Source organism: Prosopis cineraria, unplaced genomic scaffold (assembly GCF_029017545.1).
Source record: "Prosopis cineraria cultivar Desert tree isolate PC_DT_omini unplaced genomic scaffold, ASM2901754v1 PC13, whole genome shotgun sequence".
Lineage (NCBI taxonomy): Eukaryota > Viridiplantae > Streptophyta > Magnoliopsida > Fabales > Fabaceae > Prosopis > Prosopis cineraria.
Genome location: NW_026555344.1, coordinates 14,053,882 through 14,125,970, shown reverse-complemented (window position 1 = coordinate 14,125,970; position 72,089 = coordinate 14,053,882). Strand labels below are relative to the sequence as shown.

Sequence of the window (72,089 nt, the reverse complement as noted above, 5' to 3'; positions counted from 1 at the left end):
GATTCAACACAAATGGAAGCAAGTGAAGTCAAAAAGACTTAGCTAATTGTGATGTCTCTAGTTATTCTTAATATGTAATTGAATATTTTATTGCCAACATTAGGAGTCATTTGCTTAGATTTAGGCATTTTGATATGAATTTTTTATGTCTTTAGAAATGGGTTAAGTGATGCATGTGGGTACATGTTATGTTTTGCACAATTTGTGAGGATCATTAATTATCTCTAGTTTGATTAGCCTCCTAGTTGATGGTAAGCCTTGAGAGGTGTAATTTGAATGTTTATAGCTCATGGATGCAAGTGTTATGCTTGTGTATCTATATGTAATGAGTATGTTTGGCTTAGTTGTGGATGTTAATGGCTCAAAGTTAAGGATTTGGGGACGCTTGGTTGATGTTGTGATTGTGGTCATATACTTATAATCTTGAGTGTCCAAAGTTCCTATATGATACTAGATGTTGCAAAATTGAAGTCATTAGCAAATTATTTATTTATCTTTGTGTGGACACTTGGATTACCAAAATCAGAAGTTTAAGAAAAAAGTTAGGAGCATCAAAAGTTAGGTCCTAATTGCTATCATATTTACTACTGATATGGAAAGTTGGCTACGATGCACAATGAGAGTGTCAACTACATCAAATTATGTAGTTGGTCATAGAAAATGCCCTCTAGGATCAAGCTATGGTTGATTGTGCCGTTGGCCAAGATGAGTATATTATATGTCACAAACTACGGCAGATTACAACCTTAGCCATGGCGGATGGTCTTCTTTTATAAAAAGTGATTCTTCTAATCCTATTTAAGTTATTTTAATGCTTAACTTATTTTCCAATCTTTTGTAACTTTGTGTACTCCTGATCTTAAATGTTTTTAAGGGATTTATCCCGTTGTCTTCAAATTTAAACTATTTCATTTTGGGATTCCATTTATTCAAAGTATTCTTAGTTAATATTTGGAGTTCTTAAATAGCTAAGGTTGATTCTATCCTCTTTTTATATCTCTTTAAATAAATTTATTGGTTTTAGGTATTGTGATTATATGTGATTAATGTCAAAGAACATTACAACTGTAAGACCCTGACAATGCTAAGCACATTTAATCACATAATATGGCCAACCACTGCATGAAAATCTCAGTAAAGGCCACAGCATGTGGATTTTCATAATGCCCTTCTCACTCAGGTGGACTCCCACTTATCCTTAATCATGCATATTCATGTTGTTCAATGACATATCATAATCTTAAACTTGATTAACTTACCATATAGTCAATCGCATGCTATCTAGCTATGTGTTCATGCTTAATACTTATCATCATGCCATTTATTCACTTAATCATATATTGCACTATACTCATGCAAATTCAATAAATCATAAATGCAAGATCATAACCATGTATCACATAATTTTCTATCTTCAATATCAACATGCTTACATATTCAAAATATCAAGCTCATCTCAACTAACTAACATACAATCTCATAAATGCAAACAATAACTATCTACTAGAATTTAACTTTCGATTACCTCAACTCTTGGTTTTACCACCTAAGAGTACAAATTTGGATTCTGAGGGAGCTTCCTAATAAGCGCACATGCTCCAAATTAGTCAATCTACAAGGTTGGGATTAATAGACAACATTAATAACTACTCGTCACTTATAAACCCTTAATCATAATTAAGTCCTAAGACCTTAATTAGTGATATTAACTATAAATGATCTTATTTTTTTAACTTCTATTAGCTTATTTAACTTTTCATTAGTTTAACTAACACTGTTGAACCATTTCATTAACTTAAACTTACTTACTTAGCATTAGAGTTAAGCTTAAACCTAACATTAGCATTCATTAAACACTATCATTAGCATAAACTAATGACTAAAAACATAAGAAAACATCCCAAGGCTCCATTAAAATCATAAGATTGGGTAGAACCTTGTTGAATATTCAGATATCAACTCTCCTACACCTAAGACCTTAAGAAAACACATAAGAGAGGTACGAGAAGAGAAGAGGATGCTTACCTAGTGATTTAGAAGCTCAAACTACCCTCCAATAGATGCCTAATGTAATATTGCCTAAATCACTACAAACGCTTAACCATAATGCATTATATTAGTGTAACACTTGCCCCGAGTGTTATCCAAAAATCATATAATTCAAATAAACTAAGTGTGGTTAAGGAGTTAATCCTCTAACCAACTTAAGAAATAAATCATTTAAAAACTTAAAAAAAATTATAGGTTCTACCTATATGCATGGAAGCAAGCTAGACGAAAGTGGAATAAAAAAATGCTGTCATGACAGCATTAAATTGCTGTCATGACAGCCCTCCTGGGCTAACTTCCGGGAGGCACTGTTCCATCATTCGACCTCTGATCAAAATAATTTTAAAGCTCACAAGTTACATTCAAAGGGTACTATAAGTGTACCAAATTTCAAAAAGATCCAACGGTTGGATTAAAAATTAGACATGTTAAAAGATTGGTTATTTTTGTTGTCATGACAGCTAAAAAGCTGTCCTGACAGCACCTCCGGACTAACTTCCGGGGTGCACCATTTCATCATCCGACCTTCGATCGGAGCGATTCTAAAGCCCACATGTCACTTTTAAATAGTACTATTAGCATACCAAATTTTAAAAGGATCCAACTGACGGATTGAATTTCGTGCTTGTTGCAACATCAATAAATATTGCTGTCATGACATCTCCTCTGGACCAAATTCCAAAGTACGCCATTTCTCCGTCTGGTATTCAATTGACGTGATTCCAAAGCCTACACGAAGCTTATAAAAGGTTTTACTTGTGAGCCAAATTTTAGAAAAATCCAACGGTCGAATTAAGATTTGGACACCCGGATGCAAAAGTGCAGTTTTTTTTAGTAAAAACCATTTTTAAAATTGTCTAAATCTCATTCTAATGGTCACAAACTTGTGGGAACACTTTGGATACGTCAAATAGGACTAAAAACACCTGATAGAACATTTAAATGATAGAAAAACCCTTTATACCAAAATTTGACCACCCGGGTGCCATTCCCTAAAATGGACCCTAAAACCCCAAAATGCATAAACCACACAAGAGTGGTTAAAAACTATTTCAAATATCATATACATAATCATATCCTACTGGAACCCTAATCCTAAATATATTACAATAGATTTGCTCAAAAGAAAGGGGTTGCAGTTCTTTACAATTCACAAACAACCCCTAGCTCTGCTCCTTTCCTCATCCTCCACTGGTTCCTTTGCTTGGACCTGAAAATATTGAAAAGAAAGGGGTGAGACAACCACAGTCTCAGTAACAAAGAAATCTACATTGATTATTACAAAGCAAGCCATAATTGAATAAATGAATAATAAATTCAAGATAGTATAATTTAGCCATTTAAAATGCATGAATGCATGACTTAAGCTGGTATGGCCTTTCATAACCAACAGAATGTCCCCTAGCACTCTTTAACTCGCGGGTAAACCTTATACCTATTTTTACCTCCACAGGCACAAAACATAATCTAAGGCATGATCTAATCCATCGAACCGCCTATGCCCCTTCGACGTGAATCCTGAGCAGTCAAAGTTAATTCCCTCCTAAAGCCAGCCCGACTTACTCTCCATATGAAGGCTACCATGGCCTAGGCACTCAATCTCAAATTTCATATGTCGGATTTCCTCCCCCATTGAGAGGTGTCGAACACTCAATACACTAACCACTTTAGTACACTGAGCCCACAATACGTAAGGCAACACTGAGTACTGGCAGTGTGCCATAGAATATCAAAAGTCCACACCTTCTCATTGGTGAATTCCCACCGAGATCATGCCTTTTATTTGTGTCTACCTTTCCTGAGTATTGACCATTTCAACATTCTAAGGTAGTATAACATTTATAAATCTCCCTTAAATAGTTCCTTAGCCTATCTAAGGTACCTTACTTAGTTACACTTCTTTAAGTGCAACTTCTATTCCTTATGATTACAATACATACAAACAAATTTCATTTTCATAAAAACATTGTTGTTAAACAATTAGAAAATATATTTGCACTATAATCAAAGTAGTACCCTATAATCCCCTATAAAGCATATTTAATCTTTTAAAACATGTAATGCATGATAGCTAGTAATATTTATTCAAAAAATAGCTAAAACAAAGTAATAAGAAATATAAATTCTCCTATTACCTCAACCCTTTGGTATCAAAAGAGTTCTTCATGTACAAAATAGGACTCGGCTTGTTTCTGAACTTCTCAATAAGTTCCACCAATAATTTCCTACAACATATAAGTGATCCACATCACTTATCATGACAAATAGCATTAATAAAGACTAGAACTCATGCCACACAACTTGGGTCAATGAGTCATAATCCATCCTAATGGTCCATATATTAAACCAACCATTCATATAGTATCACTTAACCACCAAAACCATTCGTTAGCCATCACTATGCTAATTTCCAATTTATATAATTTTTAATCAATTAAAAACCTTCACTTAGTGTCATCAACTTTTACCATTAGCTCTTATAATGAAAACCAAACCTTAATTTAAATCTTATTGGGCTCAAATGGCAAAATTATAACTAAATCAATAGACTTAAATCATTGAAGAGAAAAACCCAACCTCTTGGGATTTTATTTGTGCTCAGAACAACTCTTTTCATCCAATTATCCACTCAAAACATTAGAACACCATATAGAAACTCAAAACATCCTCCTCAGGATTCAAAGAAACAAAAGCTTACAAGAATAAAGCTTTAGGATCAAAATCTAGAAATTTTGTCTTTCAAAAATTGAAGAAAATCAAGAGGAAGGGAAGAGGATTGAAGTAGAGAGTTTACCTATTGTGTAGCCGAGCTCACAATGGTCGTAAAGCCTCCTAGATCCGAGCTCAAATCCCTCTCTTCCTCCTCTCTTCTTCCTCTCACTCTCTCGTCCGTTTTGTTCTTTCCTTTTAAATTTCTAGTTCTACATTCTTTTTGCTTCTTAAAATGCTGATATAAAACTTTGGAGAAAATTACAAGAAAGGGCCCAACATTTTTTTATTATAGCACAAAAGTCTGGGTCAACTTTAATAATTTTTCCATTGTTAAAAAATAAAACAAAACCAAAATTTTGCTGAGAAAAATTTAAACTCTGAACCTCTATCAAATTATTCTAAATTTTAATTTAATTATAAATATTTTATTTTATTTTTTAAAATAAATCCGATTCTTAAAATTTTTGGGATGTTACAATTAGCATGACAAATAGGGTATAACCATCTAATAAACTTAACATGGTAAAAAGGAATTAAATGCAGTGATAAAGAGTTACCCATAGTAAAAATAAAAAATAAAAATACTTAATTTGAAAGTCTACTATGATTAATTGAGTTAAACTTACATATAAAAGTCAAATAAAATATATAATTATAGACCCTATCATCATATAAAGGTTTGAACCTGAGTAATTAGGCCATAGTATACTAGAAATTTTGAAACACATAATTAGTATTATAAAACCACTATATTTCATAAGGAACCCAAGTTAAACAAGTAATTTAAATCTTTTCAAACTTAACATGCATAAATCAAAGTACAAAAGTATATGGAAGAAAGAGATACCATTCATATTGAAACAATAGAGAAATTAGGTTAAAAATAATGATTTTACACTTTTTTAGAACATTCACTGCAGCCAAGCACTCATGTTCTATGGCCACAGCTCCTTCATAACATGCATTGCATTGCATTACACATAATCTATAACAACATTTTGTTGTCATAACTTAATCCTAGGGCCAAACTTTTAACGTGTCCTAAAACTTTGTTCGACATTTGATTGAGATGAGCTATGTGTCCACAAAAATCTTATTTAGAAAGCTAGCTAATGGCACTAATTTCACTCCAAATTATAACTTATTAAAAAGTTAGACACCTAAAACCTATGAAGCATTGATACTTTAAATTGTCTCATGTGTCTGTATTGGTATCGTGTATAATATCAATACTTCTTTGATACATATTTATAAACTATTGAAATATTTTTTTATTTTAAAAAATTAATTTTTGATATGTATCTAATATTTCTAGATTGCAAGTTGATACTTTAAAGAAATAAGCTTCTTGTGTAACCTTGCTCTTTATCATAATGTAAAGGAATTCGAGTACTTACTCATTTACCCATTCAATGAAAAGAAACAAGTTGGATCCTAAAATGATAGAAGACTTGATTTATTTTCATACTAATTTGTGACTCTTGGCTAGAAAAAGTGAAGAATACAAATAAGACAAGTCTAAGATGTAGGACATTAGTGAAGATGAATGGAATGATCTTGATGGTACTGAAATTTTAAAAGTGGAAGACTTATCTCTTAATGAACTAGATATATTAGCTATCCATTTTTTAGATGATGGTCAAGGAGAAAAAAATATTAATACTATATCATTTATACCCATTAGTAGGGAGTAGCTAGTAGGCAATTAGGTATAGATAGAATGAAAGTATAATTAATTATGTTTTGCTTGGTATTATTATAAAGGACTATATATGTATGTTAGTTTGGATATTTTCTAAATTGAAATTATATTTTTAATGTTTTTGATGGCTTTTTTTGTGATATATGTGTGTGTGTGTGTGTGTGTGTGTGTGTGTGTAGGCGCATGTATCAAAAACATATCGTATCCTATATTTTTAAAAATGAAAGTATCAAACTATTGGATACTTATTGTATCATATATGTGTATTAGTATATGTGCATCATAACCTGGAACCAAAACCACTCCCTTTCCACACTTTTAAACTTACAAGGTGTCCAAACCCAAACCAAAGTGCTAAAATGTAATATCCTCAATTTTCAAATTTAAATTTCTGGTGTTTAAAAGGGGTAAATTGGTTAAAATTGAGTGATTAATGAGTTAATGATGTTTTCATACTACTAATGAGGTTGTTGGGTTATTGGATAGCCTTGGAAGAAGATTAGATTGAAGTTTGAGCATACTAAGTTATAAAGTAAGGCTAAAAATATTTCTAAGCCTCATTGTGCCATGTGCCATGGTGAATACATAAAAATTTGAATACATCAGATACGAGCTCAAGTCAGAAGTAGAAGAGGGAAGAAAATATAACGTGAGATGTGATAAGGGAGAACTCTTGAGCAGCTAGATCTCTACTTTGTGGGCATTTTAGAGGCATTGTGAGCTTTCCACTCACTTGGGTAAGCTTCTTATTCACTCCACCTTCTCTCTATGTGAATTTTCTATAGATTGGGTAGTGTTGATGTTGATTTTTCATTATCCCTTAGATTTAGATTAGGGCCTTGAAGAGTTAAATCAAGCTTCTAAACCTTAGTTTATGAAATTTATAGTTACTTGAGATTTTTGGCTAGGGTTTAGATGAACCCTAAGTGACATTTGAAAGATTAGGAGTAATGTGGGTTAAGAATTGATGTTATCTAATTGATTGGGTGTTAAATAAAATTAATGGAGTGTGTTGGAAGTGTTAATTTTGTCAAAGAGTGAATTTAGGTATAATGAGCACCTAAAATTTAGCTAAAAGGGGGTTTAACTAGAGTTATAATTGATTATTAGTATTTAATCTTGTAGATTAAATATTGATCAAGCCCTATTAAGCTAGTGGATTATTATGGAGTAACAAAATTGTCATGGTGGCCTTTTTTAATAAAAGGGTTGAGGTAATCGAATAATCTAATCCTTTTATTTATTTAAATGTCTATGAGGTTTGCGAAAGTGAATATATATATATATATATATTATGAAAGTCATGATTAAACCCATTTAGAAATTTATGTCTTGTGGCATTAAATTAAAGATCTTACTATGATTAAACCCATTTTTATGTTTATTTGTGAATGATTATAAAATCAGATATAATGTGAAATATTAGTACTTGATATATGAATATGTCTGATGAGTGATATGTGATAGGAAATTAGTCGCTTATCCTCAAAATTACACTAAAGCTAACCCTAATGCAATATAGGGCCAACCCTAGGTCATCTCCAAGGAATGGTTTTAAGTTTAATTGAAAGTTATCTAGTGAAATAAATCAACCAAAGTTTGTAGGAATTTAGTTACCTAACTAATTACCTAATATGCAAGTAATTAAAATGCTAGTGAAAGTGAGTGAAATGAACTTCCCTTTTCACAATAATGGAACCCTAGAGATTAGTTGATTTTGGACTCATTATCTTCTCATGATTAGGCTAAGTTTAGCTTCCCTTTTCTCTTGACTAAAGCTGTCATGACTTAAGAAAATTATCCTAAGTCAATTAACCTAATTAGCTAACCTCCCTAGGTCTTAGATTAAAGTCCCTAGTTTAATTAACCAATTGGTGAAGACATTAGCCAAGTGATTCACTCAAAATCCTCTCTCAACAGCCATGGTCAAACACATAAATTGAGCAACCACAAGATTATGTCAAGCTACTCAACAACACAAGCATTAACACCACAAGATTATGCAATATTAACACAAGAAATTTACTAATTGAAAAACACAAGATTATGTGCTAAACAAAGAGTGACAAAATTCAGTCATGGCTGTCCAAGGGAGAAATAAAATGAAACAATCCTCTCTCTTTACATCAACATCAAATTCAAATTAGAATTTATAAGCTAAGATGATTAAACCCTATATTAAGAAATCTAACCATCTAGTAAAAAGAGAAGAGGATAGGAAATAAAAGAACTTAGCCAATTTGAAACTCAAGACTCATCCTCCATCTTCATCTCTCTAGGATTCCACAAAGAAACTTAGCCAATCTTCATCTTTAAAAACCCTAGTGATTGCTTGTGAAGGCCAAACTCCATAGCTCTTGAATGATGGAAATGAGCTTCAATCCTTGTGAAAATGGAAGGGATGGAACGAAAATGAAGAGAGGAGAAGAATGGTATGAGTTTTGTGGAGGTTTGGTGGCTGAAAATGGAGGTTAGGGTGCTGGAAAATGAAGAACAAAAGAGAAAAATGAAGAACACTATGAACAAGAGAGAGAGAATGTGGAAGATGAATGAGATATGTGTTGGATCCCATTTGGGACTTAAAATGGCGTGCTCCTTAGTGTCTCCCATCAGCTGAAGCTTAATTAAAATAAGGAAAAAGAAATTAAAATGTAAATGGGAGCCTTGTCACACTTGCAAGGTGGCAACTTCCTATTGGTTTGTAGATGATTCCAATGTGTGCCTAATTTCCCATGTGTCATCCACATTATTTTAGCTGATTTAATCCCTCAAAATAATCATAATTCACGTGCAAACCATCAGCCATTGACCTCAAGGAGTGTTGACCTCAATTGCCCAATTGATGCACAAGTCACATGCCACCTATGTCACATAAATCACATAATTCAATTAAATAGCATATGATATAATAAAATCTAATTCATGTCCAGAATTAAATTCATATTTAGAAGGGAGAATTTATTAAATTAACTAAGTTTCAGGTTGCACAAAATTATATAAAAATTTTCACACAAAGGCAAACCAAAAACTAGGACAAACTAAGACACTTAAGAAAGTGTTGACTTTTTTATTTAATTACTCCCAAACTAAAATGAATTTTAAAAATATAATTTCACCATTCATCAACTGGACATAAAATACACTTTGTCAATTTTTCTTGTACATTTTCTCAAAAGTTCATTTTTTGGACCAAAATGCCCCTAGTGCACTGATCTTAGAAACTTAGGCAAAGTTCCAAATCTAATGCAATGTGCACTTGAAGGTGATAAATCATTAATAAAATGGTCCTAATTGACAAATAAAAGTGGGTAACAAATGTGTTCTATCAATATGCATATGATTGAAATGTTATGAGCACGATCATTTTGAGAGAGTTGGAGTTTACCCTAAAGTTGTCAAGGAATATTTGTATGAATTTCATATGGTATATTAGCACCGTGGAGGCCCCGATGCATAATCTTCTTCTTATTTAGAAGTTCCCATACTATTTGAGATAATTAGGCATACGACACCTAGGGTATTTGAGGAAAGGGAGAATTTGTGGTCCATAATGGTTAGTGAGTTGGGTTGGTCAAGTTACATGGACTCGGTCCTATTGTATTGTTAGTCCACAGGTTTAGTTAAAGAAAATAAGGAGGATATAAGATGGACAATGTTGATAATGCATTATATGGTTGTTATATGATATCATATGTTTAATATGTATCCAATAAATGTTTTACCTCCCACTTCACACACTTATATGCTCTTCTTGTATGCTTGTAAATAAATTAGATTATTTGGTTATTGAGTCCTCAATTCACCCTTACAATTATATTTTATAAGTGAAGGCCTCGATAAGGACAAAGGGAAAAAGACTCTGCTGGGGTTTGAGGAGCCTAAGCATGTATAGCTCTTCTCCTCTCTTTTGGTATTTTGTAACGAATCAATTGTATAAAATATGCCAACTTAGGAACATATATTGTTTTGGGGTCATTTGCATGAGAATTTTTGGTTTATGGATATCTTGGCCTAGGATAAGGTAAGGGTAATGAAATGGTTATAAGAGGTTGAGATACTAATGCAAATGAGATTATTATGGTATTGGTATGTGCGAATGAATATGGCTTGATTGGTTATGTTATTGTTACCCCTTGATAAATGAGAAATTGGGGTTTTATAGGCCATATTGTGTTTAGAATGTGTGTGATATTATATAACTATTCAATTATGTGCATTGTAGTCCAATTAAGTTGGTTCAAGTGTTTCTAGAGTTATTGATACTTGATTGGTGGGTTTAGACACCCATGGGTGAGTTTTGAAAGGAAAAAAGATAATTTTATGTCTGGATGTCTAACTTTTAAATGATAAAGTTTAATTGTAAAATCAGTGCCAATAGCTAGATGGCTTAAAGAGCTAAGTATGAATGCTTGAATCGCTTAAATGGGATATTGGATAAAGAAATAGCACACTCCAAAATTTGGCTAGCGATGCTGTCATGGTAGTAAAACTACCATGACAACAACAATGCGCTGAGGCATAGGGGTTGTGTACCACAACATACTACACTAAGAGGACTCTTCTCTTTATGCCTTTCGTCATAGCAGATGACACATTCACTGTGGCAGATAATGGAATTTGGAAGTTGTCCAAATTGCATTCTTTTAATCTTTCTATGTACTAATTATGTTCCTATGCTTTAGTTATTTCTTTGAACTTGTTTTAAACTATGGCTTGAACTCAAATGTTATTTTAAAAATGGTTTCTTGGGATCCCAACTTTTAAATTTAATTTCAAACTCTTATGTTATGATAACCTAATATAAAGAATTATCTTAATCCTAGTTATTATAATGGTATTGTGCCTTGTTCTGGTAATGTTAAGGTGGATATTACACAAAAACTCACATGACCACCATGACCATACCAAAGGGACTTAGGACAACCTGTATAATGCACCACACTAGATAGATACAATAAAATATTCATTTTCACTCTTCAACCCCAATTTTACCAAAAAGTATAAGGGGAGGATAACAATGTAAATTCTCCATATAATCATTCACAACTAGTAAAATTATTATAAATATACTTGTACTAGTATTTTAACCTTGATGAAACATAAATAACACATATAACATAGCCTAAGGCATAACATACACTCAACCCTAACTTAAAGACATGTAATGGTACAAGTACTCCGAAACAAATATCCTAGTTGGTGCAATATCATAATCAATCACACACACACACATAAAAAATCAAAATAAGAGTCATATAGTAAGAATATGAAATTCTTAAGCCTCGGTGCCTTTCCTTTGTCCTTTTTAAAGCTAGTACCTATAAAATATTAAAAAAGAGTGAGTACAATCACTTAATAACCAAGAAAACTCTAAATCATGTACATGCATGTTAAATAAGTAAGGCAGATAAAGTGGGCATAATAAATTAATTAAATTCCTAACATAACATCATATCACATGATACTCACGCACAATCTAGCAGCATGATAAAATCACTCTTTATCTCTTCATTATACTACTGGTTAAAAATTTATGGGCTAATAATTCAAATAAGACTAAGTCTGTGTGAATGGACTAACCTAAACTCACTAATTGTGAAGAGCTACTTGGTAAAAGGTATTGCACTCACTCTCAGACTATGAATTCCCTTATTCTCAAATTCCTTAAGGTGTCAAAAGCCCTACCCCACACCTAGTCCAGGATGATGTTAAGGGCTAAGGATCTAGGTATCCTATACTTACACCCATTCCTAGGAAGACCCAGCCTTAAACCAAACACCAGGGCCACCAACAGTATTGGCAATATCCACTTTGACAAAATATCACTAAACTCCTACCCAATTACTGATTATGCAAGCATACACATTGCATCCACAATAGATACTAAATTTCATAGCATAATTAACTCACCATAATGATAAATTAATCATCAAAATTCTTATAATAAAAAGATATTCAAAATTCTTATTTCAATAAATACTTAACCATTTTCACTTTAATCTTTTTCAATTTATATGAAATAGGTCACACTTGCATTTGAGTTTCTAAAATTATAAATTAGGTTTGTTGAGATACAAAACAATTTTAACATTTCTCAAACAACCATAATTAATCAAACAATGAATTAGCACAAAATAAAATCCTCCAGTTACCTTAAACCTTTAAGAGCTCAAAGTGTACCCTTATATTACTTTCTTCCCAAGCTAAAATTGAGTTCAAATGGTGTACTACAAGGTTAATCTATAATTTGTAACAACAATCATTACTAATAATGAACATACATCACTTCTAACTTCTAAATTCACACTTTAATAACCAAACTTCCTAACTATAAGCACAACCTCGCATCTAATGAATTTATTAACTTTCATTAACCCCATTTAGCTTCATTAACTTAAATAACAACATATATAACACCCAACAGCCTTAGGATTCATCCAAAACCCTAAGCCCTATCTCACAACCTTATAAAAATTTCAAAACAATGTATACAAAGCTTAAACAACTCTCATTAATCCCATTTGAACTAATAGGTTTTGATCCATAGCCTCAAGGTCCAAAAATCCATCTCCCATAGCAAATCCAAACTCAAATCCTTACTAAAATGGAAGAGAAAGGGAGAGGCCATTGTAATAGAAGTTTATCTTAGAAGAATCAAGCTTAAATTACTTCAAAGTGTATTAGAAATAAAGCCTAGCATAGCATTCCACCAGCCCTTTATCCCTATTCTATTTTCCTTCTCTTTTCTATTTTGTTTCGTGAGCTACAACAACTCGTTTTAATTCAAAATATAAGCCACCCACTGTGGCAGATAATATAGGGAGGGTTAGACCTAGTTTAGTCCTTTAATTAGGTCTAGATGGCTTAAATCCCCCTAAACCTAATCTTAAGATTGAAAATGAATTCAATAAGCTCATTAGCTATCTCTAACCATCCTCAAACTAATTAACACCTAATTTTACCTAATTAATCTTGTTTAATTAATTTAGCATGTGGATTAAAATTTAGGATATTACATCTAACATGAACCCTAATAGAGCTCTACTCTCCCTCTCAACTTCTCTCTCATTTTCTCCCTAATTTCTAAAACAAAAATGCATTAATTAGATTTTAAAATCCAACATGTCCACTATGTCCCATGGCACTATCTGCCACCACAAATGGTACAGTTTAGGAACCTTAAATTAAGCCCATTAATTTGGGCCCAAAGTAGCCCAATGGCTCCTCTAGTCCCCATCTAAGTCTTATATAAGGTCTAATGGATCCAATAGCCATCCAATTACTCTTATTAATCCAATTAGAATATAGATTAATTAACTTAACCCTTTATTAATCCAATTAGATCCAGGTGAGCATAACCTTTGGCTCTATATTAAAGACTTTAGTGAGGTCATGTATACCAATGAAAAGCAAGGAGGGCGTCTATGTCTTTCCAAATCCTCTGAGCCTTTTCATCTATTTATAGACTCTTGTAGAATGATGGATCAAAATTGTAGTTGTCTTATGTTTGCTTGGGTCAATAACCATAAAGGTAAAGGTTTCATTATAGGATGTCTTGATTATGTTGTTTTTAATATCAAATGGCATGGTGTCATTAGAATGCTATTCCTAATCTCCTTGAAGCAATGAGCTATGATCACTCTCCTTTACTGCTTAAATTTGATGGTGTGAACACTGTATCTTATCCGAGCCCTAATAAAAAATATAATATAAAATAAATTATATAAAATGAAAATAAATAATAAAAATAATGGAAAATAGGAAACTATTTTATGATAAGAAAATAAATAAAAATTTAGAAAATATTTATTATCATAATTTAATATCCAATATTAATTTCAAATTAGAGATATGAGGATAATAATAATAGTATGTGCATAGACTGAAATTGCACAATAGACTGATAAATGAAGACACAAAGGCCCAACTTTTAAGGAATCTCCACGGGAAGCGTATTATGTTATTACAAGGCTAGACCTTTAGGGAATTAGTGAAATGCTATGTTTTAACACAGTAGCAACCAAGTGCTATGGCTATTTCCTATTACTCAATGGATTGCACCAACAACCCGTAAATAGGTGCGATTTGTGTTCAACCATGTGTTTTGATAATAAAAAAAACCAAGAGAAAGGAGTTTGTTACTTGTGCATATTATAAATATCATTAAAGTGACAAAACCTCCAATAGCATGAAGATCATGAGAAGACTTAGCATCATAGGTTTATTTATTTTATTCTTTTATTAGATTCAATTATGAAAACTAAGGAGAGCTATCACATGTTTTAAAAATGATAAGAATGCATCATATTAAAACTAATCTTAAGATCATAAGTCTTTTGATCTTAAGTGTCAAACCTTTAGAATGCACCTATGTTCATTTATCCATTTCACACTTGATTTGGCTAGATGCACTCATGTTTTGGCTACCCCTTGTGCATGATAGGCCTTGATGGATCCAATTCAAGTTTCATCTAGAGTGAAACTATCTTGAATTAGACCTTAGAAGTTAGATCCTATACTATAAGTCATTTCATGCTTGAGCCAAAAAGGGGCACACGCATGTTTTAGCACCAAGTGTGGTGAAATGTCTTGAAGATGCTTCTATATTCTGATTCATGCTTGAGTAAACTTTATGACCACACTTCAATTTTCTTTAATTTTCTTTAATGTCATCTTGAAGTTTATCATAGTGCCATTTCATGCTTGAGTATGGATGATTCACGCTTAAAATGGAATTTGCCTTAGAAGTGTTCAATATTGACTTATAGAGCCTTAAAACTAAACAAGCCAAATCAAGCTTATTTCAGAGAATGGTCAAGCATTTTTTTCATGCAGAGAGGTTAGGTGCTTTTTTATTCCATTTTATACTTGAACATTGAGAGTAGTCACACATGTTTTGACAATAAGAGAAGTTATATGCTTTTATCTTCCAAAACATGCTTGAATATATTATAGCCTCATGCTTGAATCAACTAGAGAGCTCTTAAGACTTGTGCCATTCCACACGTGATATACTCCAATTCACACTTGAATTGGCCTTTGATAAAGCATTAAATGCTTTATGGGACAAGTGGCTTTTTCTAATGTTCTTTACCTCTACATGTCTCTAATGGCTATAATCTCTTTCCTAAGTGTTTCTAATAATCTAAACTACTTAAACTATATATAAGACCTTATTTATGTGAGTGGGTAATGAATTACCATGCATTAAGCATCAAAGTATTGAAATTTTATTATCTTGCATTTAGCTCATGTGAAATAAGCTCTTAGTTGGTTTATAGGCCACTAGTGTATTATTTACTCTTTTAAGAGAGTTTATTGAATGTGCCTAAATTGTTTCAATCATATTTAAGGTAGAATTTGCTTGACAACACCCTCAACTTATTTTTAAGTGAATTAAGGGTAATATTCCCTTATGTTGATACAAAGAAGAGATTTTCCTTATGAATGTGGTTATTGTAATTACTTGCAAAAGAGGTTTTTTTTTTTGTGAAAGACTCACTTGTATAGTGAGAGACTTGTAAATGGCTCACAAGTGTCTAAGCAAATGTGTAGTTTGTACTAAGAAGGCAAGCACCCATTGAAGCTAGTGGTTATAGTGAAAAATCTTAAGGGTGATCTTGAGAATTGGATATAAACCAAGTGTTTAGGTTAAATTAGGATAAATCTTTTATGTAGTTTCTCTATCATTATTCTCTTTAGTTTTAGATTATTTATATCTTGTGCTCTTTCTTGGCTCTTGAATTTGAACTGATTATTTTATAAACTTTGTTTTAGGTTGACTAATTTAATTCATTATTTTGGAAATAAGTTTTGGAAACTTGCTTTTACTTCTATCTTCTAAATCAATTTTTATTTTTTTCATACATTTAGTTAAAAAACTTCATCTGAATCTTATTTTAAGTGTTTTGTTAAAGCTTTGCAATTTAATCACTTATTCTTGGCCAAACTTCTTGTTGCACCTTTAACTTGTGTCAAACTTTTTAAAAAGTTTTATTTGGTCAAAAATTTTCCAAAAACCCAAATCACCCCTCTTGGGTGTTATTGCATAATCTTACAAATTGTTAATGCTCTCTTAAGAAAGTAAATTTTGAATTTAAAGAAAAGTGATGTTGCCTACCTTGGGCTCTTAAAGCTTTCATATGAGACAATTATGGTCCTCCTTTACAGCTTTGATCTAGGCTTTTGTCACTAGGCCTCCAACATGTTGTAATGGATTTTTTAGAGCATGGGACTTGAACTCTTGTGATTTTCCTTTGTTGGGCACATCTCTTTGGGATCCAAGCTCTCCTTACATGTCCTCTTAAAGCAATTTTAAGCTCAGCATACCTCCTTACTCTCCGAATAGGCTAGCTCCATGTGTACTTGTCTCTTTACTATTTTTTATTCAATTATGAGACTAATGATCAAAAGCTTTGTTAACTTTCTAGTACTATCGATAACTAAACTAGTTATTTATTTCAAGTTTTATATGTTTATGGTTGTTGTTGTTGTTATTGTTGTTATTTAGGGTTGTTATTTGCTGAAAAAAAATTTGGTATTTAGATAGTGGAATTGGACTTGCTCCTTAGTAGTCCTTGTGGGGTTCTTTGAGAAAGAAGTACCTATTTTTCCTTTAATATCATTGTAGATAAATGTAAATGTCTAAAGTATTTTGGATTTGCTCTAGAATTGCTACATGCAATCTATAGGTAGGATCCTTGTCTTTAGTATTTTGGTCTATATGTATATATAATGTTGTGGAATAAAGCTTCATATGCTAACTTGATAGTGTTGGTCTATTATAGAGATTTTGAGAAGTCCAACTTATAAGGAAGACTTTACCAAAATTTTTACAAGTCTAATATTTTGTAACTATTAACTTATGCTTATGAATACACACACCTTGATCGTATGATGATTTGTTATAACTATGTTAGGTGTCTATGGGTTCTTAGATTTAAGGAATATGAATTTTCTTTTTTGGCATTCTAGCAGGTCATGCCATAAAATCTTAGGGTATAACACTTACTCATTATTCATTTATACATAATTTAACACAATCGCATGAAACCAACTTTCATAAAAAAAATGTTATGTGAAAAAACATGGTTTGATGAATTAAATCTCCCAAGAAAATAAAAAAGAAAAAGAAAAGAAAAGAAAAATAAACTTTTTTTTTGCTTTCCCAAAATTGTATGACAACTTTCCATAAACCCGATCTAACTAGGCTTATGCAACAATAGGATCAAATGATGGTATGAGTTTTTAAGGAAAAAAACTATATGATGCCCAATTATCCTAGTAAATAATTCATATTCAAACATTGGCAAGCATATTTAGGGGCAAGCAATAATCTTCAATTAAAATAATAGAAGACAAATCATTTGTAACCTGAAAAAAATGTGTTATTCATCACTTGTCAATATATATATATATATATCAATATTTATTTATTTTTATATTGACATCTCACACTATCTGGTGACATGATTCATGCTTTTAATAATTAGTTTTATTCAATAAAGAAAATATGTATGGTATGAGATTGAAAAATTATCACACACCAAACCTGTATATGTTTGGTAAGCATTAAGTATATTCATTCACTCAACCTTGTGTTACAAAAAATGAGAGTCACTGATTATTTGAATCTATACAACAATATATAGATTTGACTTTCCTACATGATAATAAATGAATACCATGGTCCTACTGTGGCTTTTATTAGAAATAAAAATTTTCATGTCTAGTAATTAAAAAAGGATTAATATGTAATTTGGACCCTAAAATTTTAAAAGGTATATTCTGAATCTTAAACAATTAAAATAAAGGCAATTTTGCCCCTACCATTAATTTAAAACCAATTGTTGTTACTTTAAGCATTCCAAGGCCTACATTTTCTCTCTCATCATTCACGCCTTATATGCTTAATAGGTGTTTGTGTTAATCATTTAAACTTCAATTAATTAGGTCATCTTAACTTAATGTGAGTTATAGATGACACTAGCTTTAGATTGCATCCATAAATGTCAATAGTAAATCACAAGTGAGCTTTGCTAATGGAATTTAAAAAGGGATTGAAGAATAGAGTGAAAAGCATGCATTACCTACCATGGGAAATTATTTTGGAGCTCTGAGACAAGTCTACTTCTTGAATTCATAGATAAATTGTTCAAAGGGTTAATCAAAGAAGTTAGAACCTATCCCTTCAACTTTCTTGGCTTTTCCTTCCACCATGGTGGTCAAGTTCAACCCTTGTTTTTTATGCTTATAGTTAGTGATTTAACTGTGTGACCATGCATGCTGGGAGACATACTTTGCAAGGTCATATAACTTGGATGCTTGTTCTCACCATGCTTTTGTTTTCAAACCAATAAAATAGGGCTTTCTCACCATATGCTTTTTCACTCACTTCCTTGCCTTCACTTTAACAACCTTGTGTCATTACTACAAAGAGGAATCATACTCTTTATCGCATGTCCTTCAAATATATATATATATATATTTCAATGTTGTAGGGAAGACCTTCTACATCGAATCGCACTATACTTTAGAAATTCAGAGGATAATGCCTTTGAACATACTCTATGTCCTTTGATGATGAGGATGAGGGAAAGAAATGTGATGATCATGACAACGTCTATGAACTTGAATGGACCTTTCAATAACTTCATAGCTTCTTGAGGGGTGGTTCCTTTGTACATGAGCATATTGCAAAGGCTTCTATTCTTCGACAACATACTAGACATTGTGCACTCAATGCATGTTTCAAGCAATTGGATCCTGGAGATGCTGTTTCACTTCTTATTGTTTAATACATATAGAGTTTTGAGGCTATGTAGGTTGCTATGGATAGACCATTTCTTCTATGTCGAAGAGCAAATAAGGGAGGTGTATGAGTGAATGATCATGAGTGTAGGGTTCAAGAAGAAAAGTGACACTAAAAGATAGAGAAAGAGAAAGAGAGAGAGAGAGATGTTGAGAGAGAGAAAGATGGAGAGAAAGAATAAAGAGTTGTCAATGCAAATATGGGGCCTACCATTCAAAATGATAGACATTTGGTCTAAATTAATTGTGGGCACTAAATTATCTCAAATTTAATTGTTTAAGGTTTAAAATATATCTTTTAAAAGTTTAGAGTTCAAATCGCTCATAAAGCCTATAGTTTAGAGTCTAAATTACATATTAACCCAATTAAAAAAAACACCTTATGAGTAATGCTTAGCTCTCAATATTGCAAGCCTAAAGTTGGCCTTTCCGACTTTAAGCCCTTTCTATATGTTTTTAATATTTTCTTCTAAATAAATAAAAAAATAAAACAGTAAATTTGATAAAATTTCTATACCAAATGATAAGTATTTTGCAAATTGAAATACCATACTATTACAAAAAAAATTTCAAAATCAAACTAGAATTAGAGAATAGAGCTTGAAGCCTTAAGATTTACATAACTTGTTATATTTTAAACTTTTAGCTGAGTTTGCAAAACTTGAGTTAATTTAACTTCTTTGAAAAATCTTTTTAGAAACTAAAATTTTTAGTTTTAATTTAAAACTCTCATTACGCTTTTAGATGAGATACTAAGAAATCGAGACTAATGATTTCAATACTTTAATCTTCTTTTTCTTCTTCTTTTTGATTAAAAAAATCTTATTCCTGTTTATCACTTTATCTTCAATTTAATGTTTTGCCATTAGTTAAACATTTATTGCTTGGCTTAGGCCTACTCATTTAGTTAATAAAAGTCTTTATTTAATGAAATATATTTGAAAGCTAATTCAATCTCCCAATGATTAACTTATTGGATCTTCTTTGAAAAAGAAATATGTAGATTTTAGTTTACATTCTCTTTTCAAAGTGCCTCATAATATTCTTGGAAGTAGAAAGACATTTTCAATTGTTCAAACATCATAATTAAGCAATTCAAATGGAATATTGGAAAAAGGGAGAATATTAGACTTGCTAATAAGTTTTTAGAAGGTTCTCTCCCAAATAACTCAACTTTTGGGTAACTCAAAGGCTTTGATCTCACCATTCCCTCTAACTCCCCTTAGTTCCCTTTGAAATGGAATGTTGATGCCTTGAACCTAATTTACCCTAGTCAAATTGTTAAAAAGATCTATTCTACCCCTATCCCTTTTTTGGGGCAACATGACAAGTTAATATGGCAAGGATGTGCCTTTGATTCTTACAATGCTAAGGATGGATTTAAATTAATTTAGGGGAATTGAGTAACTTTCATCATGACTATTTCTTATGGTCCCTCTTTTGGAAGATTAAACTTCCTTCTAAAATGCTAGTCTTTCTTTGGAAGCTTCTTTATGAAACTTTGCCTACCAATGACATTCTCTAAAGGCACTATTTGTTTTCTAACAACAAATGTTCATTTGGTTGTCAAGATGAGGAATCGATTTTCCACCTTTTTTTTGAATGCCCTTTCCTAAGGGCTTTTTAGTTTCGATCTCTATTGAAATAGATTTCTTAAATAGTTCAAGCTTTAAGAGGTTACTTTTGGATAAAGAAATGAATTTACTTGAGAACTTCATAATTTTAACTCATAGCATTTGGAAGATTCAAAATTCTATTATTTATAATGGTCATAAGCTTAATTTGAGTAGAGCTATACGAGGATTTCATCACTCATATCATTTCATGAAGCATAGTTGTACTTGGGATGAAAGAGATTTGCATGCATATGATGTTAGCGCTCCTTACGACCCATCAAGCAAGCATATTTTGACTAGTTCCTTTAATACAAGAAGATTTTCTCCACTCTACGGATTCGAATGATACTTCATTTGTACAAAAAAAATAGAGAAAGGAGTGTTTTCACAATAATTGACATTCTTGTTTTTCATCAAAAGCACAAGTTCGTCAAGTTCACCTAGTCAAAACACAAGTCTTCTACCTTGAGCAACTTTGAGATTTTATGCCTTTGATCTACTTTACTATGGGCTATATCTGTCACTCTTGACCTTTGGAATCTTTATTTGCATGATCCCTTCCTCCTATGTTGGCTAAATTGTTTCATGAATGAACTCTTAGCTGGAGGTTTTAGTTTGGTGATAGCAAGGGACATTCATTGTCTATTCACCAACTTCAACATAGCTTATGTAGAAAGCTTAAAATCAATCTCATTCAAGTAGGCATGTGTCTTCCATCTTTCTCCTTCTTTCTTTAGTTTCTTGCTTTTGTATTTCATTTTTGTTTTTTCTCCTTTTTAACTGTATTTCAAATATTTGTCATTTTATTCCCAAAAAAAACATATGTAGCCCTACAAAACCACTTTTCTAACTAATTTTGTTAGAATTAAAACATAGAATATTAAACAATTGTTGTTGTTTGAAATTTGAATTTACATAAAATACAAAATTCTAAATAACATAAATAGTTGCTTGGATTTTTAATAGGTACAAGGTAATAAATTATACAATAAAATGAATTATTAATATTTTTATCATGCATAGCAGTGACAAATTATATAAAATAATACATTGTTATTGAAGTGACTTCTAATACATTAGACGTGTTGGCAAGTAAATGTTGGTATAAAATATGTTGTTTAATTTTAATATCAACATGGTATAACATTATAAAATATAACAAGTTATACAAAGGATTAATTAGGGGCAAGGTTGAAATTTTTTATTAAAAATAAATTATAAGTATCAATCATTAACCCACTGATCATTCTTTTTAAAATAAAATTTCTTAAAATTTCCCATGCTCTCGGTTGCCCTCTAGCTCAAGTGGCATTATCCATGCCCATTTATAAAGGGGTCTTTGGATCAATTCCTGAAGGCAAAAAATATTAGGTGTATGTGTGGGATATTGTGTGCTTCATCCTCTCTTGTGTCCGCATAAATCATGAGTATAAAATTTAGTTATTTGTAATCAATTTTGGTAAAAAAAAATAGTGTGTAAGTTTAATGAGCATTTTTACCCTCAAATTATTTTTTGGAGAACATAAAGTATCTTAAAATATTTATTAGAGCAACTATCATTGAATCCCCTGTGTGTTGCATTAGAAGCAATTTATACATGAAAGGATATTTAAATACTAACTATCACATCATTACTTCACATAAGGTCACACAATGAACAAAAATTACACATCAGATGAAATGCCAACTACATCTCATAACAAAGATTGGCCACAAAAAATAAAATATCATCCTCCTATAATGCCAACACAAGAACTTGAAATAACATGAACAAAAATAATGATAATTCATAATGAAGACAACACCAACAATACTAACAAAAAAATAATTCTGTGAAGAGCATAAAAGATGCAATAAACTTACAAAAGTCATTAACTATGTTGTTAATGAATCTGATGCTCGTAAATTCTGAAATACCTCTCGATAAACAATAGTAGTAGTTGTAGATCTTTCATTATTATTCCTATCATGCAATAGAAGTTTCAAACCATCCATACTCCTTACTCTTGAAAGTGCAACATAAAGTTGGCCATGTGTAAACATAGGCTTTGACAGGTATAGGCCAACATGATGTAATGATTGCCCTTGACTTTTGTTAATAGTCATTACAAATGAAAGGGTAATTGGGAATTGTCTTCTTTGCATACGAAATGGCCATATACTCTCAGAAGGATTCATGTCCATTTGATGAATAAGTACCTTCTCATTTATTTTGGATCCGTTCAAAGTTATAGCTTCAATGACAGTTTTCCCAAGATGAGTAATACACAATCTAGTTCCATTGCATAATCCAGAAGCTTGATCAATATTTCTTAAAAGCATAATATGAGCTCCAATCTTCAAAGTAAGCTGATGAGGCAAGAAGCCAGAACCATTTATAGTGTTCAAAAACTTTATTGTGTACAGATCATTAAAGGAATCACTGTCTTAAGTTGACTTGCAGACTATGTCACAACTAAAATAATCAAATGGTTCCCTTAGTAATAAAGAACACATAAAATCATTTACTTGGTTAGCACTCTCAATGGTTGGTGTGAGAATTGCTCTATCATTAAAGTAACTTGGATTTGAGAGGTTGCCTAATAGATTTGAATATGTTGCTTCCACAATTGCACTTAAAGGATTTGTGAAATTTGATATTAGCAAATTTACAGGGATATAATTTCTATAACACCATCATGTGGTAGACCTAATTTACCACCCCCAACATCCAATAGCCACTATGAAAACTTTTACAACTTATGACTCTCAATTTCAGAGAAAGCTGATGACAACTCATATTTTTTGTCAAATGAAAAATTTTATAATAATCCTAAGGGTAAGATGAACTAATGCATGCATTAACAATAGTTGCTCTAGTTCCTTTTAGAATGATTGGAAGGATTTGACAAAAATCTCCTCCTATAAGAATGCATTTGCCATCACAAGGGGGATCATGATGCATAATATCCCTAATTGTGCGATCAAAGGCTTCAATGCAATAATGTTGCACCATTGGTGCTTCATCCCATATGATCAATTTCATGCATTCAATTAATTTGGCTAATGGTGAGTTTTGTTTAATGCAGCAAATAGAATCTTCAGTAATTTGAATTATCACAAACCTTAAGTTTGCATTTTTTTTCCTACTGGCAATAAGGCTGTTGCTATTCCACTTGATGCAACTGTTAAAACAATTTCTCCCTTGGAATGAAGTGAAAATGTCAATACATTCTATAGAACTGTTTTCCCTATGTCACCATAGCCATGTACGAAGAAAAAACCCCCATAGGATAAAGTCAATGAAGATAACACACAATAAAAAATCTTCATTTACTTAATAGTTAAAGATTTGATTAAATTAGCAGCTTCTTCCTTTAAGGCAATATGATCGTAACTCAACTCTTGTAAAATCAAATGATTTATAACATCAAATGTGTCACTTACTATAGGCAAAGGAAGACAAGGAAATTCATGAAGACTTCTTCCATTTTGCTATAGCATAAATTCAATCTCTAAAAGTGCACCTTGTTCCTTATCATCATTGACATAGTCACACTTGGTATTTAGGAAAAGTTATATATTAAAATAATGATATCATGATGGAAACAATAATAATATAAACAAAGTATTTTCATTTATAACTTACTTGAACCCAATGGATCATTTCGTGATATGTATAGCAAATCCTCCAAAAGTATTTTGGAAGTCTCATTCCAAACAAAATTTAGACAACTTAAGCAGGCTAATACTAACATGCTAACAAACATCTTTCTTAACATAAATCCAAATGCCTAGTAGGATGCCTCTTTAATTGCACATATATATTCCTTATCGTCATTTAGCAATCCAAGAGCGAAACATGCTTCTTTAAATGTCTTGTGAACAACACCATCAACATTCTTTATTTCATTAGAAGAAGAGGGAGCTTTAACTTTTATAAGTAAAACTCGAAGATAGTAAAGCTCTTCAGATGATGGTAAGGCATGAGGAATTCTACCAACTGTAAAACCCTTCTCTCGTTGTTTCCAATTACACTTACTTCATTGATAAACATAATATTGTGGGAACTCTTAATAAGTCAATGTTCTTGCATCCTTGTTTGTTTTCATCCAAGCAAGAAACATGCTTTCACATACTCTTTGCTTGTCCAACAACTGAGCTACATCATTATTACTTGAGTAAATCACACACTGTTAGTTAGGCAAATGAAAAATGAGTCTCTCAACAGAAGGGTACCTATGATGTATCTCAAAAGTAAAAATTCTTCATGTGGCTTCACAAGCAAATATATACCTAAAATTATAATATTGTTGAATTTTATCAACTATAGATGTAGGATTTCTATCTCCACTAATGTCATAGATTGAAGCAACGACACGATCATTGCCTTTACTCATGTACTTAAACAAATATTTGATTGAAGTGGAATAATTACACTTCTCAACATTAAAATGAGCTTGAAACATCGATAACAATATGGGGTTGTAAGGCTCAACAAATCTATTGTCCAAGTTGATCCCTTTAACTTTTATTGTCCTTTGGTCATCTCTTCATTTGCATGCAAGATATCCATCCTCATCAATAGTTGTCTGATCATTAAACTTTTTAGGAAAATACTTACTACACTTTTTATCTTTCATACATTGTGATCGAGGATTGGCTTAACCACAAGGACCATGCACCATATATTTCTTTACTAACTCATACAGCAGTGGCAGTAATTCTCTATCCAGTATTTTACTTGAGATGATCTTGTCAATTTCTTCTGAATCTTTCAATTTATCACACTTGTCAAGAAATAGAAGAATGTGAGCATGTGGAAGGCCTCTTTTTTGAAACTCAATAGTGTAAGCCCCTATGTTTACATAAAAATAAAATTAGTGATATATACTACTATTTATAATTAAAAATTTATTATCCAAATATAAAGATCAAAATTGATAAGCCATACCTGTATGAACAGTACTAAAAATCTTTCTTTTCTTGATTACTTTCGTCATTGCATGGAGTTTCATTTTGAACACCTAGATAATATACCTAGTCTATCTAAAGAGATAATGACTTGCCTTTACAGAATCTTTTTATTTAGGGTCATGCTAGATTACATGTAAAAGTGATAAACATATTTGAATAACCTGCCCATCTACATATTGCCATGGCATCTTGGTAATTCTATAACATGTATCGTGCACCTCCTGTAAAAAAAGAGGGCAAAATTATGCGCCTACTTGTTGATGAAGCATTTCTCTCACCATTTAGTAAAGCATCTGAGAATCCTTAATATAGATCAACTCTAAGCTCCTTTTGATGAATTCTTACCCATAATAACCTTTGAGACTCAAGCATGGTATAACCATCCACTATGAATTGCTGTAACAGTCTACTAGCTTATAGCAAGGTTGATCATTAACTCAAAGGAAGACTTTTCTTGTTTTAGCCATCAAATGACCTTTTAGGTGTTAAAATTGTTGCAATGTTATTCATTTAACTAATAGATATTAACATTGATCATTAACTTCAAATTGATTTTGGGTTAATGAGTATTTTTCCTTTAAAATATTTTTAAAGGAGTAGTAACTCATACTTTAAAGTTTAATAATATGGAACAATTGACATTGTTGTTGTTGTTTTTTTTTTTTAAACACGAAAGTGTTACATAGCTTGCTAATTAGGTATTCATCACTAAAAATAATTTGTCAATCTATACTAATAGTCAACTAACAATATTGTCACATGTTATATCTATTTATACTATCAAACATTATATATGTAATTTTGACATATATAATTTATGACAACACCATTAATTTCCTATTACCATGACATCTTAAACATAATGCCACATGTTTTAATAAAAAAAAGATGACAATTATTGCTCTATATTATTAAACTGTAGAGTGCTAAATACTTTTTCATCAATATTATAAGAGGAAAAAAAGTCTTTTTTTTTTTAATTTTTCACAATATCCTTTTATTAGGAATAATTCTATCTAAGATAAAGTTAAATACTAAATGTGAATACTTCTCTTGGAGAATATTTAAATTTAGATTCATGATATTATGAGAGATTAACCCTTTTCATTAAGCCTAAGTCTTATCCATAAAGTAAAAATATCAAATTAAAGTAAATCTAAAGTTGAATGTCAACGTTAAGGTTGATAGTCAGACTTGATTTCTTTGCTTATCACTGTGATGAGATCTGAACCAGATTTAAAATATTATTATATATTTATATTTATTAAAATAAAAATTATAAAAATTATAAAATAGTTTTCATAATTTTTTATTTTTAATAAGGTTTAGATTTGATTTGAAGGTTCCAATTTAAAATTATAATTTTTATAATTGATATATATACACTATTCAAATGTGCTCTGCATAGTCTAGAAAATGATGAGCACCCAAACTGGTTCCATCAAGGACCACGTTGCAACCACTTTTTTGGCTCTAGGACTCAAATGAATATTTTAGAATCATGCTTTCCCATCAACAAATGTTGGCATAGTTTAGAGAAATTTGACTTATAATCTATAAAGTCTTAGAATTAAATAATGTGGATCAATTTTTTTTGTTTGAAAAAACAATTAAATTCCTCTAATTTATATGAATGACAATCTAGTCCCTCAAAATGTTATAATTCGACTAAAGTTTACCCTTATTGAAAATAGCAAGCCTCAATCATAACTTTTACTTAAGAAATAACAACTTTTAGGGAAAATTACAATGAGGTCCCACCGATCAAACTTAAATACTCTCAGGTCCTATGAATAAGGCAAATTATTATGAAGTCCCATAGTCTTTAAGGTTAAATAATTTTGAATCTAAAAAGACCCATTTGCCCTTGGCTAATTAAAAGGGAAGAAAAGAAGGAAAAAGGAAAGAAGACTAGTTTTCGTGCGTCATAGATGCAAGAGTAGTTGAGGTGTCTCTCGTGATCATCCTCAAAATGATGTACAAAAGGATCATCTTATAGCTAGAAGATGAACCCATTCTTGTGATCATCTTATAGTTGAGAAGGAGTGTTTATTTCAGACATGCACAACATTGTGTGATGAAGATGAGGAAGGGAGGTAAGTCATCACACTTAATGAAAAAACACAATACCTAAACTTTGTTTTTAATGAAATTGTCTTTGGTTTCTTCAACAAGACCTTTGTGTAGATGTATGGATATTTCTTACCTTATGCTAAGCTTCAATGTCTTGGTGGAACCAAATGGATCAGTGATAGGGTATGAAATTTATAGTCAATGAAATCATTTTGTCACTATACAGACATTAACTTACTACTCTTGTAAAACTGTTTCACTAATTACAATTTATGACAATGGTTACCAAAACATTGGTCAGGGATCAAAAAGAGAATGAAGGCAGAGTTAGGAGGCACATTTTTAGTTCAAAGTTTATGGAAAAATGGTAAACAACCTTTAGTCCTAGACTATTGGCGACAACAACAAAGAAATACAGCCTATGTAACCTCCTCTTATATTCACTCAATATAAAAGAAGATTACAATGTTATTACCACCTCACATCAATTACAAGAAAAAATTTCATTTCAAAAGCTTCGACCAAAGATTTATTTTGTTAAATCAATCAATTCACAATACAATTAAAGAAAAACACAGTAGAAGTAAATCATACACACCTCAAATATATAGTGAACATAACCCACCAGCATTCCTATCTTAATTACATGTATTTTAACATAAAAGTAAAACTAAAATTTAGTCCGTGCGCTACAGCATGTGACACAGAGCCACACACTCGCCCTTTCTGTGTTGTGTGCCATGGCATGTGTCGCCATGCACTATGGCGCGCCTATCTGAATTTCTACTATCATTTTGACAGCAAAATGACAAACTTCCTACGTGCGCCATTTTCACATACGACATCTGATTGGAGTTATTCAAGTGCTCACACGAAGCTTAGCTCGCATACTAACTAATGAGATAGGTTTAGACACAATCTAATGATCTGATCAAAATTTGGACACTTGGATGCAAAAATCACTTTTTCTAAAAAAATTTTGCACCCGCGCTTAATTCAATCCCTTTCTCTCAGTAGATCATACTAGGCCTTGAACCAAGTCTAAAAGGATTTAAAACACCTAATTAGCCACAATTAATTACAATCATACTCATATTTTGAAATCTGACCTTTCTACAATCAATTTCCAAAATTCACTAACTTTACACACTTTGCCATTTCTTGGCATAATTTAGCCCGCTTGGCTATTTCTCAATATTCAATCATATTCATAATACAATCTTAGCCACAAATTACTCATTTCATCATAATTTGTCCCTTAACTTAAGATTCACCAACACTACCAACCATATCAACACAAACATGCACAAATCATAGCCCCTTTGTCTCAAACAACACATATACACATCATTAGGGTTGATTTCACAAAATTTCAATTTAATACATGCATGCAATTCTATGGCAACTCATATACACTTATATACATACAATCTTAGTTCAGTTCATTACACAACCTTAGAGTACATGACTTCATAACTCAAGCTGGTCTAGACTCTCTTCCCTTACCCTGATCATTTCTTGATCCTGTAAACATCTAACCACGGGGGTGAGATAAAAATCTCAATAATAAAATAAGTCACTCCTATTGACTATCATATGCAACAATATGAAAGTAAACATAGTATATCATCAAAATCTCATAAAATAGCATTTATATCATATCTCATTTCCTTTCTTAATTTTTTCTCAATCACAAAGGATTCCATGTTATCTCAAGATATGTGATCATATCGCATAATATACTAGCATGATCTCTACCAATCAAACCTTCGAACACCTAGATACGAAACTGTAGGCTCATCTTAGATAAATGTACACTCTCATTAGTCTTGAGCTTAGCTGTAGTGGTAGAATCACCTAGCCAAAGATGTTCTAACACATAATACGGACTATGGTCTCCCCCAATACACATAATAGGTACTAAGGATATCTTCTCTAACACCACACCTTTTAAGGCACTAAGGAGAATTGTTTCCCAAGCCATATCTTTATGGGTACTAAGAAAACCTTACCACATGGTTTATATCATCTCCTACACTCGGGTGAACTCCCACCCCTATGATCATGCTTTTTCGAATCATTTAAGGTTCCCATTTGTCATTTAACACTTTCTGACACATAACATATACATATAATACTTTTTATTACAAAACACACATTTCCATGCTTATTTCAATCAAAAGCTGTTTCACACACAAAAATTACTTAATTCTGTAAAACATGCTTAGTTTAAAATTGTTTGATGCACTACATAGCATACTAACATATAGTTACAATAAACAGTCAAACAAAGAAAATTATTCAGTTACCTCAACCCTTCTGTCACTAAAAAAGTTACCCGTGGATTTCAACTATCACACAAGCTTATCTCAAGCTTCCTTTCTCTACTCAAGCATCCGATATGCCAATTTGAACAAATTTTAGTTATTTAGTCCATTTCGACTAAAAACTCATTTTTATCACTTAGGGCTATATTCATCCATAAATTCTTTTTCATTTATCCATTCTAAGTCCATGACTACCCAATTACTACTTTACATCATCTCAACCAGTCTTATTTCACTTAAATCAGATTTTTGCCTTAACTTTCTCTCTTAAAGGCTAAAATTGAGCCTGCAGGTTCAAAGCTCTACTGTTCAGCTCTAAACCAGTCATAAAGCTCTAATTTAACTTTTGAGAACCTTTTATTACTATTGGGTAGGAATCAAACCCCTCAAATTCCTTCGATTTAATTTTTTATAACTTATTTTTAGAGAAATTTGTGTAGAATGAAAGATAAGAGTTATACGTAGCTTACCTGGCAAGTTACCGATTCGAATTACCTTCCACTACTCTAAAGTAACTTGTCTTAGCTCCTTAACCTTTCTCCTCTCTCTATCTCATGTATTTCTAAATTTTCACTTTTGAAAATCACCCAATTGCATGACTTAAGAAGTGATTTTCTAGTCTATGCATCATGGCACATGCAGCACAAGCTGTGGCGCATGGCATAGTGGGATTTATTCTCACCACGTGCACTTACTTCAACCCAAAACACACTCCTATCACCCATATTTATTCATACAACACACAAACAAGTCAAAATACTAATTAATTATCTAAATCTCTAATCCCATACTAACTTCTACTTCACCCTTAATTAACCTCTAAACTTAGGATTAAGAAATTTAGGATGTTACAGCCTAAGTACCAAGGATATAATATTGAAGATTGTGATTTCATTTTTGGTCTTGCCCTATTCATTGGTCATTAATGGTGCTATGTCTTCAAGATCAAGACAAAGAACTTCTATGTCTTGGATTCATTAATTAGTATTTCTGAGTATGAAAGGAGAAAGAAAGAGGACAAGAAGCCTACTAGGAAGAAGAGGAAAAAACTAGGACAAGCAGATGTAAAGGAAAAGCTAATACATGCCTGTGTATGTCTACACTTATCAATTACCTCATATTGACTTGTCATTTCCTTATGTATAATTGTTAATAGACATTGTTAACTTTTGTACAAAGGGACTACTTCCACCAAATGCTCCTTATTGTTAAACCAAATTTATTTAATAATGACACGAAGCCAGATGTTATTTAGCCTAAAGTTCAAGTGTAGAAGGATATGTGAGTGTTATTTAGTTGATGGATTTACCTTATGTTTGATTTTTTTGTGGTTGTTATTTAGTTGGCTAATTTAGTACTTTTGTCATAAATTTTAATTGTAGTCATTCTTATGGTGTACACATCATATGGTTACAGTCATGGGACAATTCTTACTTGGATAAGGACGGTTATATGATGCTAGAATACTCAAATGTATGAAAGTCTTGTGAACTACTTAAGTATAACTTGCGAACTATAAACCCATAATAATTTTGATGACTGCTTTATTCTCGTAGGATGACCTCCGATATAAGAAGGTAAAACTATTATGGTGGCTTGTCAATCATCACAATAATGAGAAGAAACCCATTGTGATGTATATGTTATCAGGATCCCATAAGACAAGAAGAGAAGATAAAAGGGCTACTCAAGCTAATTGTGAAATTACATTTTGTAAATGTACCAAAGCTGTACTTACTTGATTACACATAGTGATAACGTTTTTAGAGTCTATAATTTTAGATGTTGTACTTTGTAAATGCTAATTTCAACAGTGATTACTATTTTTAATGTTTATGTCATAGTATTTATTCATTGAAATTTTTGCAAATGAACAATTATCATTAACAATTAGGAAAGGGGGAATGACAATTGGGAAAGGGAGATTGACAAGTTGTGTAGGGGGAATGACAATCAGGTAAGGGACATTCACAACTTATCATGTTCTAAGTGTGACAAGGACCTTGGCAAATGAACAATTATCATTAACAACTGGGCAAAGGGGAATAACAACTGGGAAAGGGGGATTGACAAGTTGGGTAGGGGGAATCACAAATAGGTGAGGGGCATTCACAACTTACCATGTTCCAAGTGTGACAAAGACCTTGGCAAATGAACAATTATCGTTAACAATTGGGCAAGAGGGAATGAGAAAAAAGGGATTGACAAGTTAGGTAGGGGGAATTGCAGTTGAGTGAAGGGAATTCACAACATACCAAATTTTAGGTATGATAAAGACCTTAGCAAATGAAAAATTATCGTTAACAATTGAGAAAGGGGGATTGACTAGTTAGGTAGGGAGAATCGCAATTGGGTGAGGGGCATTCACAACTTACTATATTCCAGGTGTAACAAGGACCTTGGCAAATAAACAATTATCGTTTATGATTAACTAAAGGGGAATGACAACTAGGAAAGGGGGATTGACAAGTTAGGTAGGGTGAATCACAACTGGGTAAGGGGTATTCACAACTTACCATATTTTAAGTGTCAAAAAGACTTAAGCAAATGCATAATTATTGTTTACAACTGGCCAAGGGGAAATGACAACTGGGAAAGGGGGATTGACAAGTCATGTAGGGAAAATGACAACTTCCTATTCATTCGTTGTTAACAGGACTTACATCAGTATTTATAACTTCAACATGTACAACAGTTGTAAAAGCATCATCATCCATACATTTACATAATATTGACAATCCATTCCAAAAATAAGTAAATGGACTGCACAGATATACTGTACCTTCAAATGCATTAAAAAAATACAATATGCAGTCACAAAAAAATATCAACTACATAATTAAAAACATTGCATCTTCCTAGCATTAATCAGTATGGATTAGGGTTCTTGTAGGTCTTGAAAGTATGACCAACCTTATGACATCTTCCACAATAATGAAGCTTCTTCTTTTGAAACTGATATTCATGTCTTTTCATCTTAGGCCTTCTCAAAGGCCTTCTCAAAGGCCTTCTAGTCTTCAATAGCTCTAAGAATGTTTAGGTTAACATACTTGTCACTGTCAATGCACCTGGACATAGAATATCATGTGTGGACATAGGCCTTATGCTACAAGTATAAATTTTCTGCTGTGATATCAACTTATAGCATTCATCCACAGATGTGTACACATTTTCATGAACTAGCTTTATTGCTGTATAAGGTATTCCACTCATTTACCATGCCAAACAAGTGCATTCATGTTTTGCAATATCTACATTCAAATAAATTATTCCATTAGGAGAAAAGGTTTGTACCAAGATTCAATTTTCTCTATAAAATTGTGCATGCAAATTTTCAACCCTCACAACTTGATCCATCAATTTTGCCTCTATATTAGGTTCTACCCCTTCTTTCTAATGAATCATAGCCATTTTAGATGCCAACATCTTGTTTGCCAATTTCTTCTGATGCTCTTGTATTAAAACATTAACATTGTGCTTGCTCTCCTTCACAATCCAAGCCTTAAATGATTCATCAAGATTTGTTATAATGTTATCCTATCATTTATCAGGAAACTTACATTATGCCTAGTAAAATTTTCCTTCACATGATGGTAGCAATATGCATGTCTCTTGCCACCAAAAATAGCTTGCACTGCCCCAACAATGGCATTATGCCTATCAAAAACTAATGTTAAACTAATCTTGTGATGTCTTTGACATTTTTAGGAAACCATGACCAATCTTCAAATGTTTCCACACTCATAATAACATATGCTAGTGAAAATAGGTCATTGTCCACATCATAAGCAGAAGCCGCTAACAATGATCCCTTGTATGGACTACTTAGACAGCATCTATCTATATAAAGTATGTATCAACAACCTTATAAAAAACATGAAATACAACATTCGTATACAATGAATAACCTCTCAAATCTGTTGCTATCAAAGGCATCTCATTTCATAACTCTCGTTGGATCAATTTTCCTTAATCTATCATAACTCTAAGGGATTATCATATAAGAATCTTATGAAAGATCATGTATATCTCGCAATGCTTTTCCTCTTCCCCTATATGCTTGACTATAGGTTAATCACACACCATACTCTTTATACAAGTCTCTTCTAATTTCATTAGTACTCTTGTCTATAGTAGACCTCATAGCATCAGCAATGATCAGTGAAGTTAAATCTGACCTTACTCGATGTGAAACAATAAACTTGTCCCATGCATTGTGGATGTGATCACTATTGAATCTTATTACCCTCAAAAACTCACTATGCCTTCTTATTGAATATGCTGTAATATTCCATGGATATCCCTTAACCTTGCACTTAATAATAACCTTTTTTGTATTGTTCTTCTTAAACTTATATGAAAACTTGTGCCCAATACTATACTTGTACAAAGTTTGTCTAAAGGCCGCTATATTGGTAAACATTTGGCCCTTATCTACAAACAAGTCCTTCTATTTCGCTGAGTTCATTTTAAGTATTGGTGTAGGCACTATTTGTATAGCACATTCTAATAGCAAGTTTTCAATCTCAAGACACAAACTAGGTAGAGATAAAGAGCCTTCCTCTGAACCTCTCAATAAATTATCAATCCTTTAGAAAATTACAATCAGAGCATATTAGTAATGCTACATTTTAATATTATCTATGTTAATAAAAACAATTAACACAACTTACACATGTTGATACTCATCTGGGTCATCCATTGATACTTGTACAATGTCATTTTCATTCATAACTTATATACATGTTCACTTTCTTCATTGTACTTAATTAAATGTTCTATTCCATCATTATCAAGAAAATCTATAAGTGTGCTTTTGTCAATACTAAGTGTGAACTTCATGTTACTTTGAATGTTTTTAAACCCCATAATTGCTCATAACATTCTTCTCAACTCTTCATAACTTGTCCCTTCCTTTATACTTCTTGGTTTTACACTCCCACTCACATATTGCATACTACATTGGTCATCATATGTAATTTTTTCTCCTATATGAAAAAAAACTAATAGATGTTTCCTAGAAGCACTAGCCATCTTTCATGTCAACTGCACCATACACAATATATTGACAACTACTCACAGCATATTGACAACTTAAACTTCAGCAATTAACAACACAAAAAAGATATTGTCAATCTATGCTGCACACAATATATTGACAATTACCCATGACATATTAACAACTTAAGCATCATCTATTAACAACATATACAAGGTATTCTCAACTTGCACAACACACAACATATTGACAATTACCCATAATATATTGACAACTTACGCTTCAGCTATTAATAACATATCTTACTATCTCATGATAGAATCATCAGCTCAACCAAGTAGTACTAAATTCTTGAATACACTATTACAAATGCAACCTCAATGACCACCCATGACAGACATATTGACCGAGAGAGAGAGAGAGAGAGAGAGAGAGACCACCCATAACTTATATACCTATCAAGAGAGAAAGAGACAACCCTATTCTACCAACAAATCATAAAACACTAGATTAAATGATTAATAGGGAGTATATGCAAATTAATCTCATCATTTACCTACTTCTATGAGGTTACACTATTAGATTATTTGAAGCCCAAAGCTGGGTGTAAAAATGTTCAAACGTGGACCCTCTTCCTTCACAAGCTCCTACATACCTTAAACTAAAGATGATCGCAAGAATGGGTTCATCTTCTAGCTATAAGATGATCCTTCTGTACACCATTTCAAGGACGATTATGAGATGCATCTTAGCTGCTCTTACCTCTATCACGTGCAAAAACCGATCTTCTTTCCTCTTTCTTTCTTTTCTTTCCTTTTAATCAGCCAAGGGCAAATGAATCTTTTTAGATTCAAAATTATTTACCCCTAAGGACCATGAAATTTTATAGTAATTTTCCTTATTCATAAGACCTTGGAGTATCTAAGTTTGATTTGTGGGACCTCATTGTAATTTTTTTTAACTTTTATTTTGTGAATTGTAATAATTAAATAAAAAATTACTACTTATTAAATGTAATCTCTATTATTAAAAAGCAAGTCTCAATCACATCTTTTACTTAATGAATAATAACTTTTATTTTATAAATTGTAATAGTTAAATAAAAAATCACAACTTGACAAGTGTAATTTTTGTTATTGAAAAACAAATCTCTAAAATAACAAACCATAATTACAATTTTTATTTAAGTAATAATAATTTTTATTTAAAAAATTATAAAAATTAAATAAGAAATCATAACCTATTAGTAAAAATAAAATAATTTGTTCAATTCAAAATTTATTAATATATAAGTTTTAAAAAATTTTAGCAAAATTATGGAAATTAGATTATTATTTATAGTATTTCCCAACTTTTTTTAAAAGAATCGTGCTTCTCGTGAGACTCGAGAAATTTCTTTACTATCATGTGTGTTTATATATATAGATATAGAGCACACATATTAGGAAACTACCGGGCGATTGGAAAATCTGAGCTCGTCGGCAGGGACGATGGCTAGTTCCAAGGCAGTTTCGTTACTAAGACGCAGTCTTCACAGCTCGCGCATTCTCACTTGCTACAGAAGCCACTGCTCTGTCCCGGAGAGTTCCGCGATTGACAATGTTGACGATGAAGTGAGCTCTTTCCAGTCTTTAACTTCTCTCGGTTTTCGTTGTGCCAGTGGTTCGTGAAATTCTTACTCTCACGCTCTCTTCTCTAGGTGCTTGTCGAAGGAAAATCAGCTTCTAGAACGGCGATTCTCAATAGACCCTCAGTTCTCAATGCCATCAATAGCATGACGGTGTGTTTCCATAATTTACCTTTCCGCGGTCATCGTTTGGTGTGTGCGCATGTATTTATGATTTATCTGCTAGTATTTGAAATCATCGGGTCTTTGTGTGTTTGTTTTAGGTTGTTGGGTTTAATCTCGGTTTGTAAAACTGTTTATCTTGAAATGTTCCCTTGGACCAAATAAGCCCAAATCAATCATTGTGTCTTCTGACATGATGTAGACGTTTGTGATATGACAACAACAATAACACGCCTTAAGGGCAACTATGTGAATTATTGTTAACTAAAAGCTTTTCACACTCCTCACAGATAACTCCTGCGTCTTCTTTATATATATTTAAATTATTTTCAATAATTTTTTATCTTTTTTTTTTCTGTGACACTCGCTTTTTTTCATATACACTCATTTTAAATTTTATCTTTACATGTATGTCAGCACATTCATCTCAACATTTTTATCTTTATTACTCCAATTTTATGCTCCTACTGTTTCGTAAAAGCCCAACATTAATTACCATATAATTTTGCTAGTCTTATAGCAGTTCAATGAAATTTTTCTTTAAATATATTAGATACAAATAACTCTTTTAGTCTTTTTGTTATTCAGCCACCCAACTTGTATTCTATGTACAATATTTTCATCAATTTCCTCATTATGTTGAGTAATAGTTTTCAAATATCTAAATTTTTTCACTTTAAGTATAATTTGATCTTTCAATTTTCACTTTTAAATTACTACTCACTGACCTCTTGTCAAAATTACAATATAAATATTCCATCTTACTCCTATTTAGGCAAAAACTTTTTGACTCTAATGTCTTCCTCTATAATTCAAGTTTACAGTTAATCTTCTCTCTTATCTCCTCAATAAGGATTATATTATCCATAAAAAGCATGCATTTGAAGATTTCCTCTTGAATATGCTCAGTCAAAATGTCTAGGACCAGATCAAACAAAAAAGGAGTCAAAGAGTATCCCTGATGTAGACATTTTTGATATTTGTATAAAACTGACTTGAATGAACAGGCTAACTCTCGGTACTAAATTTTTGTATCCATGAAGTCATCTAGTTTCCTTCGTTAAATTAAGTTATGTTGAAATGCAGTTTTTTTTTAAATGGTGCTTTGCTGACATTTATATTGTTTTATTGTGTTGGACAAGTTAGTTAATTATTGTACTTGATAGAAGCGGTGAACATGGGAGGGGGGGAATTCACAATATATGGCTTGGAGGTGCTAGAGTTAAAAGGAGATAATGAATGTGAAACTCAGCCATTTTTCAATTGACCTATGACAATTCTTATTTTAACTGTTCTACTAGACGAGAGGAGGGACATCACCTTTCAAAATTTTCCTCTCTCACCTTATTTATATCAAACGCCTAAAGTGGGAAATGGAAGTTTTTCCATTCCTTTAAAGTTTTACACCGTTTCCATTTTCATCCCTCCTACTGTCAAATTAGTCTTTAGCTCTCCTAGCACAGCTTTATTCTACAATTCTATATTGGGTTAAAGCTTACACCTTTTCTGTGTATCAAAATTTTTAATTTAATGATTATGTTATAATTTGACACTTAATAGGGAGTTACATGGTCATAGATATTCTTTTGGTTTTCAGGCAGCTAGACTGCATACACTTTACAAAAAGTGGGAAGACAATCCTGATATTGGTTTTGTGATGGTGAAGGTAATAAAAATATTGTCATTATTTTCTTTCTGTCTAAAATATAATGTATAAAATGATGACAGGTCGTGTCCATTCACATATCTAGCTATGTGCCATTTACACATTATTTTTAAATTTTTAAAGGGCAGGGGCCGGGCATTTTCAGCTGGTGGAGATATTGTTGCTGTTTACCATTTGCTAAATCAAGGTGAAAGAAAGATTTACGTTTTGGATCAGATGATGCGTTGCCTATGCTTAATTTTATATCTTTGATGTCATTCATTGCTTCTAAAATGTATGTTAATCTGTTGTCTATCTCAAGAAAATGGCCTTGAATATCTTGTGAAGTGGGAATAGCATTTAAACCAAGTACTGAATATCAGGATGACATTATGAAATCATATGTTCAAGATCTTTAAAGATCAAAGGATAAGGCACATTAATGTTGAATCGATTGGTTACTCTGTTAAGGACTTGTTTAAAAACAACCATAAATATTGCAAGACCCAAGGTTGTGTGTGTATGGATCCCTTTGTGCATTATAGAAGAATAATTCTGAAAGAGAGAGATAGAAGAGAATAGAGGAAAGAACAGAGAAGAGAGAAAGTTGCAGAGAGATTGAGCTAGAAGAGAAAGACAAAGAAGTTCAATGGATAGAACACTGCATTATTGTAATCTGGATAAGCATATGATTTACATAGGTAACCTCCTATATATAGGCTTTTACTCCTCACCCACCCCTAACGGCTAGTGACAGTAACAGCCCTTAAGTAACTCTAACTAACTACCTAACTACAATTACACAACATCTACTAGGTTATATTCTTAGGAATCCGAGCTCATTGTTATTAGCATCATAGTGGATTATATCTATTTAGAACCTGATTTGAAACTTATTAAGTGTTGGTTATTATAGGGGCCACACCAAACTATAAGTTTTAGAGGCTTTGCATTACTTGGTCAAGAGATCAATTTTTCCCATTCCAATTCTTGTATTAACATAAATTTCACTAGGTATATGTGGGTAGAAAAGATAAGGTGTATTAATTATTGTATTCAAACCGGTGCAAAGAAGGCTATGGGGGTGCCCGAGAGGAGGGCTAAGCAAATGGTCTTTAGCTTTATAAAGAAATATAGAGGGAAGCCAAGAAGAACACTCTAGGAAGTTATGGAATGGGACCTATTGGTAAATGATTTATTTGAGGAGTTGGTTGTTAATAGAATACAATGACATCATGCAATCTGTGTAGCCGACCTCACTTAGTAAGGTAAAACTTGTTATTGTTGCTGTTGTTTTATTTGTGGATAGATCTTTTAAGTATTCAAATACAAACAGTTTTTGTGTGACGGGGAGTGGTAGACATATGAACCACTACTGTGTAGCATATAATATTAAACTTTTGAATTGAATTGATTCTAAACATGTCCATGTTTGACATTTCTAAATTATGTGAGTTACCAATTCTTGGCATCAATTTATGAGAGAAAGTACAAGCAACATGAAGTTGTTAAATTGCTTGTTAATAACCTGTTTTGAATTCTGGAGAAGTTGCAAGTTTGTAAGAAATTTTGTCATGCCAATTTTTCCATAAATTTTCCATAAATGTCATGATGAGGACTTAAAACTTCCAGTGTTAGGCAGGAAAAAGGAAAAGTGAAAATGAGGATAGGGGAAAAAAATGTTGGAGATACTTTCCCTCCTCTAATCCATGCAGTTTGCTTTCAAACAAGTTAAACAGAATGACAAATGGATACAGTTTATTTCATAGGAGCTTCATAAAAGGTAAAAGCAAAATAGTCAAATCTTTCCCTATACTTCATAATTTTGTCTCTGAAGACCCTACGATATTAAGAAGCCTTTTCTCTCTCCTTTACATCCATTCCCCATTGTCTCATCCCACACAGAAGCAAAGCCTTAATTTGGTGTGAATGACTTGTACTGGTTACTGTTGTTTTTCTGTTTCCAATAAATCTTAGGATTACTCAAAAGAATGGAACTATAATTGCTTGCCTTAATTAACATGTGAGGCCCTTTTTTAATGACTTGATCATAACTAGTTCAGATCCTCCGTTGAATTTTCTTGTGCACTCAGTCTAATCTAGGTTGGGCTTCCCTCTTAGTTGACTGACCCTCTTCTGCAACTATATTCATACTCATGATTTCCAATGAGGTCTTACTCTTTCCATCCTTATTCTTCTAATTATAATTCTAAAAAATTATTATTTCTTCCCTATTTAAATGCCTATCTCCACTCTGTACAGTTTCAAAACACAATTTCTCTGAAATAGATTTTTCAGTTGAAGCAAACACTCAATTGCACTTTTGTGTAAATTAATGTGTTATTACCTCATGGCATATCTATCTCGCGTTCATTCATTTTGACATGTTTGATTAGATTTTGTTGTCGTTGATACTAGCTATGAATTGCAGCAGTATACTTCAATGGGTGAAAATAAATGAGGATTTTTATTGGTGCTGCATCTGATAAGGGAGGAAGAGAGCAGAATTTCCAACTCCTAATCTGTTTTTACAATATTTTGGGTCAAGCAATACCAAGGAATTTTCTTAGTTTGTGCTTTTGTGGTTAAATGATATATTTGAAGAATTTTGTTGTTGATAAACATGATGACATTGTACAATCCATGTAACCAACCTCACTTAATAGGACAAGGCTTGTTGTTTTTATGCTTTTGTGGCTGAAGGAAGCTTAAGAAAAATATAGTGTCTACAGTTATTTATGAAAATTGGTTATGCTAGGATGTTCTTTTCTTTTTCTTCAATTTTTACTCTTCTCATCATGTGTTGGTCGTATCAACTTTCTGATTGTTGTTAACTAGATATTTATCTATTGCTTTCAATTTGTGCAGGGAACTTGGAAAGTTGTAAGGAATTTTTTAGAACGATATATAGCTTTATCTACTTTCTCGGTACATATTTGAAGCCACATGTGAGCACATCATTTAAGGCATTAATGATAGCTTATTATATTCTCTTTTTATTAGATATATAACTATGATCTAAACATCTATCGATTTACTTATGACCACCAATTCAGCTAGAACTTGATTTTGGAACTCCTGGCATAATTTAATCCAGGGGATTGGCTTAACAAGATTCAAATCATGGCTAAAGGGTTAAACATGTTGACATATTTAGTTATTATGTTGCTTATAGTTCCTAGATAGGCAATTCTCTTCAAGCGATCCTAAATCATAATCCTTCCAATAATTTTTATTGTTTATTCATTTGAGTGTTGATTCAAAGTCATTGAAATATTGATCCTCTCCTTTAACAAAATTGACAATTAGCTAGTTTCTATTTAATATATGATCCTAAGCTTGAAGAAATCTAGAGTCATATAATAACTGATGAAGTACTTTTAGTAGGCTTGGATTCTCAACTGAAAATAGTGATTTTGTGCTTATTTATAACAACAACAACAACAACAACAACAAGCCTTTATCCCACTAGGTGGGGTAGGCTACATGGATTGCAAGACGCCATTGTGCTCTATTATTTATCAAGCTTTTAGGAATATTATTAATTAAGAGATCGTGTTCAACAACTTTCAAGAGTGTTCTCTTAGGCCTTCCTCTACCTCTCTTAATCGGACTCAAAGTTATATGTTCCACTTTTCTCACTGGTGCCTCCCTTGATCTTCTTTGTACATGCCCAAACCATCTCAACCGATTTTCTACCATTTTTTCCTCAATAGGTGCCACTCACTTTTTCGCATACGTGCTCATTTCGAATTTTATCTTTACGTATATGTCCGCACATCCATCGTAACATTCTCATCTCTGCTACTCCAACTTTATGCTCTTGCTGTCCCGTTAGAGCCCAGCATTCACTACTATATAACATTGCCGGTCTGATAGTAGTGTGATAAAACTTTCCTTTAAGTTTATTAGGCACCTTACGGTCGCAAATAACTCCTTTAGCTTTTCTCCAATTACACCACCCTGCTTGAATTCTATGTGAAATATCTCCACTGCTTATTTATAACATGTAGGAAAATATTGTTGATACTATAAAAGAATATAACAATAATAACAAGTCTTATCCCACTAAGTGAAATCGGCCACATGGATATATTTGTGCTTTATCAACAATCAACTTTTCAAATATATCATTCATCATAAGATTCTATTCGAAACTTTCTTGAATGTCCTTATTATCCCTCTATATCTCCTCATAGGGCTGAAAACAATATGCTCAACCCTTATCACATAATCCTTTTGTGGCTTCTTTGCATATCCTAAAACAATCTTAAATAATTTTTTATCATTTTCTCTTCAATAGATGTCGTGTCTTCTTCTTGTATACAATCATTGTGGATCTTGTACATCCATCTCAGCAACTTTATCTCGATTATCCCAATTTTTTTTCTCTTGTCCTTTCAACTCACTACCATGTATGGAATTATTGGTCTTATAGAGCAATAGATAGAGAAGAGAGGAAAAGTCTTTTCTAGAAAGAAAATGGGATAGGTGCATTTCCCTTTTTTTTTTTTTATCTACAAAACACTTTCTACGTACTAGACATTGCATTAATCTTTAGGAAAGAAAGCTTGCTAAGAGTGCTTTTTTCTAGCTAAAATTCCAAGTTTTAAATTTTGACAGTAGATCACCTCTAAGGATGTTATATTCAGAGTCTTACAACTTAAGCTGCTAGTAGCATCTCGTGCAAAGCAAATACAGGGAGGGTGAAAAGGTAGTGGAGATAGTAATGAACATTAATATATCTGCTGAAAGGCTGAAGAAGGCTTACAAATTAGTGACTATCAAAACAATATTTATGCGTGACCACACTTAGTGCCTTCAATTTCTTTTTAATGAGTAATTATTTCACAAACTCCGATACAGAACCTAATAAAGAAGGAAGAGGAAACTGAAGCTTATAGATCATACAAAATTAGGCATTCCGAAGGAGAAAAGAGTTGTGTACTTCCTGCATTAGGCATTGTTATCAATTAATCATTGCTAAAATTTTCATGCTGATTGCTGAAATGACAATATAAACAACAGCGTTATTTAATATACTATTTTTCTTTTTCTATATTAAAAATATCATTTTGGTTCACTGTGAATTGATCTATACCTATCTTTTTCCTTTTGGCAGTTATCATTGAAGTTTCTTATGCAAGTTGTGGACTGTCTTTTTGAATGATGTCTTATCCTCCTCTCTCGTAACTATTTATTTCAGATAAAACTTCTTTTTAGATGCCAAGACAAATATATGAAATAGAAAGATGCATAATTATACCTTTATAAGTTGTAATTTTCTGGTTTTATCGAAAGTGTTAAAAGAGGTAGCTGTTGGGAATAAAACTTGTTAAGAAAGGAGGGATAGCTAAAGTTAAGTGATTAAGTAATCAGATACCAAGAAAATATATGATTGTTTTTTTTTCTTTTTTGGGATCAATAGTAAATAGTTTTGAGCCCTGTAAAAAGGGAAAGAGAAAAACTAAAGAGAACACTCAAAGAAGTTGTTAAATGAGACCTTTTAGTTAATAATATACCCAAAGGCTTCGTTGTTGATATAGCACAACGGCTTTATGCAATCCATATAGTTGATCCTACTTAGTAGGATGAGGTGGCTGTTTCTTGTTGTTGTTGAAAGAGTTGTTTACTGTGCATCGAAAGCTGACATACTGTTATTATGACCACAAAAGTTCAATTGTGTTATTTACTTAGGGTGTAGCACATTTAATTATTCCCTTAACTTGCAAGACTTTCTAAACTTCTTCAATCCTCTTAATAGTAAACTCTTCTCACCCTACTAGATTTTCCTAATATCTCATACAAAGTTGGCATATAAATTTTATATTTATTATTTTGACTTCCTCCTCTAAACTCCAACAACATATTTTATTCTCACATCAATATTAAAATTTATTCAGACTAATATTATTACATTCATCACATGTTCTGTTTATATGTTGTTTAAACAATATTAAAGAACAAAGGTTCAATTTTTGGTCATATTAGTTCGGTGCCAATGAAACAGCTCTTGTTTTTTTTTTTTTTTCCTTGGCAGGTAGCTCTTCTAAATGGTATTACCATGGGTGGTGGAGCAGGAATTTCAATCCCTGGAACATTTCGGGTTGGAACAGACAAAACTGTATGTAATGGGGCATTGTTTAGAATATTTACATCCTTAAATTAAATGAGTCGCCCATCCTTAAAATTGTTTAGTTGAGAATTCTGTAGTTGTAATCAAACAGTTTCAATTAGTCTGACGTCTATGGAAAACAGAAGAGATCTTGTTATAGAACTTCATCTGTTCTTCAGAGTTAGCATGAAAGCTTGATGCTTTAACCCCTCAAATATTCTTGACTTATTCTTTGGAGCTTGGCAACCTTTTGAAAACTGCATCTCATATATGTGCAAGGGAAATTATGATATAATGTACACAATTACCTCACATTTATCTCGCAGACATTGATCACTATTACATCATTGTACTCAGCAACTCTAGGATGTCTGTTTTTACATATACATACAGTTGAGAATCCTAATCTATTAGTTGTTCCATTTTTATTTGCCAGTGACATGAATATATACAACTGAGTGCATATGCTGAGCTCCAATGTAACTTATCCCACTTTTCAGATTTTTGCTACTCCAGAAACTCTTATAGGATTTCACCCTGATGCTGGAGCTTCCTTTTACCTTTCACATCTACCTGGCCATTTAGGTAAGATGATGGCTATATCATGTATTTTCCACTTCCATGTTTCAAGTTATTGAAGTATATGAACGCGGTACATGATCTGTTTACATGAAGTTAAACCCAAAAGATATTAGAAGTTCTACTTGTGCCCTGCTATTATGTACTTTTTGATAGCAGCTAGTTGTGAGGATGGTGTTTTCTTATATAGTATCAGGCTGCTCTTGTTCAAGGAAATATCATGTTGGCTGAATGATGAAAGGACTTTGTTGAAGTATAATTATGGGGATCAGAATTGGGTGGGAGTTATATTACGTACATGCATGTTACACTGACATTTGCGGTTTGGAACTGCAGCCGTTATGAGAATCAGAATTTAATTGTGAATTATATTATGTGGATGTAGATTGCGGACATTTGCAATTTGAAACTGCAGCTTTTAGAAGTTGATGGTTCTGTTCAAATTTCAAATGACATTTAAGCTGTTGTTAGTGGTCTATGCCAATGACAACCGTTAAGAAAGAGTGACTGGTGCTGGTGTTGGTGTGATCCTTATTATTGTAACTTGTTACTTTAGAATACCTGAACTTGAATTTGATCCTTTTTTGGAAATAGGGCATTGTTTTTTTTTTTTTTTGGTCCAAGTTTTCAGGAAGTAAATTTCAAATTGTAAAAGACGCATGTAGGAAATATGAAAGTTGAATTTGAGATGCCCAATTCCCATCCCAACTGTTAGTTATCCTTGTTTTCAGGTGAGTACTTGGGTTTAACTGGGGAAAAACTCAATGGAGTGGAGATGATTAACTGTGGGCTTGCAACACACTATACATTAAGCGCAGTTCAGTACGCTGCTTGCTTGTTATTTATTTTTCTTTATATTCGCCAGGGTATATGACATTAAAAGCATTGTTTCTTTTGTCCTACAGAGGCTTCCATTACTTGAGGAACAGCTGGGGAAATTGGTTACGGATGATCCTTCTGTCATTGAAACCACTTTAGAAAAGTATGGCGACCTTGTCCGCCCAGATAGTAGAACTGCACTTCAAAGGTTTGTCATGTCTCACTCAACAATGCTATCTGATGACAGCCTTTTTCTCATCGTTGATAAATAATTTATAGAAGGAAAGCCTCCTATATCAGTCGAAGAAAAAGAAGCCAAAAAAAAAAAAAAAAAAAACTTGCACTAGCTTAAAAGCATCCTCCATACCCTCTATATCAGACAACAGAATCCCCAAAGATTATCATTAGCAGAGCCCACAAGAACTTTATATGACATTCTGTTAAAAGCTAATTTGGCTATTATAAATTTTCTTTTGGGTGAGCTCTATTATATATTTAAAGTGCCAAAATCACCTCTCTATTTTAATTTTATTTCCATGTGTACCCATATAAGGTTTTTTTGTACTGTCATCTATACATATATACATACGTTCATGTGTGTGTGTGATGCACGCACGCACACACGCACACACACAACACATGCATTGCACACTTGCACTACATACATATCATGCGTGCCTGCATTTATATATGGATGTATGTATGTATGATTGCAAAAACGTTTATATTTCTGGGCAAAACACAATTTCTCTAATCAAGTGATACATCTGCTTAATTATGATTCAGTATAACTAATACAAAGTAAATTTTATACCAAATAGTTATTAGGCAAAATTAATTATTTAATCCTTATATTTTTAACTTGGTTACAAATCCATTCATGTACTTTAACTCATTCAACTCAGTCCCTTAAGTTTCATGTCCTTTAGGGATTGAGTTGTTACAGTGTCATAAGTGTAGGGACCAATAGATTAAATGACAAAAACTTGAGGGACTGAGTTGCACCTAATTAAACTTCAAGAACTGTCTTGTAATTGAGTCAGTACTACAGAGATTATATGATTTATTTTCCTGAGTTATTATGATAAGGCACTCTCCATTTTTTCAACAAGGTGCAAAAAGCAGTTATTTTAAGCATACAAGTTTAAGTTTTATGCCTTGTCATGTTACATAGCTATAGCAAGTTTAAAAAGTTATTATTTAACATCTCATTTGTGCTTTTGATAGAAAACATAGTAGGATTTTGTACCAACACATATTTTTGCATGGTCTAAGACTTTTTCATATCACTAACTTCTTAAAAAGCCAGAGCAGTATAATATTTGTCATGATAAACTAGGGCATTCAGTTGATATTTTTGTCTTATGCTATATTAGTGGAAAGTAAACCTTATTAATTTATTTATTTACTTCAGGATTGAAATTATAGATAAATGCTTTTGCCATGATACAGTTGAAGAGATCGTTGATGCTTTGGTGAGATTTGCATCTTCCTTTGTATTTGAGAACGTTTTTAAACTGAATATGAGACCTTTCGCAGAAGTATATTAATCTATAAGTACTTCAGATATTGTGTTACTTGCAGACTAGGATTTCAACTATTAAATATTTGCTTCTATCAAGTCATTTACAGATTCTGAATAGTAGAAAGGGAAAAAAAATGTTGGAAATTACCGTTGTTCTAATGGAATTATTTAATTTTTTTTTTTTAACTTCACTTAAGTATTGTTTGTATTTTAGTTATTTTTGGATACCATTTCTTCACGAATGGAATTAGTTTAAATGTTCTATTTTAATTTGGATGGGACTACTCTATTTTGATTAGGATAAGATTTATTTTGAAAATTGTTTAGATAGACTTCATCAGTGAGTTATTTGAGTGTGGATCTTTCTCTTGTCTATGTATATAACACACTGCTTCTATCTAATCTATGAAATCCAAAGGAAAATTAAACCCTGAGCTTCTACAAAAAGTAAATAACGAAAATTAGACCCTAAACTTCTGCAAAATTTCTTTCATTCTTTTGATCTTCCTTACAATAGCTTTTACAGATTTTTAAGCATGACACCACACCACTCTTTGGTATACTTTTGTTATTTTTGTTGATTCTTATTTATCCTTCATTTCTTGTAGACAATTGAGGCAAATCAAGCAAATGATGCCTGGTGCATAGGTACCCTGAATAGACTTAAAGAAGCTTCTCCATTGAGCTTGAAGGTTGCCTTGAGATCTGTGAGTTTGTTTTCCTTACATAAACCCTTTGAACTTTTGTTTTGCCCGCCCCATTATTCTCTGATGAGAAGAAGCCAGCCGCTATTATCGATTATGATGCAATCCATCCATTAACTAGTGTAGATAAGGGAAGGTAGATTTCAGACTCTTGATCAGTGCTTGTCACGTGAGTACCACATGTCATTACAAGGAATATCTAAGCAGATTTCCGGTGACTTTTGTGAGGTATAGAACATTTTATTGTCTTGTAATGACTGCAAACCCAGTTTTTGGAGCTATAAAATGATTTGAATTTCTTGTTAGGGTGTGCGGGCACGCATGGTGGACAAAGACATGGCACCAAAGGTACCTGTTTTTGTATCACTCCCTCTCATTCTTATTATATAAAGACCTATTAACAACATCACATAGGTTAAGGAATTCAATTAAAATTAGTTAGTGCTTTTAAAATATCAGAATTATCCTCAGAAGTTGATTAATTAGAGAAGGTTCTTTAATTAATTAGGAAGCAGTTAGTTAAATAATATTTAGGGAAAAAATTAATACTTGAAACAAGAGGTCTTGTATTAAGAACCATTAGGAATGTTGTTATTATATAAATAAGGACTAGAGAGAGTATATTTTAGAGTGAGAAGTTGGCTTTGTTTCCAATATATTGTTAGAAATTGTCGTGAAAGTAATCCTCGGCCTTCTCCCTCAATTTTTAGGTTCTGTTTGGTTGGTTGAAAGAAATGGAATAGAGTGGAATGGGGTGAAAAAATAAAGATAAAAATAAGATGATCAAAATGGAAAAAGGGATAGGTGAATTATATTCATAAAAGATAAGGATAATTTTGGAGAGTATGATGATTTTCGCATTTAGTGTTATCATGCTTACCATGAAAGAAGAAGGTGATTTAATTCATTTTTTATTTTGTTTTTTAATTTATTCCATTCCAATCATTTCTAGCAACCAAAGGGATCTTAAGTTTGTATCTCCCAAAAAACATTTATAAAGCAATTTCTTTCAAAAGTAAATTTGATCGATCCTTGTTTTCTGGTTTATCTTGGTGGAATTCCGTTATGTGCTTTGACCCTCTGCAAAATATGCAGTGGGACCCTCCTACGTTGGACAAGGTGTCTGATGATATGGTGGATCAGTACTTCTTGCCGGTCAGTGTATCTGAGCCAGGTCTAGACTTGCCTGCACAAATCCGAGAAGCTTTTATCTAAGAAGTGTGTTTCCCTACGTCTCCATTCAAATAATTCTAGAATTGAACTCCGTTGGTCTTTAGTTGTCATTTATTAAGCCGCAAATTTGTAGTCGGTACTGCCTCTGGATAGTAAAATAGCTTTGGCTTTATTACACAAGATGAGCGACAAACAATTCATGACCTTGAACGTAGTCTCATTCCTATATATAACTCATCTTTTACAAAAATTTTATGTACCATTTCCAGCAACGCGTGGTATCAGGGGTTTTAGTTTGATAGATTAGGTAAAACTGTCGGCAAATATTAACAGACAAAATGAGTTATATATATATATATATAGTGTGTGTGTGTGTGTGTGAGTTAAGGAAAGGAGGACCATATAAACTTGCAAGAAGGCCGATCTTTGATTTGTCTTTGGTGTTGGCATTGAAAATCTGGAAAAATATAAAGTGATGTGAATATTTAAAAATTGAGTTGATTATGCTTATACATGTTGAGTTGCTAACATCGCCTCCCTCTCACAGGCAAATGTGGTATGTTAGAAATTTGATTTATAATATATTTGGTTTACAGCTTATAAAAACCATGTCAAGTTAAAGTTGGTCGAGCTTAAATTAGATAAAATTAAGGAATTTATATTTGGCTTAAAGGGTATTTTTGGCACAACCTGAAAATTTAAGTTATAATCGGCCCATAGTAGTCGAACACCATGGGATACCACGTTATCTTTATTCTGACCTATCCTATCTAAATATTTCGTCCACAATGTTTAATACCAAAGTACTTTGTTCAACTATTTATTGATTTGTAAAATAGAATATTACAGGGTGAGTCTACCACTGACTTAGTGAAGTGTAAAATAACAAGGTGCACGAATAGGAAGCAGAAGGCACACGAGTTTTTCACAAACAAATTCTTTAAGAAAATATTAAATATTACTATGATCAAGAATGCACATTCATAATTTGTATGTTCAAGATACTACTTTCTAATAATTTTGTAATGAATCCAATCATCATACAAGGCAAATGTTACTAGACTTTCAATTATAACAAAACTTTTCATCAACACATTCCAATATCTTTGGTAGGAAATAATCGTTCCACCTATATAATATACAACACTTATATAATGTAAAACATGTCATACAACTCATGTTGAATTATCATCTCACCTGCATGATATATAATATACAATGTATCATAAAACTCATGATGGGGAATAACCACGTCACTTATGTGATATATAATATGTCATGTATCATATAACTTATGGTGAGGAATAATCTCCTTACCTAATATATCATGGACACTTATAAATATTTACACAAACCATACAATTACATGAATCACAAGCAAAAATAAATAAATAAAATTAAGTAAAGACCAGTAGTCAAAAAAACTCATATATTGAAAATAAATCAATTTGCTTTTTTAAAATCATAAAATTTGGGATTATAATTGGTTTTAAAAGGAAAGGAGAAATTATAAAGAATTGAAAAGGAATATACAAATGTCTCTTAAATTTAAATTATCAATACCCATAATCATCAACATATAATTTAATTTCAATAAATTATAAATTGTTGTAACAACCAAAAATATTAATCAGACTTAGAACATTGACACAATTTCCCATCATCTAGAAACATTGAACACAGATAAAAATTTGGAGTTTGCTTCTCAAGTGAACAAGGAAAAATGAAAGTAATTAAGGCTAGAAAACATAAGAAAGGTGAAAACAAAATGTCTCACCTTGCTATTCATATACTTACTCGTTGGGATCGTTAGTAGAGATCCTTTTTAGCCACTCTAAAAATTTACACCAGCTGAAGAGTTCTTATGAGTATCACGTATAAATAATATTTTTATGTAGTCCTTATCAATTTCCAACAATAATCAAGATTCCTTTCCTTTCCTTTCTTTAATGAACTGCATCCTCATTTTCCATCTAAGTTCCTAATACAACTGTTAATATCAATCAAGAATTTCTTGTTTAATGTAATACTAATCAAGCATAGGATTTATCTTATAGAGCCAGAAAATTAAAATTTCAAATACAAGAATTGAAATAGATGTTGTAATACTACTTTTCTATTTGAAATTTCGAATATAATGGCTTGATTAAAGTATAATTTCAGGGAAAATAAACGCAAAGGAGTGCTATATATACATACATGTTTATAGATATAAAGCTTAGGAAAAAAAACCGATAACATATATACATATATAAAGAAACCTATTCAGCCTTTTAAAATTTATAAAAAAAGAAAGAAAGAAAGAAATCGAAGAAGTAAATGAATGAAGTCTGTACAGTTTGTGTTTTTTTTTTTTTTTCCTTTTTGGGAACCGATTGAGGATTCAAAGAAGGAAGGAATAAAAAAGAAAAAAGAAAAAAATCAACGTCTCTATTGATTTTCATTCATGTCTCGCTCAAGCGAATAATGAAAGGAGGAAGAAGAAAAATAAGGGAAGAGAGAAAGGGTAGGCTGTAGCTGCGAGATGAAGAATGAAGAAATTAAAGAAAGGAGGAGGTAAGGTACAGACCTGGAGAAAATAAGAGTAGTGGGAGGAATGAATAAGGAAGAATGACCGAGAGATTGTAAAAAAATTAATTAATTTAAATTAAGTTTCACATATTAAATTTTAGAAACTTATAACTTAATCTCTTAATTTGACAATTCTGTTATAATAAATTTATAACTTGTATTTTAAATTTTAACAAAAAAAATATTTTTTATTTTTCAACCATGTTAAAATTTAAAAAATAAATTGTAAATTTATCATAACATAGTTGTAAAATTAAAAGATTAAGTTACAAATTTCAGAAATTTAACACTTGAGATCTAACTTGAATTAATTGATCCTTTTGAGATTTTTTTTTACTATTCTCCTAATGATTAAACTATGAGATGGATGAAGGAAAATATATTAGGTCTAGATTTTTATTTAAAAAATATATATTTTTTGAAAAGAATTAAATTTAATCATTTTAAATGCTTTTGAAATATTAAATCTCTTTCTAAAATAGGTATAGCTCCAAAGGATAATATCCATGTCCTTCAAGATCTTAACTAATTTCTCTCATTATTATAATATTTTTCCATCAATACATTAATTAATTCACTCCTAAATAATTTTTTATATTTATATATATTATTGAAGATATCAGAATTTTTGTAGAATAACAAAGTACATTAATCTTTCTAAAAGTTATTTAAAATTTAAGGGCTTAATCAATATTAATTATCTTATAGAATTTTTTAATGTAATTTTTAAGGTTTTTTTCTATAAATTTCTAAGTTAACTAACCATTAACCTTAACCTTTGTAAATGGTATAAGCGAAATTGCACCCTTTCAAAAGTAAAGGGAGATAATGCATCATAAAAAAATTTTATGATACCAAACATTCCTATGCAAAGAGTTAAGAGATAAGAATAATTTTTAACTTATTTATATTTAAATATATTTTTGGGTTAAATATTAATTTGGACCCTGAACTATAAGTTTAAGAGTGATTTGAACCCTAAACTTTAAAAAGATACATTCTAAACACTAAATAATTAAAGTTGGAGCAATTTGACTTCAATCGTTAACTTTTAACAAACGTGGTCAAATTCATTTGAAAAAAATTCCTTTTTAGTTCCAATTTGACAAATGTTTGTTTAGAATTCAAAATACACTTTTTTAAAATTTTAAGGTTCAAATCACTTCCAAACCTATAGTTCAAAGTCTAAATTACATATTAACCCTTGATAATGTTACAAAGTTTTCAGGATATGAGAAGAAGGAATTAAAAAAAGGTAGATGATGATGATGATGATGATGATGAAACTATATAAAAGAAGATTGTAAATTATAATAATGAGTAAAGTTTTTGGTGGAGATTATGGTGAGTATAAATGAAATGGTGTAAATTGTAATAATGAGTAAAAAAAATTTTGGTAGAGATTATGGTGCGTATGAATGAGGAGGTGTAGAGTTGACTATTTTTTTCTTGTTGGGTGAGGTTGTAATAGGCAATCAATAGTAGTAATAGGAGTGTAACATAATCCTTTGCTATAAGCACACTTTCATTTTTTTTTTCCTATTTTTTTAGCATAATGGAATCTCATAATAATATCGGTGAAAAAAATTATCATTCTTTATTAGGAAAAAATCTAAAATAGATTCCTCTTCATATACTTTTTTCTCTGTCTCTTTCTTTATCATAAAGACATTTGGTTTTGTTTTATAAATTTTCACCTTCGTCGATCAATTCAAATTAAGAAACTTACACACTCCTTTAAAATCTTTTTAAAAATTGATATATTATGCAAAATACACTTTTTTCAATTATTATTGAATTAGTATTGATTAGAGTGCAGTTTTTAAAATACAAAAGGCAAATGTGCAATTTTGACCCTAAATTATAGGTCTAGGGGCAATTTGAATATTAAACTTTTAAAAATGTGCATTTTGAACCCTAAATAATTAAAGTTAGAGTAATTTGACTCCTACCATTAACTTTCAACAAACTTCTATTAAGTTGAGGCTTAAAGTGTAATTTTTTTCAGATGAATTTGATGGATGTTTGTTCAGAGTTAACAACAGAGGTCAAATTGCTTTAACTTTAATTATTTAAAATTTAAAATATACTTTTTTAAAGTCTAGGGTTCCAATCGCCCTTGGATTTATAGTTCAAAGTCCACATTGATATTTAACCTTATATTTTTTATAAAGTCAATTTGTAAACTGAAATTTGTTTGAATAATATAAATTAAAAGAAATTTTAAACATATTAGTACCTTTTTTTTTAACCAGCAAACATATTACCACCTTAAAAAATCTAGAGTTTCATGACATATAATATTTGAAGTGTAAAATTTTGATATGTTTAATAAGAGATAAATCAATAAAGATAGGTTGTATAAAAAGGATATATAAATATTTATATATAAATTAAAATAAAAAAATATTTCAGTAAATATGTAAATAAAAATAAAGAGCATAGGAGAAAATCTTTCCTATTAAAGTGCATAGATTGCCAATTGCCGCTGATGTTTGTGCAACAACTTCAACAGTGATTTGAGGCCATTTAGATTATTTTCTTTCCTTAACTTTGGGCTTTGAATATTCGGCACCATATTTTTTTTGCGTTGAGTTTCTTGTTCTGCTTTCTTTCCTTCTCCCCCCCCCCCCAAAAAAAAAAGAAGCTAAATCATAATATTTAAAAAAAAAATCACATTCAAGAACCGCTGGAAGAATTTAATAGTTCAAAAGAATTAAAAGATTTTAATATATATATATATATATATAATATCACCGGAAATTAATTAGAGAACTAATTTGAAAATAATTTTGGAAGAAAAATGACCGCAATACCCTTGCTTTAAAAAAAAAAATTACACCCTCCCCACCATCACACTATCGTACTGCGAGCTGCCAAAATCCTACTGTCGCCAATGAGAGCACCGGCGACCAAAGTTGCCAGAACTTCAAAGACCAATTAAATCCTCAAGGTGACCCATGATTCCTTGGCTCACTGAAAGGATATAGAACTATCAAGCCATGATTAATTCTTGATTATGTAGTACAAAATTATATATATATATATATATATAAACTTTGTAAATCACTAAGTGGTATTTGTTAAAGGTTTAATATGGAGAATGTGTCATTATAACCTAATGTTTACTTATCAAAAGCTTAAGTGAACTTGTCATTTTAACAAAAATCACTTGTCAACTTACTAATGTTTACTTGTCACTTCATTTTCAAAATTTTTTGCTTATTAAGAACTTAAGTCAGCTTGGAAATTTTAGTTATCAATTAACAAAAGGAAATTTATTAACGAGGTACAAAGTATATATATTTTTATATGATCATGAAATGCATTTGTTACAAGTTTAACAAAATTTATCATTTCAGTTAAGTTTATCTGTCAATTCATTAATGTTTATTTGCATGTTGAACATTGTTAACCAGTTCACCTTAGAAATTTGACAACTAAATTTTACTAAAATAACAAGTTCACTTACTATTTTGACATGTACACTTGAGGTTATAAAAGACATTCTGTATCCTAAACTTTGCTAATAAGTTCCCATGAGTAAATTGACAAGTTGATGTTACTAAAATGACAAATTGACTTAAACCCCCTAACAAGTATGCGGTTTGACGACTCAGGTAACAACTAAACACTAGTTAAATGACATGTTTGTTTAAGCATTTGACAAGTGCACTTCATATTATAACAACACATTATGACTAGTCAACCTTATTAACAAGACTCCCTTAGTAAATTGACAAATATATTTTACTAAAATGAAAGTTCACTTAACATTTTAACAAGTACTCTTCATTTTATAGAAGACACCTTATGCATATTGACGGGTAAGTTTCACTAATATGATAAGTTCGCTTAAACTTTTGACAAGTAAACATCAAGTTATAGTGACACACCATGCATATTAAACCTTGTTGCCACTTAGTAATTTAACAAGTAAATGTTAACAAAAACAAGAAGTTGAGTTAAAGTTTTAATAAATAAATGATTGGAAATTCAAAAAAAATTAAGCTGACAATATAATATATATATATATATATATTAAATTTTGTACTATTCATTAAGAAGTAATTTTGGCTTGGTGGCTTCATATAAAAAGTTAAAGACATCATTTTGACTGGCTGCTAGATGGTTATCATATCACCATTGTTAGCAACATGAATAAGTAACCAAAAGTATTAGTTTTTTAAATAACATCTTATTAAAATATTAATAATTTAACATTTGATAATTTAAATATTATTATTTATAAATCTTCACACATAATTTACTAGTCAACTTTTAATATAAACAAATTTATGGTGGAATTACTCCCTCTGTTTAAAAATATAAAATATTTTTAATCTTTTGAGATGTAATTATTAACTTTTTTTTTTTCAAAAGTGATACTATTGAATGAATTACTTTATATTTATTATAAAGCATTTAATAGGGGTGAATATGAAAAGATAAGATTAATTTAAAAGTAGGTAACTACTTTATTAGGAGATAAGATTCGGTTAAAAATACCTTCTATTTTAACAAAGAGAGTATAAATTTTGGAGGACTTATAATTTATCATTCTATTATAATTAACATATCAATTAGTGTGAAAAATATATTCACCTGTAAATTTTATAAAAACTAGTTGAGCAATTAATATTTAAAAGAAAATTTATAGTTTTTATGAATATTTATGAAAAATAATATTTAAATTATTAAATATTAAAATATGTATTAATATTTTAACAAGATTATATTAAAATTATAATTTTTTTAATTACTTACCGAATGTTTTCAGCATTGGTGATCCAATAATCATCCGATAGTTGGTCAAAATGATTGGTTAAAATGATATTTTCATATTTTATATGAGTAAAAAAAATAACATTAGTATGTTGACATTTACTTGTAATTTAAGGGGTTTAGTCAATATTAATTTTCACATAAAGTCCTTCTTTGTAATTTTGTGGACCCTTTTTATATAATTTTTTAGATTATTTGCTATAATTTTTTAGTTAATTAATGATCAAATTAACAAATATTTAATGAAGGGACAACATTACTCTATTTTTAAATATATAAAGAAAATAACATTATGCCACCCTTGAGAATGCTCAGGACACCTTAAAAAAGTCGAGGAACAAATTAATACTTTAACCCTACTTTTTGACTCAAAAGCATAAAATTTTGATATAAAGAAATTCATTCTTACAATCATAATTGAATATACTAGGAGAAGATGTGGAGTCATTAACTTACTTTAACATATTAAGAATTAAAAAAAAGCTAATTCGAACTAAATCATAATTTGGGCTACCGGAATATGCTTGCTTTTCGACTAAAATATTGTAGCTAATGCAGATTTCCAGCCTAAGAAAGTTGTGAAACTTATAGAATTTAATTATTGCATTCAATAGATTCAAGTTAAATTTAATTTAAAATTCAGATTATCTATTTTTAGACTTTTGGACATAGGTAAAATAATAAAATTAATAAAAAATTATATTTTAAGGAATTAAAAAATAATGTTCAATAAAATCTGAAAAAATATATATAAATCCCAAAAATTTTCTGAAAATATGTTTTTTCCCTTTGTTTACAATTATTCACCAAATAGACCCAACTAATAAAAAAGTGCTAAAAATCTAGCACTGAAAAGATAAAAATGTGTAAAATATCTACATGGATTATCAGAAGGGAATCATACAGTTCATTGAATAAGATATTATACAAAGTATTCAATGTTAAAAGTTGATGGTTTACGAAGTACTCATCATTTATTTTATTTTATTTTATTTTTGGTTACCTAAAGTATTCCCGCAACCAACAATTATGAGACTAATTTCTCGACAAATTTAAATGTCATTTAAAAAGTTGTCCTCTCCTAAATAATGTTTTTTCATACACCTCCAAAAATTGAATTCTAAAATAACATTTAAAAGACCCAAACCACTATCATTTGTGTCACATCCACTTGGTTATCATTTTTTTTTTTTTGGGTTATTGCCACATTAACCTAGTTTCGCTTTATTTATTTATTTATTTTTGTTGGTTCATGTGTGATATCAAGCCATTTAAATACACCCCTTTTTCTTATCAAGAAACAGTATATGGAAAAATAAAGTAAAAAGATTACAAACGTTAGACCCCACGCGCTGAAACCAAAAGAATCACACCAAAAAGATAAGCCCAAATTAAACATGCTACCCAGAACCTAAAGGCACTGGGGAAAAACAACAAACAACAGCAAAGAACACGAGCACATAACATGACAACAAGGACTGTAATAGGAAGGTCTGCAGAAATGCGAGTGCTAGTAAAGAGGACCTAGTAAGCATACTATGTAAGTAATGCTTCTAAACCTTCTTTCGTTCGAACCCATCCAAGGTACTGTCGGATTCTGAAACACGGTCATGATTCCTAAGGACGAGAAATTCATCCACTTCTAGCTCTAGGCTCGTTTGGATTCTCCATTTTTGAGATGCTTCCTCAACCCAATAAATGTTATCACAGCCTTATTCTTTTGAGGAACTACGTGGTTATCTCTGCAATTCCAAATGACTCAAGCAAAACGAAAAAAAAAAAAAAAAAGCATTTACTAGCGACAAGGACCCCTATGATCGATATAAATGTACAAAAAAATACATAGTAAATTGTACAAAAAAGTGCTTCAATTTCAAACAACCAAATGCAAATTTCATGTGTCATCATATCCTAATTCTTCCATCTGCCCTCGCTCACCAGCTACATACCATCTCAAATCATCCATTCCATGGAAGGAAAATGGGAATGAATGGCTAATTTGTGATATTGAGTTTGATCATAACAGTAGCGATCCCGATCAAAATGTTAGCAGGCAATAAATGCATAATATGAAAATCCAGGTTAACCCCTCTAATCAAATCGTTTAACCAGTGTTATGACTAGTATAATAAAATGCTTTATTTATGATTAATTTGACCACAATTTTGCCTATTAATCTTTAAATCAGTGCTTTCACCAGTTCAACAATTGATCCAGTTTTCAATACCTTGCTCAAATGTCACTAAATCCAACCGTAACTACTGTCACGCCGAAAAACTGAACCAGAAAGTCCCGAACCTAGCCATGAAAAAACCACGGACACTTTGAAGCACCCCCTGAAACAGAACTAGGCAGACCCCTTACCTATTCCTACAATGTTTCCTAATGTCCAAGATGAATCCCAGCCAGGACATAGCTGAGACAAGGGCAGAATCTCGTATAGATTCAGTCCAGACAAGAAAGAAAGTGCAGCACAGGAAACCACTGAAGATCCCATCCCCATTCCAACAGAGTAACTGGTTTTGATTATTTACAGTGACCAATTGCATTAAGTAAGGGCAAAAAGACTTGTCCTTAACACCCTATTAACAAGCACGTTGCCTATGAGAAAATTAACAGTCTTTGTAGCTACAGCTAATGAACAAATTTCAGGTATTAATGAGTTTTTTTCTGATCCAACATGGAGAAAGGGGGTATATAAGAAGAATTAAATGCTTCTAACAAGAACCAGACCTGGAAATTAACTAGATTGCCTAGTGGTAAAGACAGCGGTAGACAATAAATGCGCATTTACTATAAAACAGAATCCAGATGAGAGTGAGTAGATTATTAACATAAACATATGAATTCATGGCATAGCTTATTAACATGAAGACATTAACTCATTCCTCAAATTTCACTCAATGCAATGGCAAACTAAAATAGATTGATAGCAGTAAAGCTCTCATCATCCTATCAGTCACAAAAATTTTGCTTGACGTGAGAAAAACTGCTTCCAATTAGTTTATCGCTTCAGTATAATGATGATGCATAAAGTTACTAAACTATGCAAAGTTGCACAAAGGGCCTGGAAATCTGGATTAATAGCATTTGATATACGATGCAGTAATAAGTAAGATCAATAGTTTATTCGTACATTGTCATAAAAAATGGTTATTCGTACACTATAGTAGCAAGATTACAGCAACTTTCTTTCGCTTTCCAAAATTGAGATAATAATGAATCAAACCTATAGCATATATCAACGTCAGAGTTTCCAATTTTGTTAATAAATAAAGCACATGATTCTCACAGAATTTAGGACCATGCACTGCAAGGACTAAGCCAGGCTATTCAGTTCCAATGGTGCTTTTGTAGCTGTTTATCAATTGAGTCTGTACATCATGAGAGACTGGCGCATGCTCTTTGTATTCCATCGTGAATTCCCCTTTACCCTGCAAGTAAAGAAAAGCAAAATTAAAATCCAATTCAAAAAAGGTCAGCTATCACCACGATGTGACATAATCTTTCATTTCCAATCCAAAACCTCTGCATTTTAATGATAAATGCAATGCAATGCAGTTAGCAGTCAGTCTGAATCTATCACACAAGACAATAGAAGGTGCATTCAACTAAAAAGAGAAAAATTGTCATGAAATGTGGGCCCTATACATGGTTTGCTAGCATTATTCTCTCTGTGAATGAATGAATAGAAAGGGTCCAAAGATACAATTTAGCAGTTAAGAGAGATAAACTCTGAATGTGGACTGAAGGAACTTCAAGTGTAAGGTTGGATGAAGCTTCTAATGTGAAAAACTCTCAATCCTCTCTCTCTCCCCAACTAAATAATATGCAATATTTCAGAAGTTCCATATGGCCTTGATATTCACCTGTGTCATTGATCGAAGTGATGTGGAGTAGCCGAACATATTGTTAAGAGGAACCTGAAATAATTAGTCATGAAAACGGTCAAATGAATTTAAACTTAAAAGGTACACACTGCGGCAAAAAGTTTCAAAGAACATGCCAGATATTAATCCAAATGAAACTAGTGAAAATGAGAAATATTATGAAGTTTCAATCATTCAACATAACATTGTTCCACCAACACAAGAGCTTTACAAATAGTTTACTATCCATATTTCTTCATTAATATTTTATTGCATCATCCAAACTATAATGAATGAAATAGCAGCACATAAATTGTGAAAAATTAAAACAATCAAACTTGAATTTCTAAAGGGTGCTCTATGTACCTTTAAACTCAAGTAGCAGATCTGCTAGCAAAAACACTACCAAGTGAAGAGTTTGAGACACTCATTAGCAAGCTGAGCGTGGTGAACATATACAGCTCAGCTTGAGGGGGAGCGTTGAATGGTATGTAAATAATGGCTTTAGTTTATTACTTATTTATTCTATTTTTATTAGTATTTTACTCTTTAGTTATCATTGGTTATCCTTACAGACCAAACATCCATGAATAAGTTGATGGGACAGAAGTATTTATCTCTGCCATTTTTCAACAAAATAGTTAAAATATATATTGATGATTAGTATGCAGTAAAGGTAAGTCATTCCTTATCCTTTCGACAGGGACAAAATTCGGAGCACCATTCACTGAAGAGATGTGAACTTAAATCACTATGTCATACTTATATAAACTACATATTACATTTGATGTCTTTATTTTTCTTTTACAAAAAGAGGTACTTACATGAGCAGTAATAACCGAATCATCTCCCTCCTGGTCATTTCCAACAATCACACCTTTTCTCCTATCAGGAGTTATAAAGATCAGTCAGGAAATCCAGACTATTTAGTACTTGCTGTTACAGTTTATAATTTGAGATTGAGATGTCAGTAAAAACCCTCACTTGTTGATGTCACCAGCAACAGCCCCCTGAAATTCTGTTGGTACTTTCAGCTCAACAAGCATAATAGGTTCCAATATAACAGGTCTGGAAGCTGCATAGCACTGTCAAAGAAGATAGAAACACATACTTTCATAGTGATGAAGACCTAACTTGTAAGTGAAGGAAACAACAAATGAAAATCAGAAATATGTGTAACGTTGTTCAAGGACCTGTCTAAAAGCATAGATAGAAGCCAACTTAAATGCAAGTTCACTGGAATCAACAGAATGAGCAGCACCATCTGTCAAGACAACCCGAAGATTTTCAACTGGATGTCCAATTAAAGAGCCCCTGTACAAAAGGCAATTAGGTTCACCAATCCAATAATAATCATTTTCACATGCCAGAGAATCTATAACCTTCTAACTTATTACAAGGCATACACAATCCTATACAACAAATATAAAAAATATATATAACTATGAAAATAAGTAAAAATTCACCCACGAGTTCGCTGCTTCTTTGAAACCCTTCTCAATTGCTGGGATAAAACCTGATGGTATAGCCTGCCCAACAAGCAAGTTTTCAAATTCAAACTTGGTTGGGGATCCTGCGGGAGTGGTTCAATATAGCTGCCAGCGTGCAAAATACAATACAGTATCATTAGAACCCTAGAGAATATGTTTAAGACGATATAACAAACACCACAATTAGAACTTACCAAAAAGCATGGTAAATATAATTCAAACCAAACAGAACTTCTAAGATCAAGCTGGTTGCTCCAAATTAATAAGCCAACAAGCAAACCATTTTAAAAGAAAAACATGCATGCTAATTATTTTATTGCCAGACCTGCCAAGGGTTGGCTGTGCAGTTGTAAGATTATTTGTCAAAAGGTATCAATATCTAATTCAGTGATTAAGAGGTGACCTAATCAGCCGAACCCAATGACATGTACAAAAGATTAAAGCTTATACCTATGCACCTACTAACATTGACTTTACACAGGCAGGCCGGGTCTTATTGTCAAGCTTCTTTCAGTTCTTTTTTGTTTTAAAAGGAAAAAACTCAACCAAGGGAAGCCAAAAAAAAAAAAAAACATGCCAACCAAGCTCCCCAGAATTATTCAAAACAAGTTTTAGGATACCAAAAAACTGAAAGGAAGCTGCATTGATGAGAAAAGAAAGTAGACTTGCTAATCCATGCTTACCCAATTACTCGACCATATTGACCTTGCCCTCCAGATTGCTTTTTATGTAAATAATCAAAGTTGGCACGCTGAGTAACAGTCTCTCTAAAATTAACACGAGGCTTTCCAACAGTAGCATCAACCTTCATGCACAAAGACATCGAAATAAAACTCCAGAAGAAGCAAACTTTGGATATTATCAACAAGAATAACAGGGAAAATTAATCTACAAGTCTTTCTAGTTTTTCTCAATTTTGAACTAAGTCCCTGTAATTTATTTTGCTTTAATCAAGCCCTTATAGTCTGATAAATTAAATATGTTAATCCTTAAAGGGTAAAATCCTTGAATTTTTCCATTTAAAAAATGAAATTAAGAACTTCTACATTTTTATTAAAAGATTATATAACTTTAGAATTAATTACATATTTTTTATAACTCAAAATTTATATAATTAGGTTATGCATTTAAAATAACTTTTATACATATAGACTTCACATAAAAAATTTAACAAAAATGTAAACATTGTATTAAATCAAATTTTCCTTTCTTTTTTAGCCAAAAGCATAAAAAAAATTTAACAAAAATGTAAACATTGTATTAAATCAAATTTTCCTTTCTTTTTTAGCCAAAAGCATAAGATAGAATTTTCTATAAATTTTAAAAGTTTGTCTGTTTTGGAAAAGTTAATCATTAACCTTCAGGGACTACCATAATCAATCAAACCATAAGAACTTAATTAAAAAAAATAAATTACAGATACCTAATTCAAAATCGAGAAAAACTAGAAGAACTTGCAAATTAATTTTGCAAAAAAAATAAAAAGAATAAGTACCTTATACTCTCTCCTAATGCGTTCAACATAGACTTCTAAGTGCAATTCCCCCATTCCTGAAATGATCGTCTATTTACAGAGATATAATAAGGTCATTGTAATAAATAATGAATTTTCCTAGTAAACAAATTGGAGAAAGAAAGGAAGAGCAACCTGCCCACTCTCTGGGTCCAAGCCAACACGGAAAGTAGGGTCCTCTTTCTGGAAGCGATTCAAAGCTTTTGAAAACTATAAGCAATACAAGGAGCTCATCATCTTTCACATCATTGGAGCCAGCGGAAGAGGTGGTTAGTCTGTTACATCATTTAAGAAAGTACTCACTTGTCCTCCAGAATCTTTTGAAATGGGTTGTACAGCCAATGACATCACTGGCTCGGGTACATTCATAGAAGTCATTGTGTATCTGACTGACCCATCAGTAAAAGTATCTCCTGATAACCAAAATCACTAGCATTAAGGCCAATATACAAAACGAAAACAAGAATGAGTTAAAGCAGCTCTAGACATAATAGTAGAGCCTCTGTGAACATTTATTTACGAGTTCTAATTGTCAATAGCCCACCTCTCATTGTGTCCATTAAAATTAAGTTTCAGCGTAAGGCAACATAGGCATGTCCTTTGTCTACATTACAACCCCACTTGAGCATGCGTGCAACAAGACCTATCATATATTATAATTATAATCAAACCAGCCATGACCCTTGGTGACATTTCTCCAGCTTGAGCCAGATTCTTGACAAACACTCCCAGCCAACTAAAAAATTAACTAGAATTTAGGAAACATTCATGCATAGATCCAAAGAAAGGTGTAGAACCTGATGCACAATCAACACCAAATACAGCAACTATTTGTCCAGCATGAGCCTCCTGAATGTCCTGCAGGTTATTGGAAATCCCAATTAAAATTTGACGTAAATAAATAAATAAAAAGCTTCAAAATAAATATAGCAGAGAAACAGAACCCGACAGGTTCACTATTTTTGTTAATAGTATCTAGTATTAATGAACTAGATTTAAGCATCATCGAATCTAATTAGGGGGTAAATGACTATTAAAATAACCCACACTGATCCCTCCAACTTACCCCCTCCAACATGATTTATGTTTTCAGCAGCATTCAAATTATAATATAGATTGAGAATGACATCAAGAATCTAAAGCTCACTTCCATCCCATCTGAATGCATCCAAACCAATTAATGAACCAGATTAGAGCATCCTCAAATTCAAATAGGGGGTAAATGACTAATAAAATAACCCACCCGTATCCCTCCAACTTACCCCCTCAAACACGATTTATGTTTTCAGCAGCATTCAAATTATAATGTAGATTGGAAATGACACCAAAAATCTAAAGCTTACCTCCATCTCATCTGAATGCATCCGAACCAAGCGAGGAACCTGAATTTACAGAATGGCATCAGCTCCACATTCGTGATAGTCCCAAATACAATACCATTTAACTATGAATAAAATGTTTTTCCTCAGAAAGCTTCTTTTTTGTGGACAACCTAATCGATACACTTATTTGTTTCGATAAGACAAAAGGGAACAAGATCAAAATGGAGGTCAAGACGTCAACCCCTATAGGGAAACAAACAGGATGAAAACAACCAGATTTTCTATCAGATTAGACACCTCTGTAGGATATATGGCTACCTAGATGAAAGTTGAAACACCATGCTACTTTCCAAACCCCACAATTCCTCTTTCCCAGGATGGACTTGTAACAACTAAAACTACAAATTTGGACCAAACAATAACATTTAAGGGTATGTGGAATATTTCAGAAAAACAAGAAAAAACTCAGCTTAAGTTATCATTTTCTAGTGAAAGTAAAAGCTACGATTAATTACTGTTAGAAACCTCTATTTCTCTACGGAAATACAGAGTTCAAATCCAGGAAAGAGAAAATCATCTACAGAAAAGAGACATATAAATTCTAGCTCAAAATAGACTAGGCCCACACCCAAATCCTCATTGGAATTCTGGCAACCTTAAAACTAGTTTGGATAAGGGCATTGGATTTAATTGTTTCCCAAACTGTTCTCATTTAAAGACAAAAAATAGAAGCATCTTAAAGTTGTTTTTGTTTTATTTTTCTTGTTTTTAAAATACACTACATTTGATCATTAGAAATTACCGTTAGCTTGATCAATTACTATTATAAGCCACCACTATTTGCCACCAATGACCGTCATTATCAGTTGATTTTATAATGCTAAAACTATTTTTAAATTAACATAATCAAACAAGCTTTTATTTTATTTTGTTTTGAAAAACAATTCTAAAATCATTCAAAAAAATTCTAAAAACAGTTATACAAAACATATTTTAAGAACAAAAAATGATCTCTCGCCCAGTCCCCTTTTTAGTAACCTTCAGGGTTCAGTCTAACAAGATTCTTCAAGAACCCTTCCCTCCAACTTCCACGTACCCTCTTCTAGCTGGACTCTTTCCCTTTAGCAGCACTCAAGCAGGCTATGTCACTGTCTTCACTAGACCCTTTAACCATTCTTCTATCACCCAGCTTTCCTAGTTAGTAACTATGACTTACATATGCAACAAAGAGCATAAACAGTACAAAATGATCAATGAATCATTAGGATTAATTTTAATCCCCTCAAATTAATTAGAATAATAGAGACTGTTGGAATTACCTTAAGCTTCTTGCCAGTATTTATGTTAATAATAAATTCGCCCTTCCGAATGACACCTTCGTAGATTCTTCACCAGCGCAAAAAGGGAAAAGAAAGGGAAAATACACTGTAAGCTAATGTGTCATATTCTCATGTACCGAATGTCACCCCAAGTTTAAAACAAGTCATTGCAAGTGCAAGAGAAAACAGAGCATAAACCACCTCATAAGGTCAGGGGTACCTTAAATATGTTAACTGACCAAATCGCCCTTCCTCCAATTTGAAAGCTAAAGCGACAAGTGGTCCATCAGGACTTCCAGACAACACAACCTGCACAAGGAAAGCATCACAATTACCCAATAATATGGCAAAATTAAATTTAAGCAAAACGAGGACTAACTTCTCATTCTTTAAATACCTTCTCCTCATTCTTTGTCTGGTCAAGGGCATAATTACTAACTTCAACTGGACATGGCAAATAATTAAGAACGCCATCCAGAAGTGGCTGAACCCCCTGTACCAGTAACAAAAGATGATGTCTATATAAGGACATAACAAAGGTGAAAAAAGGGCATTGCAGTGCAACTGATGCATATGCAATAATTCTGGACTGTTCTAGTTTGACCAATAAGTTATATTATGTTTTTCCATCCATGTTTATGTGGTATTGGAGATTCAAAAAAACTATAAAAAAAAAACCCTTAAAAAGACAAAAACTATAGAGGAAGGCTGGTTGAATGGAAAAGGGCATGCGACAGCCAATTTAATTATAAATTAAAAAAAAACAGAGTGGAAGAAGATAGTCTCAAATCATTTTTTTTCAATTTTCTATTTTACTTTTAAATATAATGCATGTTTAAATACAATGAAAAGTTTTAACAGCTTAGTTATACAACAAAACATCATAAAGGTTCTCTTTTTTTTTTTTTCCCGCATCACATTAAATATAAAATAGCTAACGCTTCATAGCAAGACCACTTGACTCAACCAGTGCCTTTGAACTGCTACCTATTAATCCAAATCCAACATCTTTAGTTCAGTCCTCGCCTAAGCCTTGGAGAACTAGACTATATAACGATTTTAAAGAGAAACCAATTGGAGCAATAAACATATATTTTTCCTCAACAGAAGATTCATGCAATTTTAGTCAATATAAGATTGAAACATTTTGCGCAGCAAAGCTCTGAATTTCCATTGATAAGAAACGAATACATATATAGTAGAATAGGAGAGAAAAATTCTAATCAGATCACCTAAAATCTCTCCTATAATCATGAAAATAGAGTCTGAGATGATGATGATGATGATGATAAATGAGAAATCAGAATAGGGAGATAATAACAGAACATATAAAAGGAAAACTACTTAAGGCCTCAGTGGGTTCATTAGGAGGTGGCAGGCCCACTTCCAACAAAATGAGATGTCAATAAAAAAATGAGCATAAGGTAATAATATTCACGATTAAACAGAAATGTAATTGGGACAGAATTAACACTTGACTATTAAAAAATCAAGAACCTAAGATTTAGCTGCTTAGTTCTTGGGATATCTTACTACAAATTTATGAGTCAAAACCTACATTAAGAATCTATTTCTAGTGCTGAATTAAAAACCGGGACATACTGGCCAGCTCAACCTGTAGGACTAGGAACCTATCTTCCGTACAGTCCAGATTAAGGGGAAAATTGGACTATAATAGAACTGGTCAACAGCCAGCTGAACCGGCTGAAACCAGATCAGTTTTTTTAAAAACCAGATTTAAAAAAGATTGCGGGCCCGCAATGATTTTCAAAATTACAGCTTAACCCCTATTGGGCCATGAGCTTCAGTTTTACCAAAACCAATGCTCAGCCACATCTTGAATCTAGCATGCATGCCTCCTTTTTATATTGAAACTACGCCACTCATTGCCTTAAAATTCATGATGTGGAACTCATGCTGGTTTCACTTAGTTTGCACCAATCAGGCATGTCTTCCTCTTGCTTTTATTATTTTTCTCTGATATTTGTTGATTTTTTTTTTCCTTATAAGTTATGTCTTGAAGCTATTTTTTAATGTAAACACGTTTTTTATCTTTGTACCTCATATTATTTATCTGGTTTTTTTTTTTTACAAAGCTTAATTTTTTTAATTTAGCTTAAATACTTATTGCTTTGCAATTTCCTTTATATGACAAGCATGTTTTTGAGCATTAAATAAATTTGGAGTGATTGTAAAGATTTACAATGATCTTTTTAACTAGATCATAGTTTCATTCATGCTTGTCTCATTTTTGTCAATTTATATCTTTCTTAATTTCTGATTGGAAATCATCATTCGTGAAAATTATATTAACCATAAATGTTCATCAACAATTCATCACTAATGCCATATATTTAACATTTTATTAAAATAATATATTAAATTTTTTCTCAATTATTATAATGTATAAATGTATAAATTGAAATATATTAATTTAATAGCAACTAGTTCGACCACAATCCAACTAGTGAACCACTCGTCTGGTTCAATGACCAATCCAATTTTTAAAACCTTGCTTTCAAGTCTTAGAAGCATCAATTACAAAAAGAATGAAAAATGAAGTTTGCATCCAGCACAGTCAAACCAGGAGCTAAAAAAAATTAAAGGCAAAAATAACATATTATCTTATTGTGACACTAGTGACATCATATGGCTGCTTTATATCTCTAAATTAAATTTCTAGAACCAGGCAAAAAATAAAACTGAAAACCACAAGCAAATACATTTTAAATAAATCCAATTTCAAAATCAAAATCCTGGAAAGAACCGAAACAAATTTATATCATACTATTCAATTTAAATTAAAGCATTAGTGACAAATTTGTATCAACCACACAGCAATTAAACACATACATAGATGTGGAACATGTTTTAGTTTACATACTAATAGGAAAGATACACTCTTGAAGTTAAGTTATCTAACAGTTACCTTGTTTTTGAAGGCACTGCCCATGAATACTGGTATAAATTTCCGTGCTACGGTGGCTCTACGAATTGCTTCCTACTCAAAAAAAGGACTAACTTTAGCAATATAAAATAGGAAGAAAGGGCAAACTTCTGGCATATAGAAATATTAGATAAAGCACTTATACAGACAAGGTTCAGAAATTCATTTGAAAAGAGCATGAAAATCTATCTCTGACTTCTACCAAAAGGAAAAGCAACAAGGAAGAAAACTTCAACTGGAATCTAACTTTGAAAGCTCTACATTCCTGTTTGGCCATCCTTTCAATTTCAGCCGATTGTGAAATGTCTTTGAAAATTAAAAGGAACCATCTTCTCAAAATGCACAGTAACAAAAGGTAAGGGCCAAAAACAAAAGAAAAAAGAAATAGCAGTTGTATTTGGCTAAAGCATCCGACAAGTGCATTTAGTATTATCAGCGCATTTAGTTTGGCATCCACACACCTCAAGATCAGTAGATGATATGGGCTCATCATTGAGAAATGCTTCAGCAAGTTTATCATCAACTTCTGACACAACTTCTATAAGCTCACGTCTTTTTTCCGCAGCCATAGTCTCCATATCTGCAGGTACATCCTCCGCAACAACTTTTTCACTGCAATAAGAAAAATCGAAGCATGCCCTAGCATAGTGTCAAAAAGGATAAACAAGAAAAACAGGATAAAATGCAGCATCTTTTAAAACAGACCCATTGGAACCATGAAAATAGTAGGCCTTCAATTGCACAAGATCAATGAGACCCTGGAAATCTTCTTCCAAGCCTATCGGAACTTGCACTGCAGCACTATGATGCCTAAGTTTCGACCTTGCCTGCAAAACAAAGCTGATCAACACGCCATTGTTGTAATTGAAGCAAATGACATCTGTCATTCTAGGATTTATGTCCTTTGCGAAAAATGGACCTGGAGAAAGAGGGGGGGAAATCTGATTGAAATGACATGGTTCTAAAAGATCTAAAGACAGCTACTGATAGCAAAATTTTGGCTTCGTACTATGTATTAAAGCAAAATCTTAATTCAGTTGGGCTCTTATAATTTAAAAAAGAGAAAAGCTTGTGAGACGTTTTTTTATAAACATCAATTTGGCATCAAAACAGATTAAATTTCAGGTTTTCAATTTCAGATTACAAATTAACAAAAAAAAATTATAAAATGTATGATAATGATAATTTGCATTTATTCAACTACACCTGATTCAGAACTTTCCAAGGATCTGCTCCCATCCTATCTAGTTTATTGATAAATGCAAGCCTTGGGACCCCATATCTTCTCATTTGCCGATCAACAGTAATAGACTGACTTTGCACTCCCCCAACACTACATAGGACAAGAATAGCACCATCAAGAACACGCAAAGCCCTCTCAACTTCAATGGTGAAATCAACGTGACCAGGCGTATCAATTATGTTAATCTGCAATGGCACATTATCCAAAAATACAGATATTTATAGTTTCTAAATAAAATTATAATAATTATAGTTTGTGAACAATAAAAATAATAATTGAGAGATCAGAGGAATATATTAGTGGGTAATCGAATTTCAGATGAAAACCCCAAACATTAATCATCAATTTAAAAAATATCAGTGCAGTGCTTAGGTGTTTCAATGAGATTATTTAATATAGTTATGATATGACATAGAATAGATTTTTCTAATGAGTGAGTAATGCGCTGCAAACACTTTTTATTTCGATACCTTACGTTTCTAAATTGAAAAATGTCCTCAATACTATAGCTTTATTGGAGAGCCAGATTGCAAACGCCTAATCAACTTTACCCAAGTCTTGTCCATCTCCATGTTCAATCAATTTCAATGGAAAACGGATTTTTTTTTTTTTGGTTCTTTTTCTTTAAATCGGTTTAAACAGTACGTCTCACCAAAAACAGCGTACTAATAAATCATAAGAACCGGCCTACCAAAAAGAATCATAAGAACCTATTTCCCCTGTGGCAGGCTGTTGCCTGGCAAGTCATCAATCAACCTTCAAGTGCAAGAGATGGTGGCTCAGGTCATACTAATCCGCCTTCAAACCCAAAGGAACCCCACACTCACACAGAGAGTCTATATATGCATGATGATTCAGCAAATGACAGGAAAGGTAACTGAAGACTATTTAAATCCCCGAAGAGGTAAGAGGACAAAGCTTTCTCAACCTCTTAATTGTTTCCTCACTAGCTCACATCAGTTAATCGGTTGTACCTTGTAGTCTTTCCAAGAGCAGTAAGTAGCTGCCGACTGAATAGTAATCCCCTTCTCTCTCTCCAAATCCATAGAATCCATCTTGGCACCCACTCCGTCTTTACCTCTAACCTCGTGAATCTCGTGGATTCGCCCTGTGTAGAACAGAATCCTTTCCGTCAGTGTGGTCTTGCCGGAGTCGATGTGCGCCGAGATCCCAATGTTACGAAGCCTATCCATGGACTCCTTCCACCATGGTTCCTTGTCGTCTTTGGCCCGCGCAAGGTTCCCGGTGGAGAACTGGCGGAGGTGTAAGGTGCCGGCGAGGAGAGAGGCGGCGGGCGACGGTGAAGGAGTCATCTTAGTGGGGGAAACGTAGAGGGTGTAGAGGAGACGATGTGAGGATGACCTCGTGAAGCGTGCCATTGTCGCCGGCGTGCAGGGTTTCCAGTGGGGTTTGGAAGCGGTAAGCTAAAACCCTGAA

At 32.0% G+C, this 72,089-nt stretch overlaps 2 protein-coding genes across 3 annotated transcripts in view; one reads left to right on the top strand and one right to left on the bottom strand.

Moving 5' to 3' along the window:
- Positions 1-36,685: 36,685 nt before the first annotated feature.
- Positions 36,686-49,843, top strand: LOC129291002 (3-hydroxyisobutyryl-CoA hydrolase-like protein 1, mitochondrial). Of its 2 annotated transcripts, XM_054928079.1 has the most exons (14): positions 36,686-36,857; positions 36,944-37,024; positions 38,631-38,699; positions 38,823-38,886; positions 41,547-41,626; positions 44,719-44,802; positions 45,294-45,378; positions 46,104-46,189; positions 46,278-46,399; positions 47,606-47,666; positions 48,325-48,423; positions 48,547-48,648; positions 48,727-48,768; positions 49,516-49,843. In XM_054928079.1, the coding sequence occupies exons 1-14, from the start codon at positions 36,735-36,737 to the stop codon at positions 49,633-49,635; spliced, it is 1,218 nt and encodes a 405-aa protein (XP_054784054.1). In that variant the 5' UTR covers positions 36,686-36,734; the 3' UTR covers positions 49,636-49,843. The 2 variants fall into 2 exon arrangements, 1 of the variants encoding a protein (XP_054784054.1); XR_008588604.1 differs by lacking the exon at positions 49,516-49,843 and having other exon boundaries at positions 48,542-48,648; positions 48,727-48,748.
- Positions 49,844-60,058: 10,215 nt separating this feature from the next.
- The window catches only part of LOC129291038 (elongation factor G-2, mitochondrial), a 12,104-nt gene continuing 73 nt past the window's right edge, over positions 60,059-72,089 (bottom strand). The window contains 21 exon segments of the mRNA XM_054928140.1: positions 60,059-60,383; positions 60,819-60,872; positions 61,643-61,703; positions 61,803-61,903; positions 62,012-62,132; positions 62,289-62,394; positions 62,397-62,413; positions 62,992-63,113; positions 63,804-63,872; positions 63,957-64,031; positions 64,125-64,234; positions 64,619-64,679; positions 65,165-65,203; positions 66,463-66,529; positions 66,683-66,771; positions 66,860-66,955; positions 69,392-69,463; positions 69,871-70,021; positions 70,115-70,236; positions 70,616-70,837; positions 71,627-72,089. The exon segment at positions 71,627-72,089 is cut by the window's right edge and continues 73 nt beyond it. Coding sequence (XP_054784115.1) covers positions 60,279-60,383; positions 60,819-60,872; positions 61,643-61,703; positions 61,803-61,903; positions 62,012-62,132; positions 62,289-62,394; positions 62,397-62,413; positions 62,992-63,113; positions 63,804-63,872; positions 63,957-64,031; positions 64,125-64,234; positions 64,619-64,679; positions 65,165-65,203; positions 66,463-66,529; positions 66,683-66,771; positions 66,860-66,955; positions 69,392-69,463; positions 69,871-70,021; positions 70,115-70,236; positions 70,616-70,837; positions 71,627-72,031 — 2,265 coding nt within the window. The 5' untranslated portion in view covers positions 72,032-72,089 and the 3' untranslated portion in view covers positions 60,059-60,278.

Coding starts and splice junctions, on each gene's coding strand:
- LOC129291002 (XM_054928079.1), top strand. CDS start 36,735: ATGGCTAGTTCCAAGGCAGTTTCGTTACTAAGACGCAGTCTTCACAGC. Junction 48,424..48,546: donor TGAAGGTTGCCTTGAGATCT/GTGAGTTTGTTT, acceptor TAACTAGTGTAG/ATAAGGGAAGGTAGATTTCA. Junction 48,769..49,515: donor ACAAAGACATGGCACCAAAG/GTACCTGTTTTT, acceptor CAAAATATGCAG/TGGGACCCTCCTACGTTGGA.